At 36.9% G+C, this 55,923-nt stretch overlaps 1 protein-coding gene across 2 annotated transcripts; it reads left to right on the top strand.

Annotated features, from left to right (window-relative positions):
• Nucleotides 1-8,461: 8,461 nt before the first annotated feature.
• On the top strand, nucleotides 8,462-51,298 carry LOC129271072 (tyrosine-protein phosphatase Lar-like). Of its 2 annotated transcripts, XM_064106206.1 has the most exons (32): nucleotides 8,462-8,637; nucleotides 15,575-15,685; nucleotides 16,132-16,401; nucleotides 17,067-17,357; nucleotides 18,845-19,144; nucleotides 19,498-19,773; nucleotides 21,075-21,383; nucleotides 22,297-22,493; nucleotides 25,651-25,668; nucleotides 29,991-30,108; nucleotides 30,509-30,700; nucleotides 31,311-31,403; nucleotides 32,031-32,321; nucleotides 32,842-33,150; nucleotides 33,563-33,669; nucleotides 34,370-34,580; nucleotides 34,881-34,983; nucleotides 35,559-35,877; nucleotides 36,498-36,667; nucleotides 38,032-38,135; nucleotides 38,497-38,594; nucleotides 39,098-39,397; nucleotides 39,783-39,908; nucleotides 40,592-40,746; nucleotides 41,253-41,538; nucleotides 42,040-42,133; nucleotides 42,626-42,702; nucleotides 43,391-43,525; nucleotides 43,972-44,097; nucleotides 44,411-44,565; nucleotides 45,557-45,692; nucleotides 46,563-51,298. In XM_064106206.1, the coding sequence occupies exons 1-32, from the start codon at nucleotides 8,631-8,633 to the stop codon at nucleotides 46,626-46,628; spliced, it is 5,550 nt and encodes a 1,849-aa protein (XP_063962276.1). In that variant the 5' UTR covers nucleotides 8,462-8,630; the 3' UTR covers nucleotides 46,629-51,298. The 2 variants fall into 2 exon arrangements, with proteins under 2 accessions (XP_063962276.1, XP_054764401.2); XM_054908426.2 differs by lacking the exon at nucleotides 25,651-25,668.
• The last annotated feature ends 4,625 nt before the right edge of the window (nucleotides 51,299-55,923 follow it).

The raw sequence follows: 55,923 nt of genomic DNA, 5'->3' as shown, positions 1-55,923 counted from the left end.
GAGATGGTGGGAAGGAGATTTGAAAACCTTCGTTGACCTTCATCCACCTTATGCCTGCTGTATCATGTTTATCAAAGACTCGCCAGATAATTATTGCTCACCAGTGTGTAACAAAAAGAGAAACAAAAAATCCCGAAATGGAGGGATCAAAGAGGGGGTAGAGATGAAAGGCCGTCGAAATATCTCCCTTCGGGCCATGGGCTGGGCTAACAAGATTTGGGATAAGGTGGAATAAGATTGCTCATGAAGAATACAGTAGCCGTGAGGTGTGAAAAATGCAATTTTAGCTAATGGCCCGGTACCAGCCCCCGTTAAAGTGCCTTGACACCTCTAACAATGCTCCCTGGGGTCATCCTCCAGTTTTTAATTCTTCAATTTTCACGCCTTGTATTGACCGTCTTGCTGTTTGCTTCTTTGTTCTTCTACCGTATGGTTTTCGTAATCAAAGATTATTTCAGTCAGTGATGAAGTACTATCCCCTTTTAGAAATCAAGAAAGGATTACACCAAGAAAGATAGCAAAGAATATGAAGGAATCTCCTTGAAAGATTCATGAGTTTTTCCTCTTCTAAATTTCACTTGATCTGTATTATATTATTCCCCAGCTAATCAGAACTTAATGCATTATAATTGAAAATCGTGTGAGCATTATGCTTCAAATATCTTTGGTGTAGATCTTTATTAAAGGAATAAGTAGTAATTTATTTAGAGACACGTTGTTTAGGTTTTTTTCTTGACCCCAATGTACATCTGATCATGAAGCCTTTGTGATCATTGAAACATTAGACTGAAAATATCAATAATTGTTTTTTTTTTAAGTAAATTTTTGTCCAGTCGATTAAATAAAGAATTAAGTGATTTTAATTTATATCAGAACATTTTGTTAAGAAATAGGCTGCAGAAGTAGTTGAATCAGCACTGAAAAAAGAGGAAATCCATAAAGATTCTTCCCAGATTCTTCCCAGATTCTTCCCACAAAAATACCGCTTTGAGAAATTTCTGCTCTTGCAGAACAAAACCTGCAAATATCCCAGAGAATGACGGCAAGTGAGTTCACAGGACAGAATTGAAATAGAAGTCATTTATATGCTTCATGTACTCGATCGGTCGGTCGTTATTTCACAGATATGAACATTTCATGAAAATTGCCTTTTTGCGATTATGGAGCTTTTATGAATTTTGCAAGGCTTATGGCCATCTTCTATCACTCCCCAGTGGCTTGCGATTGAACATTGACATGGTTTATGAAGTATGATTTGAATTTGGTAGGTCTAAAGTTCAAATCAAATTACAGATTTCCTATTCTTTTCAGAATTGAAGGGGAAAGGCTTAGTTCGCAGGGTTTTTCTCTCACTTTATCAAGGGAAAACCTTGAACATGAAACTTTTCTCATTTTGTTTTTTCCTCTTTTTTGAGGGGGGGGGGGGGTGGTGGTAGGGCCAGGTCTTTTGGAAGTTTACTGGAAGTTTAATGTCCATGAATTATTCACCTCTTTCAATCTATTGACAATCTGAGAATGATGATTTTTTTTCTCTCTAGGATTTAGGTCTGAGTGAAAAGTTGAAAGGCCATGTTGTTTCACTGTTTAGTCTAGCTTACTAGTATATGTTCCTTTTTTTGCCTGATGGCACTCTGAAAAAATTGGCAAATGTTCAAAGCCGTCCCTGGATAATGGGGTTGAATGTCAAGTAGAAACCGTTCTAAAGGAAGACATGATTGAAAATAAAATAAATTAAATTTTCAACAGTCTTTGTTTCCTGGTTGTAGAGCTCTCTTGCCAATTGTTAGGCTAAATTGCAAATCATTCACCTTTTGCTTATTTTTTTGTAAGTTTACAAAGAAAAGACATGAAATTATATGTTCATAATGAAGTGCTTGTTCGAATTTCTACTTATGAACATCATTACCCCCCCCTTCTTCATTTTATTAATACTTCATTACTTTGATCTTTGTCTGCTTTCATCAAAGGGTCATCCCAAATTTATCACATGAAGGAAGAGCTTGTTCCTTTATGTTTATCCCTTGCTATTTCATTTAGCCTTTGCAAATGTGTCCTTTTTGCTTTTTATTAATACTACAGTCCCACTGGCAAAACCACCTTCAGAACAATAAGTGATTTTACGTAATCGAAATTGGCAGACCTTAGATCGGGTTTAGAGTCTGTTTCGTTGGTCCGATTGTAGCATTAATGAGGCAATTGCTGATTATTGCCATTCCATAGGACATTGGTGCCTAGTCAGGATTTGAACCCTATCTTACTTTGTTGCTCAAAATCCACGCTTCCAGTGTATGTCAAAATCAATCTTGGAGTTTAAGGTACCCCTACTTGGTGTAGGAACAGATTGAAAAAATAAGAACATGAATCGCTGAACGCTAGTTATAGTTGCTTTTGGTTTTCAAAATAGAGTTCACATGGCTTTATGACAGATGATATGATAAATAGAAATACCTCTCACATTTGGTCTTTTTACGCCCACCCAACAAGTCATACGATATCAAACAGAATAAAAAGAAGAAAAATCTTTTGTAAATACAACCTCTACCCTCCTTTAGCAGTAGTTAAATCCCAAACGTTTGTTTAGATAGAAGTCTTTACCCTGGTTTGCTAAATATCTTTGAGGCTTTTCACACAAAGATATTTGCATTTATATATTTTGAAGGATGGTGTGTAGTACGAGTGAAAGAATATTTTATTTGATACATTTGAATTTATTTATAAATTTCATGATTCACATAATATAAACAACAATTCGGCCTTATTTAAATAGAAATGGAAAATGTTGTAGAAATATTTTGATTTGCGATGATGGCCAGAATCAAGTGAGTGAAGTTACTCAATTTTTGGGGGTACTATTAATTATAAACACCCGGATGTGATGATACTTACCTGCATTTTTTAATGAAATTGATTGGTTTGGCTGACTTTGGATGCTCTGTGCACTTGTGAAACCAACCCCACTTGATTAGACCTATGCTAAAATATAGATCTCCAATAGACCCGTTACGTAGAATGTATATCTTTCACTGGAGGGTTATATGCCATGTCAATTGAATGTTGAAATGTTGAACAGCACTGAGCACTCGTCTGAAAACCCTCTTTATGAAACACTTTATGGATGATTTACAGTAAGATCAGAGCATGACTGTGTTTGTTTAGAATAAGATCATGTATGAATTCATGATATTTACCTTTACATCACGTTTAGCCTTCTACCCGATCCTTCAGAAAGTACGGATTACCTACATTTTTTATGTGTGCTCCTTGTTCGATTGTAGTCCTTCAAAATAATTGTGACCGATTCTTGCAAAACATTGAACTGGTCCTGAGCAATAAAGCATGTATTTGCATTTTTACAATATTGCAAAGACATACAGTCCTAAACTCTTGTGTAATGTGTGTATTATTACTATTAGCCACCTATATGCTTTTCACACTGCACTTTTTCCCCTTAACCCCAGGAAATTGGTGGGGCTAAGGGGGGGTCTTAGCCCCACCAATTTCCCGGGGTTAAGCTTAGCCCACTTCGTTTTCACACTACGTTTTAGCAAAGTGGGCTAGCACGGTAAATAGTACGGTACTATCTGGCCCTGCAAAGAAGCAGGGTTAGCCGGCTTATTGCGGTGCTAAGAGATGTAGTGTGAAACGAAACAGGGCTAAGCAAAAGTGGGGCTAAGCATTAACCAATCACAGAAGTCAAAATTGCACGTTAATCGCGCTCTGTATGGTAAAATCATCAATATTTATGAGCTGTGTGATTGCCCGGGGTTAGGCGTTAACCCCGGCTAAGCAAATAGTACGGGGTTAAGAAAGACAGTGTGAATCGAAAAAAAGATAGTATGGGGTTAAGGATAGTCCGGGGTTAAGGATAGTATGGGGTTAAGGAAATGCAGTGTGAAAAGCATACTAGTAACTCTCAGAAAAGATTCTTCATCCTTCAAAGATTGGGGGTTGTCTTTTTGTACATACTGGTAACTTTGAAAGCGATATCTCTGAAATGTTTATTGCTGACAAGTGCCCCATTTTGGTAGAGCGGGTGACATATTGTGCTGGTACAGGCCATTGTCATAGATGATGCACATCTTGTAAACAACAATGACAAATTGATGCTGTTTAAACCGAAGGTATTTGACCTGGGACATGCTCACAAATCATGCAGGATTCTCTCACCACCTAATAGATATACGACTCTCGATCTGAGATTGTAACATAACATTGTAGTATATTGTGATTTATTATTTTATACTTGGACTTGATTTCATTTCAAGCATCCCCATTACTTCAACCAGGGAGATCTTTCTTCTCTCATTCCTAAATATTACTCTGCTAGAGATATCGCTGAATTTGTTCAATGCACGCTTGCCAACTGCAATTTTACTGTGGAGTCGACACACCCGGTTTGAAGTAGAAAAGTGCATTTAAGAATTTTTGTTTTGTGTGTCATTGGTAAAGAATATCCGATTCAACAAAAATTCTTCATATTTCAAAAGATTATGTCCCTTTGGGGCTAAAATTTGTTGGAAAATTAATGAAAAATAAAGTATTATTTGCCCGATAATTTTGGTTAGATCCAGAAGTGGGAAGTTGTCATTTTGTAATGATTGTAGATTTTAGGGGGTTTTCTTTGATTTTATCAATTCATGTTTGGATCACCTTTCGTGTTGAGCGTTTTCAATAACCATTCGTCTGTATCACATCACTGTGTATTTGAACCCAATATTCCAAGGACTTGGTCATACATGTATATTGTCAAAGGCTTTGTATTGAAACTCTTTTGTCATTCAACAGCAAAATAGTACTCTGTGCAGAACTATATTTAAAGTTGTGAGATTGTCAAATCACTCTTTTTAAAGAGTAAAATCCCATTCTGGAAAGAGTAACATGAATTGTCTGTCAAGTTCCCCTAATTGGCTCTCTGAATTCGGAGAACGGGGAGAAAAGTTCAGGATTGTCTTGGTGGAAAAAAAAAACTCCTTTGGGATTTGGAGGCAGACTAGTGGATTGCGATTATTCACCCCCAAGTTCATGGAAAGTTGAGATAAAAGGTAATTGGATTGGGTTGAATTCATCTGTCTAGGTTTACTCTTTTCCATCAATAAAAAGATACAGCGGGTAGGAACATAGTAAGGCTATGGTGCCCCAGGGGTTTACTGTGAAAAATCAAGAAAACAAGATGTATGTGCATTTGAATATTTTGGTGTGTCCCTGTATGGTGATAGAAGAGGTGATGGTGGTTGGAGCGGTGATAGTGATGATGAGGATGATGATGAGGATGATGAAGATGATGAGAATGATGATGATATTGATGATGATGATGATGATGACGATGATGATGACGATGATGATGATGATGATGATGATAATTACAATGATGTTTGTGGTGATGGTGATGATGACTGTGCCATTGTGGTAGTGGTGATGATGATGGTGATGATAATGATGATGATGGTGGTGATGAGGATGATGCTGCTCCTGCTGATGATGATGATGGTAGTGGTGGTTGTCATAAAAAGCTGCTGCTGCTGTTTATGTTGATGACAGGAAGAGAATTAGAGATAATGACAGAATATGAGTGAGAGAAATACAAATTTAGGGTAGAGAAAAAAAAGATGTATGGAATTAAATATCATGTTACTTGACTTCATTTCATAAAGTTTGTTTTCAGTGACAGTGATAAGCTTATGTTATAAACTACTGAAATCCTGGCTTCTGATTGACTCTGACCAAATTAGTCATATAATGAACACCTTACATAGCAGGCATGTGAGCATCTACAAGCATCTTTCTATTTATGAAAACTATCAATTCAACCTAATTGATTTGTAGGGTATGTCAGCTTGTCAAATCCAAGCATTATCTGCAAAAAGTTTTCACTTCGAGGAGAGAAAGCCAGACGAGGTGGGTGCAAGATGCGCTTGAGTGGGATTGGGATGTCTTTCACACTACGGTGTCTGTCAGAGATTGATCATCGTGAAAGAGGTCTCTCCTCCCTAATGTGTCTTGCGGCTCATCATCAGCGTCTTGGGCTTTATGCAGGGTTCATCAGGATTCTCTATGAGTACTGTCCATACTTGAACCTTGCCGTGATCCTTCCCTCTCTTCATTGGCCCCCAGTTGCATGGGAGAAGGTCATAATTGCATATGACAATGGGGATGTTGATGATTAAGATGATGACAAAAACGATGATGATTATTAATGATGATGATGGTGGTGACGATGACAATGATGATGGTACACATAGTTCATCCCACTTTTTCATGGTTATCTATAGTGCTGTAGAACAAGATGAATTTGACACACTGACATTACGATAGACCTAACTCACTGTAACCCAATGAAATTTGAAGTGTTCACTTTTCATTTGGGAGCAGGCAACCTCCCTTCTCACTTATGACTCTCACATGTTCTGTGTTTTAAAACTGAATAAATCTGTGAGAGCTACTTACATGTACATGATCTACTCATTAGGCCATTATTTTATATTGTAAAAATTATAAACTTTGTAAAAGTATCAATCATTTTATTTCATCATTATATTTAGTCTGATTACCAATAGACCATCTGACCAATATGAAATTAAATGGAAAAAATAACAGTATAATGGATTTATGAAACTAAACCCTTCCTTTATTGGAATCAACCAAGGAATTATTTGACTCCCACTCATGATCATCATGTGGACTGAATGATGAGAATTGACAGCCGTTATCTAATTATCTTCTCTCCCATAATGCATTGCACCTTGAAGATCATTTCCAAGGTAGATATTTCCTATGGGACATCCAGCTTCTTCCAATTATGTCCTTAATATTGGATTTCTTCGCGTTGATGCGAATAGCAGCTTTTCATGTGTATGAGTCATAACCTCCAAAAATCAGAGTTAAATCTCCCCAGAGTTGAAGTCAAGTTCTCTGTCTTAGACAAGGTTCTTTCTTCTTCTACCTCATCCAACAATCAAGCTAAAATTGCTCGTGGTTCATGTACTCTTCTATTCTACAGGATGCAATAACTGTCAGGTTGTATTCCATATCAGGTTGTGTTCTGTGTGATGTTATATATCAGTCCTCGCATTATTCCTTTTTAAACATGTTTATTCTTTTGGTAAATTTTCATGTGAACAATGAAACTATACCAGACCATCCAGAGTGATAACACATGATGGAGGTAATAGTTTCATCAGCTCCTTCACCCCGGGAGCATGGAGAGGCAAACATCGGTGCTTTAAACAGTGCACCCAACAAGCTATCTCAAACAGAGTGGTGACAAACTGCTTTCACTCTTAATTCCGTTATCCCTCTCCCATCGGCTCCAGCCTGAGATTAGATCACCACTCTTCTCCCTCGTTCCCCAGACTCCAGAGAACCGTGCCATCGCATCATCTACCAAATTTGATTTCTCCTTTCCGTCCCAGTCTCCCCCTTTCTATCTGGTGCATGCTGCTGTTTGGCAAAGACTGGAGGAAGATGGGGAATTTTCTGTGGTGTTTGTCCTCTGTTGTCTTGCGCCTGCTGTATTGATTGTTTACTCAGGTTTTCACCTTGCCAGGCTGGGGAGGGTGGTGGATGATGGAAGGAAGATGGTGGTGTCGGTGGAGAGGCTAAGGGGTAATGATGGTGGGGATGGGGGCTGAAAAGATGATTATGAGTCTGAATGTGATGAAGATGATGATGGTGGTGGTGGTGATGGTCTGATGGTGGTAGTAGTGATGGCAATGATGATTGTGATGATTGTGATGATGATGATGATGGTGATGATGATGGAGGAAGATGGTGGTGATGATGATGGTGATGATGATGGTGATGATGATGATGATGATGATGATGGTGGTGATGATGATGGTGATGATGATGGTGGTGGTGGTGGTAGTGATTATGATGATAATGGAGGAGGTGATGGTGATGATGATGATGATGGTGGTGGTGGTGGTGGTGATGATGATGGTGGTGATGATGATGGTGGTGGTGGTGGTGATGATGGTGGTGGTGGTGGTGGTGATGGTGGTGATGATATTGATGATGATGGTGGTGACAGTGATGACTGCTGTGGTAATGATGAGGTGGATGATGACTATGAGGATTTTTATAGAGAATCAGGAAGATGCTATTGAGTTTGGTAGTGATGCAAATAATGAAGATAATGATAAGTAGGATGTGGAGTAGGGGGGGGGGGGGAAAGAGGCTTGAAAGAAGAAGAGGATCATGAAAATCAATAAAAGTGTGTGAAAAACTCACTACCTTCTTTATATTCACCTTACAATTCTTCCACATTTTCTTTCTTTATGCACATTCGCCAAAGCCCAGTCTTTACCGATCCTGTTAAGACAAATGTTTTATCATCATCTCTTTGATCCTACAAGGAATAGGTTATTTCCAAGAAGTGTGTAAAAACATATTTTGATAACTTTCATTAATCAAAACTTTCTTCCAATCTTCCTCTCAATTATACTCTGATTTCTGCAGAGGAAAAAGTTCCAGCCGGTTACCCCGTGATTACCCGGGACCCGCGGCGCTATCTAGTGGTGGAGAACAACCGGCCAGCAACCATCTACTGCGAAGGAGTCGGCAACCCAGCGCCTGTGGTCACCTGGTTCAAAGATTCTGTACCGCTGGAATCCGATGACAGGGTCTACACGATGGAATGTAAGTCTTTAAAATAGCACCTCAGAAATGAAAGGGGGATGATCATCAAATTGAAAGGATAAGAATATTGAATTATATAGCAATGGGTTAATTCTGCAGAAATTGGAAATTTCAATCCATACCCTATGTGGGATTTCAGAGAAAAAATTTCTGGGCCCTGTTGAATGAAAGTTTCCTGTGGGGTCTGCCATTGGAAAAACACATCAATGGAATCATTGTTTCTGATTGGCTGTTAAGCATAGTTACCATAATTGGATAGTAAAAGTTTCTCCAAAAGTAGCTCATATGCATAGGGCCCTTGTACATAAGTACAGTTGAATAGCTGATTTTGATAGGCAATATTGGGTTCCATGTTGTCATTTCAGAAAAAGACATATCAGAATAAAATAACCAAATTTGATTTAACCTTTGATAGGCAGGAAAATCGGATAACCTATTAGGAAGTAAGAATAAGTATTTTCCCTTGAAACTGTTCTTCCTTTAGATTTAAAGCTCAGAAAGGAATCTACATTTCTAGACAGTTGTTACATTTTCTTGGACAGTTCCCATTAGCCCTCTTCAGACTACAATTACTGGGTTATAAATACAGCATTGTGATTGTGAGAATGGCTTCTCTTGAAGTTCAGTTCACTTCTTCAGACAATATATCGTTTTAGAAACTAATAACAGCTTTTGCAAAGCCTTCACTAACATTGGTGTTTTTCTGGCTATTGCCCAGCAAGTCAGCGCCTATTAATTGGTGATTTGTCGTGGTGCAATTAATGCTTCATGTTTTCAAGTTTTTTCAGCTATGTAAAGAATAAAGCAGGGATTTTGAGATGGTATAGGGCTTAAATGTTGGTGATGATTAGCTGATGGCAATTTTCCATCTTTGGAATGATATTAAAGTAGCAATTTGCAATTTTTGCACTGGATAGTCCTAGTGGTTTAGAAGTAAACAAAAGAGTTAATCTTCATTGTCTTTTTTGTTCTAATGCATGAAATGTACTCTGTAGTAGTATCATGCTAGAAATTGATGAAAAAATTTTCAACTAGTAAAACATGACAAAACGCACCCCTAGTAATTTGGCTATAGATGGTAAAAGTAACCAGGTGATGAAATAAGATCGAACTCAGTGCCGTAGGTTTAATTAAGGCATATCTTATCAATATTTTTGTTAATTAACTGACAGTTTATTGTGGATATATTGGTGTATTTCTGTTTCTTCCAAGTTTCTTTCATGTCAGTGACTAACTCGACTCCCAAACCCTAGTAGTATAACATACATGTAATAATATTCTGCAAACATATATACTTTTTTTTGTTATTTAATAGAAATAATTTTTTAAGGATATTAATCAATATATAATCATTTTTCATTAAGTATTTATTTGTAATTAGTGAAAGTGTGGTGTGATATTTACACATTCATGTACCGTATATAAAGTAAATTATACTCATTTATTTTATTTTTATTCAAAATTCTGTTTTTAAGGATGTGATATTCTCTTTTTAATCAGTTTCTTTCTTGCATGAGCAATTATTGAAAGGCTTTTTATTCCTTTATTTGTGTTTGACAATTCAATTTCTTTTCTGCAATATTGGTTGAGGCGCATTTTAATTAATTTTGTTGCATTTTTGTGGTATTCAAAATTGTAAATGACAAAGAGGCATGTCATATGTCACATATGTATATATATCTTTATATCTTCTAAGCCTTGCCTTTGATATATCATTATTATTTTGGGGTTTATAAGTGTAGTATAAAGTATGCATATAGGCCTATATCTTATAGGTAATATTCTCTAATCATTAATGATTGGCCTCAAGGAAAAGCTTTTCAATGTAGTGATCATAAATTCAAAGTTGATAGTGTAGAAAGCTTTGCTATTGTGAAAATGAAGAGAAATTATCTGTTATAATATTAAACCAAATGTCTAAGATAAATCTTGATAACTTTGAATTTCCCTTTTATGAAATTTAGAAATTGAATATGTAAAATCCGAATTCCTGAAAGATCATTTCTTATTAAAAACACATCCGAGTCCCCTTTTCTCTCAAACATTTGTTTACAAACTTTTTGGGGTAAAGTCGTCATAAAACCAATTCTAATGGGATTTCCAATAGTTGCATGTTACATTATTAGTTTCATATTTAATTGAGTCGTCCCGTATAGCTCTATTCATATAACACTAGATTGAATCAATGTTGAAGTCATATGTATGAAATATATATCCTGTATATGTATACTTGTACATGTAGACATTTTGACTAACAGAAACTTTGTTATCTGTTCTTTTATTTACCACACCCTACCTGTTCCCCATCTATGTTTTTTTTTTTTACGTCTCCTGCAATTGTGACTTTATCACATCACACACTCCAACCCCTTCTCTGTTTTTAATCGATACCCACAACACACACAAACACATACATGTGTATCTTACAATCCATATCTACAACCTCCTACAAATGTGTATGGCATGTGTGTCTACAACGTACTGCCACCACTCAACTTCTCGTACAACTACTACCACCACCATTCGTTGTCCTTCTACTACCTACTACCGACTCATATTCAGCCTTTCTCCATGACCGTTCTTTACCAGGTAATTGCGGTGTTGGAAACCACCCCCGCTTCCCTAACTATACCTATGTGTATGGTGAGCCTTTCATCTCCATTTCATCCACTCACTCCCGTCTTGGAGCAGGAAGGTCGCAAGTACACCGGCCTGCATCTTGGGGAGATAAGACCTTTCTGCTCTGAGAGCACCATCCATTTATCATATCATAATCCATGTGAAAAAAAAAACATACTCAAATATTGTTTACCCAGCTTTTCAATGCACATAATAAAAGAAAAAATGTGGCTGTGCCTGGGTGTTATCCTGTTATGTCATGGTAGTCAGATGTCCTTCTTGCGCTGAGACTGTAGTTACCCATAATCCTATTTGAATATATTAGCAGTCCTGTAATACCAAATATAGCCTTCTCATATCTGCATCTGGAAAATTAATTTCTATCTCATTTGTATGCTTGTGTCATTTGTTTACCGCGCTTTGTTCGAAAAGTGTTAATTACTTACCTCTTTTTAGAAATGGCCCTATATAAAAGAAAAAAAGTAGGATCATTCAATAAGGTATCAGATATGGAATAGGTTAGTCTTGAAATCTGGTGAATCATTGGAATTCAGGTTTTATTTTACTGGCATATGACCTGATAAATTCTTGAGTGTAATTCATTTTTAGATGGGCTTCGGGAGGGGGGGGGGGGCTTCTCTATGCTTTTACAAATATACAAGTAGCTGTAAGAAAGTTAAATGTAAAAAAAAATCATTACATGTATTTCATGTATAGGAAAATAATATTCTTTATTCATAGCTCAATCTCTAAATCTTTCGAAGAAAATTCAACTTTGTACAATATTCTGGTCATGCACTTGTGCTCACATTCCATCAAACTTTCAGTGAGAAATTTCTTTTGCAAAACTCTTGCTTTTCTTTCAGTCAAATCTCGTTCGGTGTTGTTCCTTGGATCACATTCACTTTCAAACCAAATTTTATATGATGCATTATGTCCTGTACATGTAGCTCAATTCCTCTGTGTCTTGAAACACCTTTGTGATCATTATGTAGAAAACATCACATATGATTTGCTGGGAGTATTTAGACTAATGGCAATTGCACCTGAAATGTAAAACAGCCAAAATAGTAATAGAAATCTTGAAAGGAAAAAAGCCGGAAGTTGAAGGAAATAATGATTTTATTTTAAATGAGTAATTTCATGAAGGAATAAGGGGTATTAAATATCTTCGCTATTGTGAAATGGATGAGCTGTGTCAGATGAACCCCCCCCCCCTTTCATTGTCATCAGACCCATACCATCTTCCCCTGTCCTTTATTTGGTTGTGATTGCACACAGAGTTCTTTCTTTCCACCCGTTTGTTGTAGTACTGGATTGCAGTTCACCCTTTCATTTGTTGTTGGCATGTCATGAGTAACAAGTGAATATCAGCTCAATTCAAACCTTCGGTGCCATCTTCCGAGAAGAGTGAACAGCAAAATATACACAAAAAAATTGATAAAAAACTTGCGAGAAGTCATTGATATGCAGGTGCAATTGTTAATGAAATTGATCCCAACCTCGTCAAAGCCTGGCTCTTGGGAGATGATCCCATAGAAAACCTGACTCATATCTCCCAGGATGATGAAACACAAATATGACAATCTCCCTCCAAGAATGTTAGCCTTGAATCGCCAAACAGGCACCGGCATCTCTCCTCCCTTTTAGCACGGCGTTGCATCTCTCTTGTCTCGCTGGCATGCAAGCCAGCACGTTCCAGATACTCACGTTACAGCGGGGATGCGCTGCAGATGAGAAAATCAGCAAGCTCAGGTTTCACTGATCATCCATTCATTTTCTCGTTAGATCTCCAGTGGTTGCCGAGTTGCTCTTTGCTGATTTTGGTCGTGACTCGATTGAACCTTAGAATGTTATGCCTGAAGATTCCTCTCTAAGGAGTTGATGTCAGCATCCTATCTGCCGTAATTCTGAAAGTAGCATAGAGCTTCTTAATTAAAGTTTGATGGATGAGTTGAACCTCAAAGGCTGAATTTGCTTAAACCTTGTCAAACGTGCCTTAAAATTCCTCTCTTTAGCAATTGGAAGTTACATTGCAGTCACACCAACAAAAGTGACTCCAGAATTAAACACTTCCATTTTTATTATTCTTGTAGCAGCAGTTGGTTCTGTTGGCGTTTGCAAATCACAACTTTGTATACTGTTTCCAGTGTGTCAGGGAACTTCTGAATCAGAGACGGACCAAGAAGTCACACAGTCTTGTGTCTCTTGTCTCTAGTTCAACACAAGCAGTGCCCTAAAATATAAAGCTTAAAGGGGTACTCCGGGCTGAAAATATTCATATCTAAATAAATACAGTCCAACCTCTCTTATCCGGCCTCCCCTTATCCGGATCTCTCTATTATCCGGACGCACACTTGCCGAGATTTTTTTCTTTCAATTCAATCTAGTACGTGAGGAAATGAGATTTCAATCTAAACTCAATCCTATACGCAAACTCACTTTGATTACATATATTTTCCAATATAGTCTACATACAACAACATTATTTTCATGAAAATATCTCAACCAAATCACCGAAAGAACTTAGGCAGGATAATTTTCCAGTAAATCAGGGGGCAGCGCAAACAGTTCAACACGTTATCTTTTTGTTTCCCGGAAAAAACAACACACGTCTAGCTAGCAAACGCTAGGCCTCAATACGGACAGTGCCATCTATCATGTTTGAGCCTACAGTCAGTATAACAATGGCTGACATTGCGAAGCTGCGATACCGCCGCGATGATCTAATTGTAAATTTTTGTTTCATCGAGTCATTCTCTTTCTTTTGAGGTATGCTCGATGTATATCTAAACCATTTTAGCAGGTAAATTATCCAACAGTTTTGGCCACCGATCGATTTCATTTCCGTAAAAATACCGCCTATAATTTGCACTGACAAGGCAGTGAATACTGTCTGTACGCGCACCCGCTACAATATATAATGTGTAGCTATCGCCGTTGGGGAGCTGAGGCAGCAGCTGCGTGTATTTAATATTGGGTCTCCGAGATCCGGATAAATCCCTTATCCGGATTGGTGCTGGTCCCAACGTGTCCGGATAAGAGAGGTCGGACTGTAGAGTAAAATTCACAGAGCAAAATGCTAAAAATTTCGATAAAATCGGATAAACAGAGTTTAACAAAATACTTTCTTGTTGCTTTTGCAATTATATTTCATATGTTAGGGATAGTTTACTGGTTGTGTCTGTTTTTTTTCTGTTGGAGCAACTAGGCAACCAATGTAAGGTAGCTTTCAGAAATCCTGGGTACTTCTTTTTTCCATGGAAAGCTCTACACTTTTTCATATCACCCCCTATATTCCAGTTTGTGCATGCCAAGTTGTACAGTTTCATAGGCATGGCATGGCTGCATGAGTGTCTTTAAAGCTTATGCGTTGATCGAAGTGCCTCGAAGACTTCCCTGAAATGCTACAAAGAACTACAAAACAAAAGTCTATTCTTGTTATAGCTTTGACCTTATTCGAAGCATTTTGTCTTGTTTATTTTTCTGCTTTTCCATAATCTTGTAGTCATTTTTCTTCTGTACATACTAGCCATCTGTTGCCTAAATGCGGTAACAAAGAACCCACTTTAATAGCACAGTGCTTATCTCTCTAAAGGAACTTGAAGTTTGTTAGCATGAAAAGTAAAACATGTTCCATGGTACATTAGTGTTTGCACTCTGCTCAAAAGAATCCTTGTTGCAAGATAAATATTTTGAAAAAAAAATCATCTTAGCTGTCAAATCCAACAAAAAATGCAAAATTGAATTACATGGCTTTTAGTATGCTTCTAGCAGTTATATGATTTTAGTGCTGTGGGTACTTAGGTCATTTATGAAGTTTATATGATGAAGTGCTGGAATTGGTGTGAATTGGGTATTGCATGCATATCTATTTGTATATGCAGTGCTTTTTGGTTGAATGTATGTAGAATTTATCTAACTTTAATTTAATGATTTTCATGTAATACTCTTGGGAATTCCCAAGTGCTAGTCATAGGGATCTGTCAGTATTTGTGCTGCAAAGTAAAGAATTATAAGTTTTTTTGGGTTAATATGATATACCAATGAGGTTGAAGTAATATCAACATGTGATTGTCATATGGTATTCAAGTTTGAATTATAATGCGTCATGAGCATGAAGCTATTACTTTTTGAAGATACAAGAAACCTGAAAATTTCAACATTAAAATCAAAACGAATCATGAACATATTGTTTCTGAATCTGTATTTCAAATCAATATCTAATATCATCTTTCCTTGTGAAAGAAAATAGAGAAAATATTTCATATGCTAATTTGATGATTGTATTGCGTCTGTTTTCTTTTGTTACTTGTAGCTGGTCTTCAATTTTCCAGGGCGCAGCTGTCTGATCAAGGTCGCTATGAATGTGCTGCAAAGAACTCTGTAGGTACCCGCTATTCTATGGAGTCACAAGTCTATGTTAAAGGCAAGTTTGGTTACAAATTTTCTCTTCCGAAAGCTTTCTCCTATCTCCTTTTTTCCCCTCTTCCTCCACATCCCTATTCAATTCAATTTTTTTTTCATTTATCCTTCTACCTTCCTGTCTTCATTTTTATCTTCCCTGCTTTTTGTTTTTACCAATTTCTCCAACTTTTTCACCTTATCTCTGTCTTTCCCTTTATCTTACTTTCTCCTTTTTTCATTTGTCCATCCATCTCGTTGCTTCTGACTATTCTCCATCTCAATGTCAAGTGAGCCATGTTTCCCTTTCCCTTCCTGCTATCCTGCCATCTCTTCATTTTACTCTCCTACGGCTTGATTTTTGTTTCTTATCAAATCTGTTCATCTTTCTCTTCTCTTTTCTTTCTTCTTCACTCTTTCTCTTCTGCCATCTAACTCAAGTTCTTACGATTCTCCTCCTCCTCCCATCAGAACGTCAAGTGGAGCCTCGTTTTACCATCACGCCTTCCAACCAGGAGGTGGTACCTGGAGGCAGTGTGAACCTGACCTGTGTGGCCTACGGCTCCCCGATGCCCAGGGTACGATGGATGAAAGCCGGTATGGACCTGGACGACATGGGTGATCTTCCAATTGGACGCAATGTCCTGCAGCTGACTGACATCTATGAGACGGCCAACTACACCTGCGTGGCAACAAGCCTTCTGGGGACCATTGACACCTCGGCCAGGGTTACAGTGAGAAGTAAGTTTCAGGACTGGTCTATTTCATGAATGAATAACTGTGGGAATAATCAAAGACTAGAGTCAAGGTGGCGTTTTTTTATTTTGTGAGATACCATTTTTCTGGAGCATTGTATTTGTGCCAAATTGCTAGAATTTATTTTAACGATAGAGTGGAGACCGGATGTGAGCTTTGAAGGTTTGCATGGTGGTTCGACTGGATGGTAAGATTTGCGGTTACACCATGTAAGTTACTCCTGAGAAGGACTTCCTTGAATCAAGTTCAAACAATTTTCAAAAAGCTAAGAGCTTCTTCAAGGGCCACATGGAACCATCACTAAATTACCAAATTCTATAGGAACTGTGCCATTGGAATAAATCTGTATATATCAAGACCACCAAAGGGAGACAAGAAAAATGCTCTTTATGAAAGGATGGTCTTTGTGGGCAGGTTCCTGTAATGCATGTTTCAATGGTGAATTCTATTCGAGGGAAATAAAATTAAACTTTGTCTTTCTAGGCAGGTGTCCCTTCTTTACATGTAGTCACTAAAGCAATTTTGACTGTATTTCCAATGTGAATATTGAGGAAAATTATCGGTGTATGTGTGAACTTTTATTTGATTAAAATATGCACAACATGCATGCTTTATCAATAAAACAAATTCTGTCTCTTCTATTATTCCAGCTCGCCCCAGTGTACCCAGTCCACCCGTGGTGACCGGCTACACCTCTTCCTCGCTGACCGTCGAGTGGAGCACCCTGGCCGGGGACACCATCACCTCCCACGTCCTGCAGTACAAACGAAGCCGATCGAGTGGTTCCTACACTGAGGTGGAAATACAATCCGCGCAGGATACGTCCTTCACGATAGAAGACCTTCTGCCTTACACGGAGTATTCCGTACGCATTGTGGCTGTCAACAGCATCGGGAGGAGCGACCCCAGCGATGAAGTCACGGCTATGACAGGAGAGGATGGTAAGGAGACTAGAATCATATTGTTTTCATTACCTTTTTTTTCCTTAAAAAGAAATCAAAATAAGCATAATAGCAGTATCTTGTGAAATCTGTGAATAAAGATCATTCAAGGAGACAAGAAAATTGTCTTCTTAGGCAAGTGGTCTTTGTGGATTGGTTGGCTTCAGATCCAGATGTTTTGTGTTACCGGAATCTGTACCCAGCCAACCTGTAACGAGAATTCAATTAAGGTGAAGCCAATTGCGTCAGCCTTGGTTCTGGCTGGAATATTCACCCAGGAAGTGGAGAATCAGCATACATTGTGTAAAGGCAAGTCTGACAGAATCCAATAACCAGGATAATGATAATGCATGCAGCATGTATTCCATTGCTTCTTCAGGGTCCTGTCTTACAAAGAGTTACGATTGATCCGATCAACCTCAATTCTATGGAAATTCATTGTCATAATATTTTCTACAGGAAATTTGAACAATGTCCTGTGTAAACAAAAAGATGCACCCTGAACTTTCAAGAAACCAATGAATGTATGAATATACATCATAGTTATAAAATCTTTTGAAGAACATACATTGCTGGTTTTCCATAGTTGTGGTTGATTGGATAAATCGCAACTCTTTATAAGACGGCGTCCTGAACTATGCAAGTGGACAATTCGATGAAATAACGTTTTTTTATTGCTCCCCCCTATACTTCTCCATTCTTGCTTCACTTCATAGGCATCCCAAGTCAAAATCATGTGAGAGCATTTCGTGAGAACTAGAAAACAGAATTAAATAATTCCAGGATGGTCCCACATTTGGGGGGTTTGACATAGATGTTTTGTGCAATTGTCTTAAGTGTTTAATTGAATTCCTAGGGGGTGTCTCTTGATCAAATACTCTTGATTGATCATGATTTACAACAAATTCCAGCAAATCTGCCCTCTTACTTCCCTCGTAATGTTTTATATGTTTAGTGGAATGTGGCTGTGAGACCTTGATCTGTGCATTCTGATGACAGTAAGAATGGTTTGTTTGAATGCGCATTATAATTGATGATTGATTGTAATGTTTTGTGCAATGGACCCTGACTCCTATGTAAACCGTTCAGAAGGGTTCTTTGACGAAAACACAATACGATCAGTCAGTCGGGAGCTTATAAAGATTGAGCTGGGGAAAAAAGTTCCATAAGAGTTGTAAGGATTGTACCACCCAAGATCCATTGCCAAACTTCAAGTCAATATTCCATATAAACCTTGATGAGTATTGAGAACTATGATTCCTATAGACTTTGTTTAGGGATCACTCAGTTCCAGTAGTCTATTGGTTAATAGATTCTCTCAATTCTGTGCAGGCTTTCTCACCTCTTTTCACCTCCATATGATTGAATGATCCCATCCTAATCTTATTCACTCTTCTCGTCTATGGCGAGCCCGTCCTTGAAAATACCTTGGTTTCAATATTGGCATCTCATCCGTTTTCTCTCTCTCCCTCTTCTCTCTCACACAGTACCCGGTTCTCCGCCTATAGAGGTCAGGGCACGCCCCCTCAGCGGCAGCACAATCATCGTCCAGTGGAGTGCCCCCACCACTCCGAACGGCGTCATCAAGGGGTACAACGTCTTCTACACCACCAACCCCAGCAGTGATCCTGAGTCCTGGTTCCACGTCTCAGTGGATGCTGGTCGATCCCTGACCACCATCAGTGATCTGGTGACCATGCAGATCTACTCGGTCAGCGTTTCAGCCTTCACCGTGAAGGGAGAGGGACCAACCTCGCCACCCATCCAGGTCAAGACGCAACAAGGAGGTGAGTTTCTTACATTTCTGAGACTTAGTACATACTTGCATTATATGCACTCGTATGCGAAGTCAATGCCTCACGTTTGGTCTCTGTTCTTTGTAGGGTGTCTGTATGGTGATCGTTTCCTGCCTCGCACAATCTCTGTAGGGTGGCATATGATTCTCGTACAAACTGAGTCATAATCGTCACAGGGTCTACAGTGTTGAAACATCTCTCTACGATCTTCATTTGGCATTTGTTTGATTTTTCTTTGACCCTTTAGAATGAAATCATATGATGCCTGTAGCCACCTTTGATGCCTACTAAAATGCAAAATCAGGGAATCAATTGATCTCTCATTATCCCTCTCTTTACCCTAGTTCCGAGCCAGCCAGAGCAATTTGAGGGTGTGGCCATATCGGCCTTCCAGATCCGTCTGACGTGGATGATGCGTGACACGGAACCCCAAATCGTCCGTTATGAGCTTTACTACAATGTCTCTACCTCAGACATGCACAAGACCATCACTCCGACCACAGACTATGTCCTTGGTGACCTTCGACCCAACACCCTTTATCACATTAGACTGGCTGCACGCTCGGAGACCGGTGAGGGCGCTAGCAGCCCTGTCATCACTGTCAAAACACAGCAATCAGGTAAGGATTGTGATGATTATAATTTTGATAATATTTCAATCTATTTCCAATAATACCACCATTAGTACAATACTATCCATCTGAGAGCACTGCGTGCACACACAAAAAATATTTTTAATGTCCATAGTATTCCCAGATGATTTTTTTTTTTTTACTGTTCACTCTCCATGGCAATTACTTTTTCTTCTATTATTATTATTATTAGAAAATTTATCATGACATTACAAAAGTGCAGTTCTTATGAAATAAATGGGTAGGATTCTTTCAAGGGAAAGTGCTGTTGTTCAATATCACATTGTGAAACCTTGGAATTTCGAGTCCATCTAATGCACTGTACGATTACATTCATGATCGAATAACTTCCTTACATTTCACATAACCTACATCACACATGTTCTTTTTACAAAAGTTTTATCACTGCATGCACGGTGTATAAAGTCGGTTCCATCTACAAGTAAGACGTAAATCCCGAAATGGATATTTGTCAAACCGTTCCATAACTGATCCTAACAGAGTACCTAGTGTTCCAGTCAAGAATTTATCTTTTGTGTTGTATCTGTTTTTATTCTGTATCTCCAATTTACATGTATGTGTATAAAATGTACATGGTATTATGAGAGGAAACTGGGTATGCAACTCCATGTGTGTGTATCATTGTTGATGTAAGTTGATGTAATGTGATGTGTATCTGTAAAGTAACGAATGATATGCCGCCAAATCAAAAAGTAAGAAAATATTAATCCAAGATTGTCTTTTTTTAAAGGAAGTATCTTACTAACATCGCTTCTACTGCAATTTTTTTTTAATGTGCCATCTTATGGTCAAGATGTGCATAGAGCAAATGGCAGTTCTTAAAATCTGAAGTAACGTTAGTAAAATACCTACCCTTTATAGCCGATGAACACATAGCTTAGGGATTAATGGTGGAGCCAATTTTTACCAATGATTGTTATGTGTGATCAATCATACAAATCAACCATACAATTTATTGCTGAGTTTTGTGTTATTTGGCCCTGGAATGAATGTCACTTCAGCGGCCCATTTTATAAAGAGATAAAAACTTTGGTAACTTTGCCATTAACTACCATGGTAACGACACTCGGCAGCCAATCACAATCAAGGTTACCATGGTAGTTACCATAATGGCAAGGTTACCATAGTTGAAAGTCTTAATGTAATAAAACCCAGGTTTCAGTGATTCATTTTTATATTTGTTGACTGGTGACCCTACATGTATCTTGTCTGTATGTACTAACACAATCCCATCACCCCATACCTTCCCCACTGTGTCTTTCCACCAGTCCCCGGTGCTCCACCCCAAGAGGTGGGGGGCACGGTCCTGAGCTCTACCAGTATAGAGGTGCGGTGGAGCCCCCCTCCGGAAGAGGACCAGAACGGTGACATCACCGGCTACAAGATCATTTACCGCAAGATGTCTCTTGTCAGCACCAACGACCCGGAGATGACAGTACAGGTGGAAGCCGACGTCAGATCGTACGTTCTCGAAGACCTTCGCAAGTACACGCTTTACGATATCAGCGTGGTAGCGTGCACAGCCATCGGGGATGGTCCCCCGTCCGATTCTCTATCCATTCGTACTGCGGAGGATGGTATGTATTTGTTTTTCCTATGAAGAAACCCCAGTCTGTAGACCCCGTCAGTCTGATAACTAGGGATATGTTTCACAGGACCAACATTGAAGCATATGTCCTACATACATTACAATGCGTTGTCAGTGAACTTGTCCTTTCAATATTTTGTGAAAACTGCTCCATTAACCTTTGACAAAAATTACAGTTTTTATCCCAAGCTAAGTTCAATGTTGCCTGACTGGATCTCTCAAAAGGAACTTTGAAAGGTTTATTTTTTCAGTTTTTATCGGCTTTTGATTGAATAATCATATTCTTGACCCTATGTAATAAAATATCAAGCAATTCCTTAAATTGTGTTGTAAATCTAACATCTCCTTTTGTACTCATAAAGGAAACATGCATGATTGTGTGAATGTACGTATCATCTTCATATTGATTTAACTGGATAAGTGAATATGTTTGGTTAGGTGTCTACAAATGAAAATATTGTCTAATCTTTTCAACTTTTACTAACACACTAGTTCGAGTTATCTGTGTACCGGGTGTATTTTAAAATTTCAAATAAATAATTTGATCTTGGCATGCCAGGAAGACTTCATGTTTTCAGGTCACATAAACTCCATGGGGCAGCGATAGTTTGTAATATAGACTGATTTTTTTATTTCACATGCTGTTATAGCAATACACAAAATTAAGAGTGAATGAATACAAATGTTGCTTTAGTTGATTCGTTTACCAATTCAGTCTGTGGGTGTTGACTAAAAGCTCAAAATCATGTTTAATCAAACTGGTAAATCAATGACAATTCAAAAAGCTATTAAAAATGATGCAATATGATCAGTAGAGAACAAAATTATCTTCAAGCAAATCTGATCAAATGGTCGATTTTCCATGTTATGAGCTGTTGTATTTGTATTGATATTATCCCTAGCACCTGAGGGTCCACCGAGGAAAGTCCGAGTCCGTGTCTTCAACTCCACGACGATCAAGGTCCAGTGGCAAGCTCCGGATCCAGACCTTCAGAATGGCGAGATCCGTGGATACCGCATCGACTACCAGACTGTAACAGAGGAAGGTGAACCGATTGGCTCACCGCAGGTTGCCTTTGTTAATCAGCCAGATCTTAGGGTGAGTTTCCATCCCTTTCCTCATCTTATCCTTTTTTCCGTTCACCCTTTCTTTGTTCTTCTTATCCTCCTCTTTCTGTTTATAATAATTCTGTCTTCCTTGTCGTCTCCTTGGCCTGTTGAGAAAGAATAGCTTTTAAAGACAACTCAAATTATATGGAAGTTACAAATGTTCAAATGTTTGATGGTAACTCTTTATGTGGCAGGCCACTGGTGATCTTCATATTCATTGTCTCTTTCCTCATCACCTGTTCCTACTCTTTCAACTTCTCCACATTATCTCTCTCATCCATCTCTTCTTCCTCTTTCACATTCTTTTCATCTAAATCTCTTCCTTCATCTCATCTCACTCATCCATCTCTTCCCATCTTTTCCCTTCGTCCCATCGTTTACTTTCTTCCTGTATCCCACCTTCCCCACAACATTCCTCTCCCCTTCCAACTCAACATTCCCCCTCATTCTTTTCCTCCATTCTTCTTCCTTCCACCCACCCACCTTCATTCTTCCCTTCTCTATATTCTACCATCTGTCCATCCACTATTTTTCCTGTTACCTCCTCTCAAATGACAAGTGATCTTCATAGCGTGACCTCACAAATCTCTGTTATACCTGCATCAAAGATTTACAGAACATTACTTTAAAGTCTGTGTCTGTCAAATGATTGAAACCTGGTTAAAGACTACCATTTAGTAAAGCCCCCATCACACTTATTCCGAATCAAGCAGAATCAGCCAGAATTAAATGACTATTTTTTTAAGAAAAAAATAAAAATACATAGAATGCATTCAGAATGTAGTAAGAATGTACTTTGAACACCGTTCGATATTCTTTCCACTGGCCTGAATATTCCGAATGCAAATATAAAACCGTCAGAATTTTTAGAATGCCCCTCGAATATCCAAGAACGCAGCACAAATTTTAAACCTGACTCCATTGAGGCTCATTTCGACTCTAGTGTGACTAGTGTATGATGAGTTGCCTGGTAAATTTACCTTATTAGAACTCCAGTTGGGTGAATTCGGACCCCCTCCAATAATTTTTCTAGATTTTTTATCTTTATTCATTTCAGCTGATTCTGCTTGATTCCTGCTGATTCCTAATAAGTGTGATGGGGGCTTACTTAATGTGGATATCATTGCAATTATTTCACTTGTACAGTAGGATACCAGGCACCTCTTATTTGATTTTTCTTTGGTATGTTACATTATATATCCATCATCTCATCGATGAACTTGATATTTCTGAGTCAAGTGCCTAGAGAGGAGGTACTTTGTTTACCTATAAAATCTAATATTCCAAAGAATGTTATGTACTTGTAAATGCTTAACATTCCATTCCTTAAATCGATCTTTTCACCTGCTCAGAGACTGTATCGTCATTTGAGAGGAGTTTCTTTGTTTTTATCATTGCCATGGTGACCGTTCGTTGTTTATGTATATTTGCCTTTTCACTCACTTTTTGTACTGTACTGTAATGTTATTCTGTTGACTGAACCTCTTTTTCTAGACTCCCTGCAAATGTGAATTCTTTACATAGTACTTAAAAGGTTTATGGCCCGTGAAGTCTATTATGTTCTGCACTCTTTTATGTTGGGAAATGACAAAATAATTTGTCTCTCTCCTGAGTTTATTTCTTTCTCTTTGACCCTCTTTATAAACTCTTTGCTCTATAGTATATGGCTTCATGTTAACTGTAGACCTATAATTTTTTCCTCTCTCACTTCTTTCTATGTGATGTGCTGTTGTATTTCTCTCTCTGTCCTTTAATATTCTTTCTCCACTTCTCCAATCTCGTCTTATTTACCCATTCCCCTCTATTCTGCTTTCTCTCTTGCTCTCTCCCTTTAGCAACTTTTTTTTCCATCTTTTCCCCTCGTTATCTATCTCTTGCTCTCTTTATGTTGCCCACTCTGTTGTTTTGAGCTTTCTTCTCCTTTTCTTTCTTCTCTCTTTTTCTTACTCTGTAACTCCCTCTCCAATTTCACCCTCTTTCTCTCTGTTTTTAAAACCTTTTTCCCGAATGTTTCATTTTGTCACTCCTTTATTTGCTATTCCATCTCCCCCTCCCCCCTTTCTCTCTCCAACTTATAAATAATAGGCACCCCAATTTCTTTCTGTTTTCAATCTGAATGTGATCTACAATTCTACATATTTTGCGGTCATAAGATGACCCCTATTAATGTTTATTTTCATCCTTCTGGGATATGAAGTCTAAATGCATGATTTTGTGTTGCTGTCATCACATTATTTTATGTTGCATCATTGTCTGTCATGTGTATATTGTCCATGTGGATGTCATGTGTGTTTTCCATTGTTCTGTTTCAAAAATTCTAATTCACATGCTATACACTATCTCACTTAAAAAAATATCTGTCTGGCTGTAATATTTTTTTTTGCTTTCTTCATGATATTCATTTTCTAACCGGCAGCGGTTCAGATTGCATTTAGATATGATCTTTTGTGTGAAATCATTCCACATACGATCCAAAGTCCTCAGACCGACATTCACTTTTATTTACATTGAGCATGGGATCATTTTCAATGAATTGTCAATTCATGCATATAGACAACATTGTGTGTGGTTTGTTTATATTCCAAATTGTATCCACTTTAGAATGAGAAAAAATGATGAAATGATCATGCAACCATTGGAATGCAATAAAGAATCTTACATCTATTTTTTTAAAAAGATTCTCATCTTAGATTTATTTCTATAATGGATTACTTTTATTTATTCATCCCTCAAGTTTTATTTAAGAGCCAACATACATATACTGCACTACAGCGAGAGAACTACAAATATATACAAGCACATTGTGTATGGAGTATTAATATTTGCACACTGATATTCTGTACTCTTACTAGATGATCTTTTTAAAGATTCAATATTATTTTATTAAACCTTGCACCATATATTAAAAAAGAACACAACTATATTTGGGTCTGGTTATGATATAATGCAATTTGTAACTTTCAAAAAATGTTTTTCACTGATATATATATATATAGTAATAATTAATGGAATAATGTTATATGTATTTATTTTTATTATGAGATTTATTCATATTTATCTACCCATATAAATCTTTAACAAGTGCTAATTTATCAATAACCCCCCTCCTTCCCTTTTTAAACTTTTGTTTCCATTTCCGCATGTAGGAAGATACAGAGGATCAGGTAATAGTCTCGAGTTCAGACACCCTTGTTTTAGAGTTTCTTTATAGATGAGTAGCTCTTACTACCACCAGTATTAACAGATTTAGTATGTGTATATATATCAGAAAGAACAGACAGCCGCTTAGCCCTTCCCCAAACCTTTGCGCCCCTTTATCTTGTTAGGGTGGAAGTGTGTGAAGATGAATGAACAGATATGGATACTTGGTAAGACAAATGTGACTCATGGGAAGACTAAAATGTTCTTGGTGCATTTGAGAGACTTCCATGTATGACACAAGGTTAGTTGTGTTCCACAAATGACAGGCAGGTGGCACAACTTACAGAGGGATGGTACAATTTAAGGATAGATGGTACAAATGACTGATGGTTGGTATAAATGATAGATGGATGGTACAACTTAGGGATAGATGGTAAAAATGACTGATGGTTGGTATACATGTAAATGATAGATGGATGGTACAACTGACAGATTTAGGGTATAACTGATGGGCAGATAGTACAAATAATTAACTGGTATAATTATATAGATGGTAGAACTATCTGATTTATATTTCCGCTAAGAGATGTGTTTTTACAACTGACAGATGTACAGTACAATTGACGGATGAATGGTACAGCTGACAGATGGGTGGTACAACTGTCAGAGATATAGTAAGACTGATTAACATTTGTTACCAGTGATGGAGAAGCGATACAATTTCTAGTTGAACGGTACCATTATCAGATAGTACCAGCAGACAGACAGTAGTATTGACATAGATAATAGATAGATAATGCACATGACAGACAGATGGTACAGTTAATGGAAAGAAAAATAATGGACATACAAGTGGTACAACTGACCAAGGGGTATAATAATCAACAGATGGGTAGATATTGTATAACTGACAGTCATGTGGCAAAAGTGGTGCCACTATTAGATAAATGATACTGCTGACTCAGACCAACATATGATAGGAAGACTATGACTGACAGGCAAATATGCAATATTTAGCTATTGACTCAAAACATCACAGGGAGTGTTTCATGAAACGTCTTATCAGTGATTTTCCCTGACATATTTGGTGTGAGCCAATCACGTGCAAGCATTTCAGTAGTTGACAGACTGACCATTTCCATACAAGATTAAAACTGTTCATTCATCAAAGCATATAAAATTCTTTATAGAGTTTCCCGGGGAAGGTACGTCAATGTTTCTTCCTTTGTTGTATAAAAACGCACTTATGCTTTTAGAGCCACTCTGCACAACAGCTCAAAATATGGTAGTCACACACTGATCCCCATATTTGGTTGAGAAGGAAAAAGACACTACATGTACATGCGCTTTTTGTCACACTGACCCATTTTGTTTTTAAAGAATAAATAAAAAAATAAAAGCAAAACGAACACACAATTGATTAAAATGCAACGTATTAGCAGAATTTAGTCAGCATCGTAAAGAATTGCTTGAATTTTATTTAATTTTCACTGCTTTATGGTAAATTGCACATCTAATTTATGAAATATATGATGTTATATAATGCTAGAGCTTGCATCTGCTTGAAAGAGCGAGAAAGAAAAAAAAAGCAAACACAAAAATGTATTTAAAATGTATTTAATCATGCAGCACTGGCTTATACATATGTTTTTAAATATTTTAAACATAGCACATATTGCATATTTATCATCAAATGAGTTATTTTAGATGTGTGTTGAAACAAATAATATGAAGAGATAAACTGCAATGTAACTAAATGAAATAGCTGTTTGCTTTGGAGTAAATGCACTAATCACTAACATTAACAAATATGTTTAACTAATCCTGACTTTCTTGATTTTTAGAACAAATCCCTAACAAATATTCTAACAAATAGTTCACATTTTCTTAATCAGTTTATAGTTTACTTTTTTTTTTCACTGCTTGACTGTAAATTTGAAGAATTTGTTTGAATTACAGTTTTATATTGGGGGATAATTATTATTCACCCATTTGCCTGAGAATGAATGAAAATGTAAATTATAGTACATGTACATGTTTATATACAGACTTCCTGTTGCATCACAAAAGTAAGGAAAAATCAGCAAAGTCTGCATATTCATTTGGGGAAAATATCACTTGAAACTTTGAGTGGCAAAGATCTGGGGAGCATTTCATGAAGAGCTCCGTCGTTGATTTTCACTGACGAATGTCATAAGCTACACCAAATACTTGCATCTGATTGGCTGTGAGCAAATAAAAACCACTGACAGAACTCTTCATGAAATGCTTCCCCTACTATCGATATAACTACAAGTGATTTGTTAAAGAATTAAGCCCTGTTCATTTAGTCTTCTATTTATCCCAACATTGGGACTCTTAAACTTATCAATCATTGAGCAGTGTCTTCAACTTAAACTTATCAAACCTCTAGCTATGTCATCATATCCAGGGAAAACTTCCAAATTTGAGAATTTCCCAGTGATAAAAAAATCCCACCAATTATATAATCTTTTTTTTTTTTTTAATATGCATGCATACACCACTCATTTCATTCATTCATTTTTGCATGAATTCAGTTTTGAGATCTCATTGCATGAAACGACAAATGCAGATATAACTCATGACATAACCACGCTTCTTTCCACCCTAACAAAGTTTGTGCTCGATATTGTCACTCTGTGAAAATATCACTTGTTGCATCATGCATAACTTGGTGTATGATTGCTGTGGTTTTTTAAATCATTGAAGGCGTGTGTTTATTTCCCCTTGAAAGTGTCTGCAGTAATCCATCTTTACTACATCTAGTGAGTGCAGAAAACACTTTTGTGTCCTCTAGTATGGTTTCAAAGCCTGGAGAATTCCTATTATTATGGTAGTACCTTTGTTGCAAATTTGTAGATATCTTGATGAATAACCAGAGCTTATAATTATAAAGCTCTGGCCATTCTTTCTTACCTAAAAGATTGCAATTATGATCAAATTGGCAGCTGAATAATGATTTTTATTTTGAATCTTGGAAAAAGTTACTAAAAAAAATCCCCTGCTGTTAAGAGTTACTACCTAAACTGAAAAAAAAAAAGATAAAATGCATGATAAAATAATAGAGAAGTACATGGACACCGATCTTTCAAAATGGTATTTCTTCCAACTGAGCCTATCAAAGGTTATACTGTATTTGAAGAATCCTCAAGCAATTCCTCAGTGGTTCCTGGACAAGTGTACATGTCACAGTTGGTTGTGGGATTGGTGGAAGCGGTGCTATTTCAGCTGATTTTGGTGGGCATTCATAAGGCACCCTTGCAGAAGTATATGCCGCATTTTTCAGGAAGTGTCTTTTCAACACTTGCCTTGTGAGAAAGCCACTGTAAGAGACGCTTAGCTTGATTCCTACTGAAAGCCATGGCACAGACTTGAGTTTGTGGTGCCTAATTTATTTAATGATATTTTGTGGCTGAGTTGGTTCTCTGGATATTCTTCTGTCACACCTACACCTTTGCGGACACACCCCCACCTCCTCCTCCTCCACCATCCCCAAGAAAAAAATCTCCAAAGCAATGTGCCTTATGTATGCAAAGCTGGAATTTGGAGTGATTTTGGGAAAGTGCTCGAAACAACACGGTGCTTTGAAAATGAAAATGCTTGCAAAGTTTTTGACAAAGATGCCTTTGTCAAGCTGCTGTTCTTTATTGGCCAAGTCCACCCCTAAACAAGTTGATTTGAATAAATATAGAGAAATTCGAAATGTACAAACCAAAATTATAATTAATTTTGATTTGAAATAAAGAAAAGGTACAATGTTTCATAGTTTCTATTACAGTTATATGCGCAATACATGCAAATGAGAGATTCATTGACATTGCCCACTCACTGTTTCCTTTACATCATATTTTTCCTCATTAGAATAGAAGACCTGTTTTCACCTCCATAAATAAGCAGAATTTCCATCATGGTTACTGCCAAATCTACAAAAAAATTCAAATACCCCATATTATAGAGTAAAAAAAAAAATAGTGGGACACCATCAACTCTTTGTCATTGCTTACCATTCATATTATGCATATACACTATTGTGCATCTGAATTTAATGAAGGTTTTAGTGTTTTGCCTGTTTAATTTTTCTCTAATTATTCATTTGAATCAATTTGTTGTTTGGGGGCTTGAGTGTTTAGCAAGGGTTAGGGAAAAAATGAAATGGAAAAAAAAAGATGCCATTCAAGCACACAGCTGATTGCCAATGGTGGATAACATTCTTTGCATTTTCATTGACATCACTGGATCAATCACATGTCATGAGGACATTTTTTTAAAGGAAATGCTTGCATAATTAATTGCTTGTATCCCTTTTAAACTATCATATGTGTAGGTTGCTGTGCTAAGTGATCTTCTGCCCAAGACATTCTACTCTGTGGAGATCGCTGCTTTCACTGTCCGTGGAGATGGGATTCGAAGTACTACAGAGATCCAGCAAACGCCTGGAGAAGGTAGGTTGATAGCATCTCTTTTGTCTCCCATCAGTTAATCTCTCTCTCTCTTCTCTTTATATATATCTCTCTCTCTTATGATTTATTTCTATCATGTTCCTCTTATCAATATTTCCTATTTATCTTTTTATCTTTCTTCATTCTGTCTACCTTTTGAAGAATTATCTGCATTTTAACATCAGTGCAAGGTTTAAAGTACCAATAAATAATTCCAATTAAAAATGCATTGTAGCAGTGTCTACATGATGGCCTGCATATAATTACCATTTAGGTGATTTTATGCAGTACCCTTTGAGATTGGACTAGGCAATTATATGTATATTTCTATATTCTCTTTCTTGAATTCTGTATGTGCTCAAACACTAAGTAACTTCCATTAAACCTTACAATCTATCCGCAGTTCCGACCACCCCGGTGAACTTCGTTGTAGATCCTAACCAGGATGATACCTACACTGCCAGTTGGTCTCCACCAGTGGAGACCCACGGTGACCTGGTGACCTACAGGCTCAGCTACGGACCAGAGAATGGACGCTCTCTCTACCTGGATCTCAGGCCAAGCGAGTCACAGTCCTACACCTTTGATGATCTCAGTAAGTTCTCTCGCTGATCCATTTGATTTTTTGGTCCGTTAGAAACTGTAAATCGCAGCTAAATGGCTGAATTACATTGAGTTTACAAATGTAGGGGCGTCATGGTCTAGTGGTAAGACTCATCTTTTAATCTGAGGGACATGGGTTCGATTTCCAGCCATGGCGTGTTTTCCTTCAGCAAGAAATTTACCCACATTTAGCACCTAACAAGGTGGATAGAGGTGCTACAGTATATAAATCCTATATTTTATATATACATATAAAAATGCAGTATGCAATATAAAGTAATTATTATGTCTGTGGACATATCATCTCAGAATACTGAATATAATGAAATTCAAGATATATTGTGAATGGTGGCTCAGTGATGGAGAATGGGAGGTTGAGGATTTGATCCCTGGCTGAGTCATGCATAAAAAAATGTAAAAATAGGACCTTCTGCCTTTTAGCTTGATGCTCAGCATGTAGATTTGAGGATAATAATAATATGTTATGTTATGCAGGGCGCACTGGTAGAGCAGTTTCATGACTGAAGCGGCAACCTGGGTTAATAAAACATTGTTGATATTATTGTTGTAATATTGTTATGTTTGTTCTCTCTTTCCTGTAGGGTTGGGTACAAGATATGAGTTCAGACTGACTGCATCCAATGAAGAGGGAAGTAGCAATGAAGCCATCTTCTACTATACAACACGAGAAGGAAGTAAGTTCATGGAATTAAGAATATTATCCTGACCTTTTTCTTTCTCCAGGAAGATGCATTGATCTTACAATCTAAAAGAAGAGCAATGTTATTATTGGTATTGTAATCTTGAAGTAAACGTCTTTATGAATTCAGCTGTAAAAATACAAATGCAGCTGTGAAAGAGTTAATTATAAAGGCCGTCCCCATCTTAAAAAAATTATTGTGACTAATTCTGATTTACTTTATACTTACGTAAGTCTATATGATCTCATCAAAATGCAAGTAGTTAGCCTGACTCAAATAGACACTTGTAAACACTCCATAACATGAGGCTTATTGACAGAGAACCCATCAAAGAACAGTACTCACTTGCTCCTGCACAAACTACATCTATGTTTCTATGCATGTGGTAGAGTAACAACAAGCCACCATGCATCGATTTGATTTGATAAATAAATAGATTAGTTCGTGCATACATGACATTATCAACACTAAATTCCACGTTGCGCGTGGCTCACGCCATCAGTTCCTTGAAGATGGATACTGATGGCATGGGCCATGTGCGACGTGGAATGTAGTGTTGATAAATAGATTAATAAATACTCCATGTTCCACTCACCAAATTCAACTTGCTCTTCTTTCCAGCCCCCTCTGGTACCCCTATGAACGTAACCGCTGAGCCCGCCTCCAGTAGCTCCTTGCGAGTCTCCTGGGATCCACCCCTGGAGGAGGAACGCAACGGTCTGATCATCAAGTACACCGTCCGATACTACTCCTCCTCCATGCCCCACGAGCTGACCAACCGAACCACCGAGACTTGGATGCTCCTGACCGGTCTGGAAGCTAACACGGCTTATTCCGTGGAGGTCAGGGCTCACACCGCTGTTGGACCTGGACCTTACAGTACCAAGGATATTGCAACTACACCAAGGGAAGGTATGTCATGGCCGTAGTGTTCAAATCAGTGGTCCTGATTAGTTAAAAATTAAATTGGCTTTGATTTTTGGAGTTGCTTGCTCCTCTTTCTGCAACTGGCCTGTAGAGATATTGATGAGAGGTCTTTGAATCGTCTTAAACTTTGAAATTGTTAGAAAGACATGAATCTCTGCCACTCTGAATTATCTGATGTATCTTACTAATATGTTAGCCAGTTATGATGGGCTGTTATAATTAATAAGAAGGATGAACACAGAATTGAATGAATGAATAAAAAATAAAATAAAAAATAAAAAAATGTACTGTATGACAATCCTAATGAAGCAGTTTGAAAAAAAAAGAAAAAGAAAAAAGACAGAATATTCAAATCTGTGCTTTGGCATATTGAGTGAGCAGAAAAACCTGGAAACTGAAACTGAAATTTAGTCAAGTACATGTACAACAAAGCTTGATCTTTTGAATACTAGATAAGGCAAAAGAAACAGATTAAATTCCAATCTTCATCATGTCTCTGATATAGCTCCTGCTGGTCCTCCCCTTGATCTGCACTGTGCTGCTCCCCACGGCACCCAGCTTGAAGTCCGTTGGGACCACCCCAGCAACATCCAACGTTCAGGCCCTGGCTACAACTACCTTGTCTACAGCACCACCAGCGCTGACAACACGGAACCCAGCAGATGGGGGCGCCCTGTATCGGCGGGAGAGTTCACTACGCTAGAGCTCCGGGGTCTGCAGGAGGAGACTACGTACTACTTAGCTGTCAAACTGGATACGCCAGAAGGGAACTCCCCATTTTCTCAGATTATAACCTGTCTCACTGGAACATCAGGTAAGGGTTTAGGTACTTGGTAAATTGACCTTTGACCAATTGCCGCAGATTTATTTATATATTTTGAAAAACAAGGGCAAATTACGTAGTTGTATATAATTGAAATATAAGCACTTGACTAAAATAATTTTCTTCATGTATTGTATTTGACTCAATAATTACATGAACATTTAAAGTCAGTCATCAGTATACTTCAGTGGTAAATATATATTTTTCATGACCATTCAGCTGGTCATTGATAAACAATGAAATTTAAAATCATTCATGAATATTCCATGTATGATACCAAACTCTTCCCTGTTCCTTTCATTTGAAGCTACAGTGTGTCATGTTCTTAATATGAGAATTGGAATGATCTTTAACTTCTCATTTTATTATTATACTTATTCTCTTTTTATCAAACCGCTAACAGCTCCATCAGAGCCGCGATCATTTGATGCCCACATCGCCCCTGATAACACCATCAGTCTTGTATGGGCGGAGCCCAGCGATATCCCAGGCAAGCTCAAAGATTATGTGGTAAGTTCATGATTCAGTTCTATTATGACAATTCCATTTATGTGTACCAATATTTTAAGGTATTTTGACATGAAAATATGAATGAGGCAGTTCAATATCAGGGCCCCATCTTACAAAGAGTTACGATTGATCCGATCAATCGCAACTATGGACGGCCAGCTATGTCAACATGTATTATGCATGTTTGTTCAAAATATTTTCTAATTATGATGTATGTTCATGCATTCATTGTTTATTTGAAAATTCGCTGTGCTTCTCTTTGTTTACAAAGGACATTGTGCCAATCGCCTAGAAAAAAAATCATGACACTGATGGATTTCCATAGAGTTACGCTTGAGCAGATCAATCGTAACTCTTTGTAAGATGGGGCCCAGGTGAACATTTTTCCCTATCTCAATAAGTGAATGCTGCTTTGAATATAACTCTTAGCTGGGTTATTTGTATTTGTATTTAATTGCTTTATAAATGATTCATGTTATGATGTATGTTTCATGTATTATTTGAGAAACAAGGATTCATTTTTTTTTATACACTGATTGGCAGAGTATATACAAATGTATTATCAGTGATATGTAATAATATGCAACATTTGTAGTGCTAAATGCAATGATTGTAGCGCTGCACTTACTTCATTCACAAGTAGAATGTTGAGTCACAGATTTGCTTATTGAACAGAACCATTTATTTTTGTCTTGCCCAGATCAAGTATCGAACTAGCGACGATTTCAGGAGGGAGTACCCCAATTACTACGATGGCGGCGGTGAGATTGAGATTCTTGCCACAGAGAATCGTGTATCTTTGGATAGTCAGCTGTTCCAGCCCAACATGGAGTATGAATTCAATATCACAGCCAGGACAGAGGCTATTAGGGGGCCACCTGCTACTATTTTAGTTAGAACCAGGATACAAGGTAGGAGACAGATCTACAGGTTTCTTCTTATCAAAGAATCATCTAAATGCAAGTTCATTAAAATTTAATTAAGTCTATTAAATGTACTCCAAGTATGTTACGACAGGGATTTTTATTTTTGGTATCTCATGTAACATGAAAGTGCTACCAGTCTTGCGTAAGATGCGTGGAACTTAAAACCACAATAAAAGGCAAACACACCCTATATACATGTAGGAATATAGGAGCTTCAACAATGTCAGCAAATCTGCCTACTGTTCTTACATCACCCATGTGTATTTTAATTTTATTTCAATACAGCTCTGCAGCATATACCAAAGCCTACCATCCAGAACAATACAATGAATGGACAAAGTATCAAGATAGCACTGCCCAGGATTACCCAGAATGCCGCTCTCTTAGAGTAAGTATAAAAAAAAAACCATTCTCTTGCAGAGAAGTATCAAATAGTTTTATTCATATCTAGTTGAATAAATATAAAACGAACGATCACTGTCTTGGCGAGGATAAGTTTTCTTCACTATTAGAATGTAAGAAGAGAGCTTAGTAAAGAAAAAAGAAGCATAAATTGTAAACAAATATTGACATTTTGGGCTTTCCATGATTTTAATAATAATAAGAATGGTGTTATTCTATAAAGCATACACACAGTCCAAGACACTCATGGCATTAATCCAGCAAAAATTCCTTTAGATCTATACACAAAACTACAAATGTATATGTAAACAAATTCTACAAATAGACCTTTAAATCACAAAATACAACAAAAGGTACACAAATAAGCACACAGTTAGACCATGTCTCTTAGTTAAAATGAACTTAGAAATACAGGCCAATGATTCTAGCATACTTTCAACCTTCTCAAATCCAAACTTTGGTGATGCCCTCTTGGGAGGGTCATATTGCCTTCCCTTGCCTCTACGCCTCCACGATAACATCAATATGGATTTACTTAATCATGTCTCTCCATTCTTGCAGTTACCTGTACATCATCGTCATCCCTCTGAGCCGGAACAAAAACGGCGAGCCCGTCCCCTTGAGCATCTCCCCGAATGACCTCAGGACGGAAGACCTCGTAATACCATCCCGCGGCAGGAGGAGCGTGCATCCTCGCAGGCGCAGGGCCGTCGCCCCTGAGATGCAACCGTACATCGCAGCCAAGTTGACCGGGGAGGAGATGCCGGAGTCGTTCGTGGTCGGGGACGGGAGTCAGGTGAATGGGTACAGAAACAAGCCCCTGAAGGAGGGCGAGTTCTATACCATCTTTACCAGAGCGGTTATTCTCAGTGAGAATGGGGTAAGTGTCATTTACTACCATAGAGTCAGTGTATGGGATGTTTCCACTAAATATGTTACTACCACAAATCAATGATTCTTCTGAGATAGATCTGAAAAATGAAAGGAATTTTGTAAAGGAGATACTTTTTTGGGGTGTTTGGCATCCAAAAAGCCAAACTTAGCACTTAGAGTTGGAAAAAAGGTCCCCTTGAAATGCCCTTGGGTTCAATACAAATGTGCATTAAAGCATATCTTTTAACCCTTGTGCAAGAAATAATTTACTGGTGCATAAGATGAAAATATGTTGAATATTCTAAAATAAAGCATTTTTAATGGGGTGGATGCTGTTTGAAAATATATCCATGAATAAAAGCATGAATTTTCAAGATTCGCATGTAAGGGTAAGGAGGGCAACAGTAAAACCCAGTTAAATATTACTGATAACAATAATGATAGCAATAATAACATTGTTGTGTATTTGTAGAATGCAAGCACCTTTCAAAGACTCTCATGGTGCTATCCCAGCATTATCCCAGCATTATTTCTCTTGTGTATTAACAACACCACATAATATCTACAAATTAACCTAAAGATTACACTGAAAATATAATAAAATCTCCTTTCTCTTTGTACCCACAGACCAAGCTCGAAACCTCCAGTCCATTTGCTTCTCCCATCAAAGCCAAGCTGCCCGTCTCTCTTCCACAGGAGACTCCTAAATCCAATGACCTTATAATCATCATCGCTGCAGCCGTCGGTGGCGTAGTCGTCCTCCTACTGCTTGTCCTTGTCATCATCTTTGTACTCAAGTAAGGCGGAAGCTCGTTACATCAACCATGAACCCAAAGGGGTACAATGTCTCCCTTAGGAAACACTTTGCAGTCTCTTTATCCCAAGTGCCAGCAATTATATCTGGAATAGAAGGAGAAAGGGAAAAATGTACTAAAATATTGATACTATTTCCAGTCAAATATATGTGGTGCTGATCCTGATTAAAAGCCGTTTATCATTAGTTAATCATTCCACATTCTAAATTGGCAATGCGATTGAAATGACAAATCTCTGTTTAAAAATGTGATGTGGCAACTATTCATTTAAAATTGACTTTATCATTTATTTTGACTTATGTTATATTTTTATTTGATTTTTTCTTCTTCAAAGTATGAAAATGAAAAAAGGAATTCAAAACTGTTGCCAATTTAAGGAACAAACACAGATTAATATTGAACTTATAAAACCTACCTACTCAGAGGAGAGGTGTAATGTAAGTTTCAGTGTCAAAGAGGTGCTTAATAGGTGTCAAGTGTTCTGTATGTCACTAGTAATGTCAACCAAAACAGATATGCAATTAGGGTGCAGAATGGTTTGTTTACTGTAGAGGTCTCATGTAATAATTTTTCAAAGTTTACATTGCATGTTGATGTTTCCTCTTGTTTAGAAATTAATATAGAAGTATTGAATTAATCCATAGCAATCCACTTAGTATATTGGAATATATGAGGCTAACTCAGTGAAAAATATATACATTTTTATGTTAGGTTATAACAAAACCTTGGTCTTGATCCATTATTAACAATGCTCACTTTATCCATTCCTTCCTCTCCTCCCTTTCCTCCATCCTGTGAATGCTGCCCCTCCTGCCCGGTGTACCCTACCCTCTCATCTCCAACACCCATAGGAGGTAAATATAGACTACTAACAAAGATATGAGAACAGTCTTCATATAAGGTGTATAAATTCATGTACATGTATTTGCTTGAATACACAGGAAAGAGAGAGAGAGAGCGGGAATAGGATTGAGAGTGAGAGACAGAGACATACAGAGGGAGAAGAGAAGCAAAAATCGAAACACTAAAGAAGATCATGTTTTTATATTTTACAGCTTGAATTAAATGAATAACTTAGTATATGGACTATGTTATGAAGTTATATTTTGATGTTTCATTATGTCTGTGTAATTGGAAATATTTTTCTTTTTAAATGTTACTTCAGTTGTCTCCCATCCAGCCAATTTTTTGTGAATCTTCAACTTTTATTACTGTAGCTTTAAATGTAAAATATAGAATGTACTTAATGCATGGGACCTATATTTATAACATGTTGTTTACCTGTTAAATATCACCATATCTAGAGATGTAATGGCTGATTTGATTACTTGTTTTTATTTTTTTAGACGACGGGATCCCCGGCCTCCAAGCACAAACAAGAGAAAAGAGAACACAGAGAGCAACCTGGCAGACCCTGTCGAGATGAGGAGACTCAACTACCAGACTCCAGGTTAGATTCAATCAGAGTTTTTGTTATTATCATTGTCAACATCATTGTCATCATCATGCTCACCATCTCCATCATTGTAATCATCATCATCACATTAGAATAAAAGTATTGATATATATTTATATATATATATCATCAAATTTGTCAACATTTCTTCAGACATTAATATGATTATTGGATGAATAACTGTTAAATGTTATCATCAGTTTTATCAATATTTATCATGAAGAATTTTAATTTTGTAAAATTGTCCACATTGGATTTGAGTCAAACCTTTGTGTATTTATGCATTCCAAAATGAGTCAGGTAAGAAAACATAAATCAATTAATCTTCTCTCTGTACATGATTATTTCCAAACAGCCATGATGTCCCACCCGCCAATCCCAGTCTCCCAGTTCCAAGAGCATATAGAGAGGTTAAAGGGCAACGATAGCATGCTCTTCTCACAAGAATATGAGGTAAGTATCACCAGTTCCTTTAGCCTTCCTCGAAGTATATCCTAGTGGAGTATGCTTGAAAGTCTAATTTATATTGTTTAGTTCGTTATGTCTGTAAAAGTACATATACATGTAGCAGATTCTTTGAAACTTGTTTTCATAACCATGAGCTTATACATAACTGTTATGCTTACAAGTAAAAATGTTGTTCTCTATTGATATAGCGCCTATATGTAATGTATATACACTGTCCACTACATTTGGAACACTCTACTTATTTGAATATTCTATGCTTTAAGAATAAATATCAGAGTTGCACTAGTGTGTCAAAAGTTTAAGAGAGAGAAATGTAATTAAAGCAAACAGATTGAATTATTTTGCCGTAGAAAGGAAGTATTGCTTTTTAAGTTCATGATTGGCAATGATAATGATTATTTCGACTTTATACATGTCTACTGGATGATAATAATCATGATATTAACATTAAATTTGTATGTTCTTTGTTTTCTTCTTGAATCCAATAGTCGATAGAGCCAGGCCAGCAGTTCACCTGGGACCACTCAAACCTAGAGACCAACAAGCCCAAGAACCGTTACGCCAACGTCATCGCCTACGACCACTCCCGGGTCATTCTCTCCCCCATGGAGGGGTTGCCTGGCAGCGACTACATCAACGCCAACTACTGCGATGGGTACCGCAAGCAGAACGCTTACATCGCCACACAGGGGCCGCTCCTGGAGACGATGGCAGACTTCTGGAGGATGGTGTGGGAGCAGAGGACGAACACCATCGTCATGATGACAAAGCTGGAGGAAAGAAATAGGGTGTGTTTCTGAGACAGTTTTGTTCTTGAATTTCTTTATGCAATTCTCATTCAGCCCTTATTGATTCAGAGCCATGGTAGCCTTTCCTTGATGATGATTAATGTTTTTTTTTACAAGTACACATTGTTTTTGTATTCTGTTTGAAGGGGAACTTTCAAATGAAATATTTGTTCTTCAGGCAACAGCCCTTATCTTGAGTTTTATTTCAATTTGTAATAGAAACCGTGACACTTAAATGGTTAATACAGGTATTAATAATGTAAAAGTATTAATGACAATAATCAACTCTTTGTGTATTTGTAAATATATGTGTGTCTGTATTTAAAAAAAATCTATTTGCAAATATGTTTTGTAAGTTTTATTTTGTTTGCTGCTTTCTTTCCAGGTTAAATGTGACCAATACTGGCCAACCAGAGATCAAGAAAAGTATGGTTTTGTACAGGTCACTTTATTAGATACAACAGAGCTAGCTACTTACACTGTCAGATCATTTGCCTTGGTTAACCTCAAGGTGAGATCTTTGGAACTGTCTTGTTTCTTCTTCTCCTACTATCATTTTGTATCATAACTTTGAGCCCGGAACAAAAATGTTAATTGGTCTGCTTCCCCCTTTCCTGATGGTCCCTCTCCCTCTCATTAAAAAAAGAGTGTAGCATTTGAAAGAAACTTTTTTTTCTTCTTGGTAAATGGTAAATGGTGGTGATTTTTTACCTAATTGCTAACAAAGCATGGATGCTTGTAAGCAAGCAACCAGAGGACTGACTGCTTAAGGTCCTCTCTGAGGAACCTGGTAATGAGGATAAATGCCTTACCAAAGGGCACTAGCGCACCAAGTGGGAATTGAACATGGGTCACTGGAATCTGAAATCCCAACTCTACCGCGCCTCTTCATCAGGGTTTTGTGACATGAAGGTTTGCAAAGGATTTCAAATATGAAATAACAACTCTGATTGGTTCTGGGCAAGTGCTATGAACTAAGTATGCATGCAACAATAATCTTCATTGGCCAAACACTTTTTGTCATTTAGCCCAAGATGATGAATCCAGATTTAGGCAACAATAATAATGAATGACCAGAACCCAATTTTCCAGTCATTGGCACAGATTCTACAACTGCATCTGTATCAAAACTTTGTATTACAAAATTGTATTTTGCTCATTTATTAATAGTACTTGTCATCTTTTTCTTGACAGAATCGCTCGATGGAGAAGAGGGAGGTGAAACAGTTCCAGTTCACAGCCTGGCCGGACCATGGAGTTCCAGAGCACGCAACATCAGTCCTAGCCTTCATTAGTAGAGTCAAGTCCTGTAATCCGCCTGATGCAGGACCAATTGTAGTGCATTGCAGGTGAGAATGAGAGATGTTGTAGACTCAGTTTTACACAGTCAAGATCCTGCTCTGCTCTTGCTCTTCAAATTGGCAATGATTATTAATGTTATATTCATTTTCAAAATTTGATAGGGATATTACACGGGTCAAAGTAAGTGATAAAACAAAACATTAACAAAGGTTGCCAATTTGCATTTGTAATCAGTATATTTGTTGCTTTTATCATGTTGCCAATTTAGAATTAGTAGAAATTAAATGGCCAGTCTCATTGAATAGCATCACCTCTATCACTTCTGGTTCGTCAAATTATATACTATATCTGGAATTCCTGCTGTGTCCCTATTATCTGTGAATGTCTGTTAATTTATAAAAAAAAAAGTAAATTATTTGGAAAACATTAATTTCCCAGAAGTTTTGTTATAGTTCTACTGCGTAGATATTACCATATTTCTGTGTCGAGATCCCACATTTTATTCTTTTTCAAAGATACCATAACCGATCGTTTTCCCCCTATTTTTCGACAGTGCCGGTGTCGGGCGTACTGGGGCCTACATAGTTATTGACTCCATGCTTGAGCGCATCAAGCACGAGAAGACGGTGGACATCTATGGTCATGTGACCTGCCTACGTGCCCAGCGTAATTACATGGTGCAGACAGAGGAACAGTATATCTTCATCCACGAGGCCTTGTACGAGGCGGTGGCCAGCGGGACCACGGAGGTCCATGCGCGCAACCTCTATGGTCACATCCAGAAACTGACGGCATTGGAGCCGGGAGAGACCATCACTGGTATGGAGAATGAATTCAAGGTATGACCAAAAATTTAGTTGAGTAAATCTTTCCCGCTTAAATAGTAATAATTGTTTATACGAAAAACAGCACAGTCGTGTAGTCTGTCAACTGGTGCATATGGTATAAGTCCTATGCCAATTCTTTTTTATGCCACTGCTCAGCTGAAAGAGGCAGGAGGCATTATTAGTAGGAGGTCAAAAGTAGATGAATTTATATTGAAACAAACTCCATCACGTTTATTGTCTGTTTTCTTGAAGTTAAGTAAAAAAAATATATATATATATTGTCTAAAAAATATTGTTTGAATAATTTTTTAAAATATACAATCTTGATAAGACTTGTAGTATAATTATGCAGAAACTCAAATTATTTTTGTTTAACCTATGAATTTGTGTCGGAGTTATTTTTATGTTCCCGTCAAAACAGAATATTAAGCATAGATGTACAAATATATTAATGGTTGTGTAATTCTGGAATTTATGTTTTCCCCCCTCTTCTCGACCATTTCAAATGCACAGAGGTTGGCCAGCCAGAAGGCCCAGCCGTCACGATTTGTCAGTGCCAATATTCCTGCAAATAAATTCAAGAACAGATTGCTTAACATCCAGCCATGTAAGTAACTTTTTCCTCTTGTGGATATCTATTGTCTTGTGGTAGTTCTTATGGGACTTTAATAGGGTCAGATTTGGGGAATTGGGGAATTCATAGACGTTTCTCTAGCAGATATCAGCAAAAGAAGAGAAAAGAGCGATGTAGATATGCCTTGTTCAGGGGCAAAAATGATAACAATATTTCGAACCCAGACTTACATGTGCAAGGTCAGGTGCCTTAGACCACCTTGCCATGGCAGTTTTCACTATTGGGATGACATAACCTCAATTCTAAAAAGAAGTTGGAATGTTCAGGACAGTTTATGATAAACAACACAACTGCCATACACGAGAATCATTATTCATCAGGTAAAAAGTTAAACGAGTATACTTGGAGAGGAATGAATTCATCATTTTCCATTATAGTTAAGTGATGATACATGATGATGATTTACAAAAGAGGAAATTGTTTAAAGTGTGATCCTAACTGGTTATTTGCTCTTTTATTCCCCAGATGAAGGTAATCGTGTGTGTCTGCAACCAATCCGAGGGGTCGAAGGATCAGACTACATCAATGCAAGTCATATTGACGTAAGTTTAAAGCCATCTTCAGTTGTGACTTTAAAAAAAGATATAAAGAAAAGTGGATGAGAAAAAGAAAAGGGGATGCGAGCCCCATCTTATTCTTCTCTGAAGTTTGTGTGGTTCATCGGCATTTGTCCCTTCTCATCGGGCTGGGCGTTTCCTTTTCGTAATGGCAGCATTTGAAGCTTGTATGTCTTTGGGATCAGCATAATTGATACCAGTGGGGTGTTTCAGAAAAATGTTTTTAAGTTACCAATGACTTTACAAACGACTGGTGATACCTTCTTTGGTGTTATACTCTTTTTCTCATTCATTTACATGTAGCAAAAAAATGGTATCACCAGTCATGCGTACTGTCGTTTGTAACTTATGAACATCTTTATGAAACAACCACCAGGGTTCCAAAGCACAAAGCTTAGTAAATGATTCTTCACTTAATTTTTACAATTTATTTCATATTGTGGTCATTGCAGTCACTCATAAAAAATAGTTCTGATTTATTGCTAAGGCTTGTATTATGAAGCCCTGTAGGATACATTTTGGTATCTTCTTTTATGTTCCCTCCAAGTCTCTCTCTGTCTGTGTTTGCGATATTAATTCTTTTTCGATGAATGAGAACCTAGTAACCCTACTATGCTGGTAGGACTTTGTTTATTACTAATTTTTTGTCATCATACTTTGTTTTGAACCCCAGGGTTACAGACAGAGAAATGCCTACATCGCCACCCAAGGACCTCTGGCCGAGACGACAGAAGACTTCTGGAGGATGCTCTGGGAACAGAACTCGACCATCATTGTCATGCTTTCTAAGCTCAGAGAGATGGGAAGGGTAGGTAGTAGAATAATCATCCACCAATTATTTATACAACAGGGGGGGGGGGGGGATCCCAAAGTAATTAACATTAAATACATGTATTTACTCATTATGAACGCTCCTTTTTATTAAGAATCAGATTGAATTACAATATTTACGGTTATTCAAGGAAATTAAGGAAACTACAGGTGATCCAAGCCAATCCAAAGGTCACTTGATATATCGCCTTTTCCTTTCGGTTACAAAACGTTCTGGGAACAAAACTCAAACATCATTGTACAGTTTGGATGGTCATTTTCTCGACCAAAAATATGCCCACGAAACAATGCTTAGTGTACTGTGAAGCTTTGACATTGGCTCATTAGTTTTTAATTACACCTTGCATTGTTCTGTATTTCACATTTCCACATTTTTCTAATTTTTTACATTTCATGATTCTGTTTCCTACTTTTTTGCCACAGGAGAAATGTCATCAATACTGGCCCGCTGAGAGGTCGGCTCGTTACCAATACTTTGTGGTTGATCCAATGTCAGAATACAACATGCCTCAGTATATCCTTAGAGAGTTCAAGGTCACAGATGCCAGGGTGAGTGTGAAAGATTCTCCACTTTTCTCCTTTCCCCTTACATTATGTTGCAGAATTTTATATGCAAATAATAGTTACATTTATGTGGATTGTGGCTGTTCATTTGCCATCTCACAATTGTTTCAATTTTCAATTCAATTCAGTCATTTTCAGATATTCTTATATAAATATTTAGATGATATAAACACTTGAATCTTACCTTTGTGTAATTACACTTTATTTTCAAGATATGAAGTATTTGATGAAGGTTTGATAAGAGTTCATGGAAAAATAGGAAATAAACCTTTTTTCATTTATGCTTTACTCTGAATAGGACGGACAGTCAAGAACGATCCGACAGTTCCAATTCACCGACTGGCCAGAGCAAGGTGTGCCAAAGTCGGGAGAAGGCTTCATTGATTTCATCGGTCAGGTTCACAAAACTAAGGAGCAGTTTGGCCAGGAAGGACCAATAACAGTACACTGCAGGTCAGTTGATTGTCATCATGGTTGGTTGGAGATGGATTGTTTTTAAGGTTGTTCTGAATGTGATGCTGCTGTTTATAGTGGTTGTTAATCATCATTCTTGGTGATGATTCCCAGGGGCTGTGACAGTAGCGGCCATTGTAGTGATGGTTTTGGTGATGTTGCGGTTGATGTCTTGTTGATAGCAATGGTTCTTGGGGGCTGTTACAAAAGCGGTCATAGCAGTGAATAAGGCAATAGTGGTGTTGATTGAGATGGTTGTGATGATGGTGTTAGATGTGATTGTTTTGGTGATGATCACAATCATCAAGAAATTAAATCAACCCTAACCTCATCTCTGTCCTTGCAGTACTGGAATGGGAAGAACAAGAGTCCTCATCACCCTCAATGATGGTTACTCTTTTTTTTTTAAACATTGATGTGGTTCTGGTGGGTGTTTCATAAAGCTGTTCGTAAGTGCGACTTTAAAAACGACTGGTGAAACTTTCTTTCGCGCTAAATTATCACCAATGAACATTTAATGGTGAATATCATTTACCACAAGAAAGGATAACCAGTCGTTCTTAAAGTCACTCTTAACTTAAAGCTGTATGAAAGGGCCCTCGGGTGTAATAACAAGACACCCACTTTTCATGCATTCAGACAATGAGATATCACCATTCATGTATAACCTTGACACTAGGGCCTTGCTTACAAAGAGTTACGATTGATCCATTCAATCGTAACTCTATGGAAATCCATCAGTGTCATCATTTTTACAGGAAAGTTGCAAAATATCCTTTGTAAACAAAGGAGAACACATCAAATTGACAAGGAATCAATGAATTTATGGATATACATTCATATCTAGATATATTTTTGAACAAACATGCATTTTATATGTTGACTTTGCTGGCTTTCCATAGTTGCGATGTTGCGGTAGGTAGGATCAATCACAACTAATTGTAAGACAGGCCCCAGATATCAAACCAAAATAATCCTTTTATCCTTGCAGTGCTGGAGTGGGTAGAACAGGAGTCTTCATCACCCTCAGCGTCGTCCTTGAGAGAATGCGCTACGAGGGTTTCGTTGACATGTTCCAGACCGTCAAGATGCTGAGGACTCAGAGGCCTGCTATGGTACAAACAGAGGTAAGTCCTCCAGAGACTAACTCTCGGGAAATTCTATGAAATATTCCATCTGTCCCCCATTTTTACAATTCTTAATTCACTTCATGAAATGCTCAACCATGGTAAATTACACCCTCTCATGTGAACTAAAAAATAGAGATAAATTATACCATTTCTGTCGGAAATTAAATAAACGCAAATTTGAAGTTACTTCAGTAGCGTTCCCAATAAAAGGGGTCAGATGTACATACCCTAATGGAATTGCCCTCTATATGCTTCAAGGGTTATATAGATAACCTTGATGTCCAAGGCCACGTAAAAGATTTGCAATCAGTCTCTAAATGTCATAGGCTAATCCAATTTCATTATTGCATGTGCATTTTGGTTATTTGGCATTAGATTGACATCTGTTATATTAGAAACGTTGGCAACGTTCACTCATAGATGAAATGTTTGAGACCGAACATACTTTTAGATGTAAGATTTTTATTTCAAATTTGCAATCGATTGCAAATTTTGTGTTCCTGGTCAAGGAGATTAATATCCAAAATTATGGTTTTCAACTTGAAGAGATTCACCCTTTGAATTTGACATAGGAACCATAAGTACTTTTTTTGTGTATATTAAAACAGCTGTTACAAACCAGTCGTGCGTATGTTACCATGCCATCTGTTCATCTCATAAAAAATTCTTGGAGAATCTTTCAAGACAAAATATTTATCCGCACTATATTACTGCATTATATCCGAAATGTTTTTCATTTGATAACGGTCTCATGGAAGACTACCAATGTTGTCATATGTGCCACCCTGTGTAAATATCAGAAATATATGAATGAAAATAAATAATGCATTGTACTGAAGCATTTCTTTCTTTTTCTCTTCTTTACAGGATCAGTATCAGTTCTGCTACCATGCTGCACTTGAGTACCTTGGTTCATTTGATCACTACACATAGACTCCTTCCCAGTCTCCATCTTGGAGCACCTATCTAGCAACAGTACTCCAAAAGACAATGAAATATTAGAGAAGTACTTACTATACACCCGGGATTCAAAGTCTATATTTTGCACTCAGACAGAATGAGAGAGTGATATAAATGGAATCTCCACTTTCAAGAAACTTGAGCAAACAAAGTGGACAATTTTTTTTTACAGTGACGTTGTCTTCTACCCCACGGTTGATATGTTAGCTGTGTATAAACTTCTTGAAAATGGCGGATGGGAGTCCGTCGTTTTGTCATCAAACATCCTTCCAAGAACGGATCGTCGCAAGACCTGGTAGAAAGGATCTTATCTATGCATATGCTTCGGCCCGGACAGAGCATTGAAGGTTGTAGCAATACGGACAAGTACTTCAAACTAGTAGAGACATTGATCGACAGTAACAAGCATAGCTTGGAGTATCATACAGCCAGAAATGTTACAATAGAATCTCAACGCACCAATAAGATGCTTTACAGGCAAAATTAAACTGAAGTTACTTGTCAGAGCTATTTGTATTCATATTCATTCAGTCATGCTGCCTACTTTTGTAGTCATCGCTTTCATTTTGTTTTTATTTTGCAAATGAGGAACAGATACTGTGCATCGAGTTAAGCACTGACTGATATTTTTATGAGAGGTTTTCGTCAAGCACTGGTAGTGTTTATATAGAGGAAGAATAGCGTCGACTTGCTTCAGTTGGTTGGAGCGCAAAGAATTCAGAATACTGTTAACATAGAGCTGATGGATGCAGGAGTGTTGTCCTTGCATCGGACAAGATGTGGAATCTCTCAAAAGTGGATTTCATTTCGAGTATGGACCAAGCAAACTATTTTTGTAAAACAAACATGGTCACAAGAAGTGGATTATGGATGGTGGCACCAGGCATAGGTGCTTTGGAATGGCTAATGTTCGTCACCACGATATTGAGTATCACAGCAAATAGATTACTAGATGATTTGGTATATCACAAGGTTTATTCTAGGTATCAATGATTATTGTCACATTCGAATCACATAACATACATTGGATTTTGACAATCGGCGTTTGAGACGAAATGAAATGAGTAGATTTGTGTTAGTACATACTTTAAGATGTTCAGAACTTTACTTCCATTTGTAACACCATGTTTCTTATTAACCATTTTCAAATCACTGATTTTAAATCAAATCATTAATCTCAAATTAAAAACCCTTAATTGTAACACCATGTTTTTGTTTTCAAATCACTGAATTTGAATAAAATCATTTATTTCAAATAAATCCCCCAAACTTTCAACACAAGGTATCAGTCATTTTAACAATTATTTAGGAACACACAGCTTGATACTGGATAGAGATTTAGGACGATGAGACTTACATCAGGGATTTAGTTTGGGATTCCAACATACATGATTAGCATGTGTAATTTATGTGAGTACTAAAAACTTCTAATAAAACATGGGTTTGTAAGTTTTGATTTTTATCATCACTGTAAAAGTACTATACTAGTCCATGTACTAAAACACAATTAGTGACTTGTATGTTTGAATGAAAAAAATTATATTAGTGTGAGTCCATGCAAGTGGTTTAGCTGCATGTACGCAGCAGATTTTGTGTACAGACGAAAAGTATACCAAGGTACTTTTTTCAAGAAAGACAGATGTATTGTATCTTTGAATATGTTTTTACACCACTATCAAGCAAAGATTTTGAGCAAATTGTTCATTGAATAGGCTAAAATAGCAAGATGGTTCCTTGGGGTTGTGATATATCACAAGTCCTTGTGTTGAATTTTACATGTTCTGTTTTGGCTTACTGAAAAAGGCTTTCATCTAAAAATACCTTCCATTAGATCTTAAGAAAAACATTTTCAGATATACCAGACGACCTCAAATCCATAGGAATAGATTTCCGAAGATTTTTCCTAATTTTGCAGCTTACGATGCGTTTGCAACAAACACACAACACAAGTTGAAGAAGTAGTTATCGTTTTCTTGTACAGAACGTTTATTTTAGCCATGCAATTTTGCTTTGAATTTGATAATTTCTTGTGCTGAATTGAGTAATGTACTTCAGTTGATAGATATGTACTATATAGTTGATTACATCAGAATGTGTATGTTATGTTCTCTTGAAATGCTGTGTGTAAAGTACTAGCTGCAGTATTATATTCATTTTTTTACTATCCATTGAGTACAGTTACTTTTTCTAATGTTTATATTCATTGATACTGCCAATATTCTTTGTGTAATATAGGTTGTCTTGCATTTCATACATTTTAGCTAATTTTTTCTTTTAAAATATTGCTATTCGTCTGTCTCTTGCCCCTCTTTGTCGATTCTTTTCTTTTTCTACTCCTCTTTTGTTTTCTTTCTCTTTGTCTCTCTTTCTCCCCCACCTCAATCTTTCTCTATCAGTCTCTCTCTCTCTTGTCTTTTTCTCTCTGTGTCTTTGTCTTTCTGTTTACCTCCCCCTCTCTCTCTCTCCTGTCCCTAAGAAGTCTGAATAATATTACCGAAGATTTTGTTCCAATCTTCATTTTTCAAATCATAAGTATTTTTATATGCCATATATGGAGTGATAAATCATAAGTTGAAAAAAAAACAGACATTTTAGAATTTACATATGAATTTGTCCATTGGATACCAAACAATCTCATGTTTTCCCATAAAATACACATTTTAAAAATTTCTCTCTGTATCACATGTTTTCATACATGAGTTAATATTGAATTGTTACTTTTAATAATTTCAGTATTTTAGCCATTATCACTTTGATGTTTTTAGTATTAAAATCCACTTGTTACGATTGAATACAATTTCATGATATTGATAGCATTTTGTTTCATTGTCATATTACTATCATGGTTCTTGTTCCAAGCTTAAGAAATAGTTTTTTTCACAAATGATCCATCTTTGTTAAGTCATTATTCAATAAGAAAATATATTTGGATGTAGTGTTTATTCTATTGCTTGAATAGGATTTTATTGTCTCATTTGCTGAAATGTCCTTCAAATCGAAGATTTGTGATTCTTTTTAACAATTTTATGCCTTTTAAAGAAACTAAACCCTCTTCGTTCTATTTGATTGGTGTTTTATTTTGTGAAGTTTCACCACTTTGAGGACAAAACGACAAAGCTGTACATGTACTTTAACATCATTCTTCTTTGAAGCAGATGAATATAACTTGTATTGTATGATTGTTTATTTAAAAACTTTTTCTCTTCTGATCATCAGTTTGGTGCTTTTAAAAGAGTTAAAAGAAAAAAAAAGAATGGATGCTCTTTTTTGAATCCTGTAAATTCAGGTTAACTTTTTGAAAACCAGCATCGCAGTGTATTCACAGTTTTTTGTTTATCATATTGATAAAATAGTGGCTTTTGACAAATTAATGTAATTTAGTGTAAATATAAATAGCCGTACTTGACCTCCGTGGTCTGAATCTATGTTTGGAATTCTTTTGTTTTATCATGAAGTAGACCATTTTTGTTGTAAATTTCTTGTAATATTTTTTTTAAAGCCCAGTGTCCTTTTCTTCTCTTTTATCTGGCTTTTAAAAGTAAAAATACACTTTAAGAAATGTCCTCAAGCTGTAATATTAATTCAGAATTAATGTCGATATCTTCCTTTTAGCTTGTAAAGCAATTGAAAGTGTATTATTTTACAGGGCAAGATGTACAATAAAACTTGGCAAACATATCACTAGGTTATATGATTAAAAAAAAAAACATTTTGATTTTTCCTTTTATACAAAATTGGCATGGAGCCGTTTCTTTCAGCAAGGTAAATGATATCAAACTTGGCCCCCATAAAAATTGAAATATTTTGTAGATCTTGACATCGCTCAGTTTGAATGCTGCACCATCAGTTAATATGGTTGTTATCGGTATCTCCCTCAATAAAGCAATAATCATGATACATGTACATGTATATCTCAATGCAATAGTTTGCATGAGTGGGATATATGTGAGGTATTTGTCGATATCTGTAATATACCAGCCAAAGTATATCCATATTCTTCCCTTGATCATCTGTTCTTTATTTTCTTCCTTTGTAAATTCGCCATCTGCACAACTCATTTTGTTTTCCTTTGAATTTATAGTGCACTTCAAAATTATGTGATTCTTATTTTGTGATTTATATTTGTCATGTGTGTTAATAATGACTCTTCTCCCATAACTATAAGATGTACATTGTGTTATAATTGTTCTGTATTTCAATTTCTATAATTGTTATTACCTCCTAAATATTGACTCCTTCTTGAGTCATATTTTTCTCTTTTTTCGCTGTTACAATGTGAATAGACTTTGCCATACTATTATCATAAGAAAGATGTAAATTTTGGTATTCTTGTTTGTATTGAAGAGGGGAAAAAAAAATTGAAGATCTGTAAGTATAGGAAGGGAAATATTTTGCCAGCTTTTGTATAAAAACAAAACACAAAGAAGAAATCTTCCTGATCTTTTGTGCATAGCGTGTATGTTTTAGTTTAAGGTTGAGTTTATAGGTTCAAATACATGTATACAATAAATGTATATATGCTTTAAGTTCATTTATAAAAAAGAAGTTCATGTATTTCTCTGTAGGCAGTAATTGTCTATCTTGCTTATTTTAAGTAATTCATATGTCTTAACAAGCATTAATAAAGAAATTCATACATAAAATGCACTTTTGAAACTCTGTTTTGTGCATGTTATTGGCATGGTATGGATATTTATGAGTGTTTCCACATGATTTGATCATTTTGAAAGAAATGGGAAAGAAATGAGACCCAAGAAGGAATTGTGTTGGGAAGAAAGATGAGTGAGGAAGAGAGAGAGAGAGAGAGAAATAAGAAGAGTGACAGAGATAGTAAGCAAATAATAAGCATTGGTGAAGTTGATGGGATAGACTACCACTAATAAGGCAATGAGAATCTTTCTGAAATGAAGCCGAGGAAAGATTGTATTATAATTATTCAAATTATAGAAGAAGTGAGAGTTTGTTAGTGGACATACAAGATGTCAGAGCGACCCCTCGTGTTTCGGGGAGGAAGAAGGCCAGGCCTCCAACTAAAATTTTAATAGCTAAAAAGCCAAAAATGACGAGTGGTAGAGAATCCTGTACCTTTACCGAGAGTCAGTATGAAAGGTGCCAACCCCGGGGGGCCACTTCCATTCACGAGTGGATACCATGCGCGACCATGGGGTCTCGAAAAGCACCCTAAACACGTAATTTCCATATTCTGAAAATGCACCCCTTAACAAGTATTGGCGCGTGAAACCCTACCCTTAACAAGTATTGGAAACAAAACGATACTCTTGGCAAATATTCCCTGAAATGAACCCCTAAACAAGTACAGGAATGTTTTATTGTTACGGGTCCTTCGGTCGTCGGCTTTACCTTATTTGGTTTAGTACGACCCCACTTTCTACACCTCGCGCAAATCGGACTCTAAACATGAAGTGTTGGGGCAAAATGGACATCCTTTATAAAACATTTTAATTTTGTTATAGTCCAGGATAGGCCCCATAGAAAATTGTACAAACCTTGTTTTTTCATATATACAATATTTTTTCATGGTTTCTTGTCAATTCGAGGGTGCTGATTACGAATCTGAATGATGCCACTCGTGTAATCTTGAGCATTTTCCGCAAATTGGCAAAATCTAATATGGCCGCCAAAATATGCAAATTACCCATGAAAATCATAAAATTGCCAGAAGATTGGCTATAAAATGTATGTAATTGTGTTGCAGGAGTGAAATACTCTCTGAAAAAACGATTTTTGAAAAAATATGTATTTTCTTGATATTTAAAATGGCCGCCATAGACCGCTGTATTCAACTTTATGTACAATATGAATGGGGAAAATAATTTTCACAAAAGTGAGCACTAAATGCAAGTAATTGTGATTTTTTGTGAAGTAATGGATGAAAACATGATTGCTAACGAAATATATCATTTTTTATGTCATGTGTGTAATAAATGAAGCATTTTAGTATTCAAAAAGCCACCAAACGCCCTGACAGTATTATGTATAATGTTAATGGGGACAAAAGAAAATCACAAGAGTGAGTACTAAAATGCATATTATTAAGATAAGCGAGTGGCATATTGGCTAAAAATTCAATTTTAACGGAATACAATATTTGAGATGCAATTTATGTGATAAATGCTGTATTTTGAAATTCAAAATGGCCGCCATATGCCCATTATACATTATGTACAATGCGAATGGAGAAACTCATTTTCACGAGAATAAGTACATAAAATGCATGTAATTGTGATATACGAGTAAAATATTGTCTGAAAACACGTTTTCTAGCTAAACATATCATTTATCTAGTCATGCATGAGATAAATGCTGTATTGTTAAATTCAAAATGGCCCCTATAGGCCCTAACAGTATTATCTACAATGTAAATGGGGACATGTAATTTTGTAAGAATTTGGATTTGCTTGACTATGAAATCCATATAATCCTTTTGAATGAGTAAAATATTATTTGAAAGCATGATTTTTATGAAATATAGCATTTCTTCTGCCATGTAAGTGATATATACTGTATTTTGACATTCAAAATAGCCGCTACAAGCCTTAACTAAATTATGCTACATATGCGTTTAGGGAAACTTATTTTCAGTGTAATCATAAAATATGCATGTTGCTGTGATGTACGAGTAAAAATATTGTCTTAAATATGATTTCTAAATAAATACATCCCATGTTGCTCATGGAGGTAATAAATGCTGTACTTTGAAATTCAAAATGGCTGTCATAGGCCCTAAAAGTATTATGTACATTGTAATTTGGTACATATAATTTCGACAGAATTTGGCTTTGCTTGACTATAAGAATTGCATATAATTGTGATGAAAGAGTGAAATATTGTCTAAAACCATGGTTACTAACGAGATATATCATATCTGGTGTAATTAAGGTGGCAAATGCTGCATTCTGAAATTGTAAATGGCCGCCATAGGCCCTTACTGTATAATGTACAATTTGAATGAGGACAGAGAATTTTCACAAAAGGGCATATGGCGGCCATTTTCAATTTTGAAATATAACATTAATCACATAAATTTTATGTAATATGATATATTTCGTGAGTAATCATGTTTTTAGACAATATTTCACTCATACACCACCTTTTAGTCAAGCAAAGCGAAAATCTGTTAAAATCATTTGTCCCCATTCACATTGTACATAATAATGTTAGGGCCTGTAGCGGCCATTTTGACTTTCAAAATCCAGTATTTTCACCTACCTGGCAGGAGAACTGATATATTTTGTTAGAAATTGTACTATCAGACAATATTTTACTCATAGATCAGAATTACGTGCATTTATGGTGCTCACTCCTGTGAAAATTGATTTCCTAGTTCGCATTGTACATAATACAATATATGTCTATGGCGGCCATTTTGAAAGTCAAAATAAAGTATTATAACACAAACTTAAAGGGGTGGTCCAGGCCAGCTCCAAAAAATATTTAGCCCGTAGTAAATAATTACAGGAGCCATTTCAAAAAGTATTATCTCCTTACTCGACTTTGGAGATTTTTAAGAGCATTTCTTGTAACGATTATTTGGGGCAAAAAGAATTAAATTTCGCGCACATGTAGCGAGATCGGTCACGTGACTGTGACGTACCATCTCCACTTTGGTTTCGCAACAATCCAGCGCGCGACGTCTCACAGCTGCAATATGCCTATGTGTCAGGCATACGGCTGCTCGGTTCGGCCGGGAGAAAATAACCATAAAAGTGCGTTTTCTATACCAAATCCGATCCGAGATCGAGAGAGATGTGCCCAGTGGCTTCACAATATTGGGACGGACAAGTTTGACATAAAAACATACAAATATAACGCGAGTAGAGTCGTTTGCGAGGACCAAATGCTCTCTCTGGCCGTCGGCATCACCGGGCAGTTCCCGCACCGACACCAGTCATTTCTCCCCACTCGATCGGCCGCTGGCTGCGGTACGATCGGATCTTCCTCCACCTCTTCTTCTTCTATTCTTCGACGGTTCTCCAACTCTTCCGCATTCCACCTTGGTTGGAATGCATATCCCGCAGGACCCGACATATTAATTGTTCAAATTATGAAATAAACGGCGAGAAACAAACAAATTGTGAATTACAGGGTCGACGGTGGCTGCAATCAATGGCAGTCGAAAACTACATGTAGCTAATACCGTACGTATATGCGGCCGGCGCTGATGATCTATACGCATACGTACGTGCGAGCGATAGCTAGCGCTAGCTAGCTAGCTAGCTCGCTCGCGCTCGTAGCAGCAGCCAGCGAAGCCAAAGTGGAGATGCTACGTCACAGAAAAAGCTGCGCATTGCATTCTGGGATCGTACAGACTCGTGCCAGAATATGATTTTGGCAAAATTGAAAATTCAATAAAAAATAACTGTGCCTCTTATTTCTTAAAAAAAATATAGTATAGGAAAGAGAAGGTTTTTGTCTATCTAGTGGATATAAATTAAACCTGGCCTGGACCACCCCTTTAAAACCTGAATGATATATTTCGTTAAAAATTATGTTTTTTTAGACAGTATCCCAATTATTTATCACAAATAAATGCATTTCAGTGCTCACTCTTGTGATTTCATTGGTCCTCTTTCCCATTGTACATAATACTTTTAGGGCCTTTGGCGGCCATTTTGAATATCAAAATACAACATTTATCACATACATGGCATATTAAATAATATATTTTGTGAACAATTATGTTTTTAGTCAGCATTCCACTCGTTTACTTTAGTAATATGCATTTTAGTGCTCACTCTTGTGATTTGTTTTTGCCCCATTTGCTGTAGTACATAATACTTTTTGGGCCAGTGGCGGCTATTTTGAATATAAAATATAATGACATGATAAATGATATATCTTGTTAACATTGATGATTTACATACATTACTTCGTCCATATATCACAATTACTTGCAGTTTAGGGAATATTTTTGTGAAAAATATTTTTCCCTATTCACATTGTACATAATAGGGTATATGGCGGCCATTTTGAATATGAAGAAAATAAATATTTTTTTCAAAAATCGTTTTTTCAGAGATTATTTCACTCCTGCAACACAATTAAATACATTTTGTAGCCAGTCTGCTGGCAATTTTATGATTTTCATGGGTAATTTGCATATTTTGGCGGCCATATTGGATTTTGCCAATTTGCGGAAAATGCTCAAGGTTACACAAGTGGCATCATTCAGATTCGTAATCAGCACCCTCGAATTGACAAGAAACCATGAAAAAATATTGTATATATGAAAAAACAAGGTTATGCC

The sequence above is a fragment of the Lytechinus pictus genome, chromosome 11, assembly GCF_037042905.1.
Source record: "Lytechinus pictus isolate F3 Inbred chromosome 11, Lp3.0, whole genome shotgun sequence".
NCBI classification, from domain to species: domain Eukaryota; kingdom Metazoa; phylum Echinodermata; class Echinoidea; order Temnopleuroida; family Toxopneustidae; genus Lytechinus; species Lytechinus pictus.
The sequence above is the reverse complement of the archived record's forward strand: the minus strand, read 5'-3'. Positions and strand labels throughout refer to the sequence as shown.

What these genes read in the sequence shown, in the direction of transcription:
- LOC129271072 (XM_064106206.1), top strand. An exon ending in GTATGGAGAATGAATTCAAG is followed by an intron (nt 41,539 to 42,039) that starts GTATGACCAAAA and finishes TCAAATGCACAG; the next exon opens with AGGTTGGCCAGCCAGAAGGC. An exon ending in TCAAGGTCACAGATGCCAGG is followed by an intron (nt 44,098 to 44,410) that starts GTGAGTGTGAAA and finishes TACTCTGAATAG; the next exon opens with GACGGACAGTCAAGAACGAT.